The following is a 68,510-nucleotide window of genomic DNA, read 5'->3' as shown; positions in this document are numbered from 1 at the left end:
CTGGGCTCTTCCAGGGGTGCTGAGTTAACCACTTCCGGCCAGCACCACACGGCTTTGGCCTCATTCACTCTCCCTCACAAACACAGGGTGGGGTTTTCCACACAGGAATGCACACACGTGGGAGCCCCCAGCCATCTCGTGTGTGACAACGCCACACTCCTCACCACTGTGTTTATCTGCCAAGCACGTGCTGATGTGTACGGTGCTGCTTGCTATTTGGGTGAACCAATGAAGGTTTATAAACTTTCTTAGCTTGGATTTCCCAGACAGTGAATACTGACAGGGGAAGTGCACATAAACCAGAGTTCTCTGGACTCCTCAGTAATGTGGGAGACCTGAGTCCTAACAGGGCCCTGGGACCCTGAAGTCTGAGAACTGCTGGTGAGCGCCAGGGGCTGCTCCCAGGGGCAGGCGTGGGCACAGCAGGGAGACCCCTCTGGGGGCGCCGGATCCCCTGATCCCCTAACGCAGCGCCGGGACCCCTAAGTCCTGGCTGCACCCTGACTCCAGCTTCCTGCTGAGGTGCAGTGTGGAGCAGCCAGTGAGGACTCAAGGACTAGAATTCCTCCTGCACCACCACGGGGGAGACCTAGACGCTCCCAGTCCTGCCTGGCCTGGCCCCGCCTCTGCTGTTGGGGGAATGTGGGGGTGAACAGGCAAAGGGAAGACTGCTCTCTGTCTCTGTCTCTGCCTAAGATAAAATGAAAATATGTAAATACTAAATACATCCCCCCCCCCCAGCCTGGGTGTCTGTCGCTGCTGGCAGTGCTGTCTGCCCTGCAGTTCTCAGGCCCCTCTGTCAATCAGGTGTGAATGTCATTCAGATGTGACAGGAGGGCCTGGCCTGCAGGTGGCCCTCAAGGGCAGGAGCACAGGTGACCCAGCAAGGGGGACCATGGGGCTGGCACCCACCTGGTGCCAGGCTGGTGCTATTGCACAGTTCTCCAATGCAGCACTGGCTTGACAACCAGGCTGTTTGTCCAGCAGCTACCCGGACATAAAAGCCCAGAGGCGTAGGAAACAGTGAGCAGTCGATTGCGGAGCAGGCCAGGTCCTGGAAACTTGTGAGAGGTGAGGCTGCACAAAGACAAACACAGACTGTTAGTCCCTGGGGAGGAGAGGCCGTGGGGGCCTGGGGACCCTGGAGAGCAGCGGCTTCTGGCCAGCACAGACACACTCCCCTCAGCGCAGTGCAGGTTTGGATCAGCGGCGAGGGTTCCTGGGAAGAGAAAGCTGCGGCTCCATCAGCCACACCTGTGCAGCAGGAGCGCAGCAGAAATGCAGGCCAGACCAGGAGAGGGCGGGGCCTAGAAGTGGGTGGTACATGTGACCGCCTGAGACCACCCACCAGTCCTAAAATGAGAATAATCAGTGCCAGCTCTGTGGCATAGCGGGTAACATACAGGCGCAAGTTCAAGTCCCACCTGCTCCACTTCCAATCCAGCTCTATGCTGCTCCTGGGAAAGCAGTAGAAGATGGCCCAGGTCCTTGGTGCCCTGCACCCATGTGGGAGACCTGGAAGAAGCTCCTGGCTTCTGGCTTCAGATCGGCGCAGCTCCCGCCATTGTGGCTAACTGGGGAGTGAACCAACGGATTGAAGACCTCTCTCTCTCTCTCTCTCTCTCTCTCTCTCTCTCTCTGCCTCTCCTTCTCTGACTTTAAATAAATAAATAAATATTTTTTTAAATGAGAATAATCAGCCAGTGCCGTGGCTCACTAGGCTAATCCTCCACCTGCAGCGCGGGCACACCGGGTTCTAGTCCTGGTCGGGGCACCGGAACCAGTCCCGTTGCCCCTCTTCCAGTCCAGCTCTCTGCTGTGGCCCGGGAGTGCAGTGGAGGATGGCCCAAGTGCTTGGGCCCTGCACCCACATAGGAGACCAGGAGAAGCACCTGGCTCCTGGCTTCGGATCAGCGCGGTGCGCCAGCCGCCCGCGCGCTGGCTGCGGCGGCCATTGGAGGGTGAACCAACGGTAAAGGAAGACCTTTCTCTCTCTCTTTCTCTCACTGTCCACTCTGCCTGTCAAAAAAAAACCAAAAATTAGAATAATCAAACATATCCGCTGCACCTTGTCTGCAAACCCATGTGCTTCTGCCTGAGAACTGGACCCAGACCCAGCCAAGCTCCTGGGCCAGAGCTGTCCAGCTTGGTGGCCACTAGCCATGAGTGCCCGCAAAACGTGAATCTAGGGGCCAGCACTGTGGCACAAGCTGCTTAAGGGCCGCTGCTTGCAATGCCCGGCATCCATGTGGGCAGCAGCCCAGGTCCTGGCTGCTCCACTTCCAATCCAGCTCCCTGCTAACTCACATGGGAGAGCAGCTTGGGCCCTTGCACCCATGTGGGAGACCAAGTGCAGCTCCTGGCTCCTGGCTTTGGCCTGGCCCAGCCCCAGCAGTTTCGAACATTCGGGAGTGAACCAGGAGATGGATGGAATGTCTCCTCTGTCTCTCATCCCTCTCTGTAATTCTGCCTTTCAAATAAATAAGTCCTTTAAAAAAAAAAAAAGGTGAATTTAGATGAATCAAACTAAAATTTAAAGTTAAGTTCCTCGGTCATACTAGCCGAATTTCCAGCAACGCTCAGGAGCCACACGTGGACACTGTACAGACGGCACTGATTTAGATGTTCCATGGTTACAGACAGTACCGCTGATGGCCCTGGGCCAGTGGGTGGAAACACCAAGAACAGGAGAACAACTGAATGACAGCACAGGATGCCACCAGCCAGAGCCAGAGCAGGGCGGCTGTGGGCGGATGCACCCATTCCTGCCACACATCCAAGAATGGAACGGGAGCTGGTATAAAAATCAATCCCAACAGCAAACGGTAATGCGGAGACCTAGCTTGCATATTAATCACAGCATCACAGTGTCTATCAAACAACGAGAGTCTTAAGATGGCCCCAGTATTAGAAGAAATGACAGAGTTACAGTTAATGTCTTAGCTGTGATAACGGAACGCTAGTTATGTCTTTTAAAAGCTCTTATCAGAGATGACAGCCCCGGCCTCATCTCAGGCCTCCCTCCCAGCCTGGCCGCCCTCCCCAGCCCGCTGAGGACAGTCCCAGGGTGGGGTGGCACGCAGCCCAGGCTGACCTGCAGGCCAGCCGGCATTGGAAACTATGCAGCCGGCGCTGGCATCCGCGGGACACTCAGAGACAACGCTGCCATCACAGGGAGGCATCAAATGAAGAGCACTGCGACAGTCCAGGGACCCTGCGGAGACAAAAAGCCCACGTGGCTCCATCTGGTGACGCAGAGCAGAGACCGCACCCACCTCAGGGGGGCGCCCAAGATTGACAAGACTAGGAGCTGCCCATTGTTCACCATCCCGCAGTCGGGGCCAGCCTCAAAGGCAGGTGAGCAGGAGGAGCCTCGCCCATCCCTACGCCCACCACCTCCTGTCATCCCCCAGTGGGCCCTGCACACCCTCTCTCACCTCCAGGGGCCAAAGCGAGTGCTGCGATGAGACCAAGGACCAGGATGCCCTTCATGTTGCGGGAGCTGACCCTCCTGAGGGTGGGGGCCACGAGCCTGGAGCCTGGAGGGACAGAGGAGGCAGCCCGGGGCTGGCGGGGGCTGTCACCCTCAGAGGGTGCAGAGCCAGGAGCACAGAGCCCGACACCCACGCCACCCTGCTCTCACGTGCACCGGGCGCTCCCAGCCTCCACGGCTACAGAGGCATTGCGCCCGTGTGAGACACAGCCAGGCACATCCCGTGGAGCCACTCGGGTGTGAAGTGGGCAGGAGACTGACTCCTGGCCCTGTCCTCAGGGTCTGTCTTCCAGCTGGGATCTCCCCACTGCACTCACTCGGCTCTCAGCAGCTCTGTCCCCACCACCACAGGCACCCACCTCCTGAGCACTGACTGCTTCCAACACGAGACGCCCACCGCCTCCTGTCATCCACCTGACACCCACCCCCTCCTGTTACCCACCCAACACCCCCCACCTCCTGTCACCCACCCGACGCCACCACCTCCTGTCACCCACCTGACACCCACCCCCTCCTGTCATCCAGCTGGGAGAGCAGGCGGCTGGCCCTGCAGTGCATTGCTCATTACTCATTTGCCCCCATACACTGGTCACAACAACACAGAGATATTCAAGGTCCATGTTCATCGACACTACATGGGAAGGTCTGTTTCCCATCCCACAGGTCACATTCCCAGGGCTCAGAGAGCCACTGTGTGGGGGTGGGCAGGAGCACCCAGCACCCCCACCCCTGCAGAAAGCCCCCTGGCTCTGCCGTCCTTGGGCTGCTCGTCCCCGCTCCGCAGGTAAGAAAGCCACAGTGTGGAGGGAGAGCCGCACTGCCACACACCCAGCTTGTGCTGCTCCCACACCCAGGGCCCCTGGGTGACCAGGACAGCTGTGCCCCTCTGGAGAGGAGCCCACCTTCCCTGGGGAGCTGCAAGCCCCTCCCACCTCACCACACACATCCACACCACACACACATGCCCACCACACATTCACATCATACCACACATGCACACACCACATACACCACATGCACATCTACATATGCATGCTACCACATGCATGAAACCACGTCACACACAATTAAAACACACTAATCACATCCCAAAAACAACCCACCACACATGACACCATATCACACACACATGTGCATGCATATAAATCCAAGGCCACACATGCACATCACACAACATGCACACCACACATTCACATCATACCACACAGCACACCATACTACATACACCACATACACATCTACATATGCATGACACACATGCATAACACACAAGTCACACACAACATACACAAGACCACCAATCACATCATACAAAACCCAAAACAGAAGGACACCATAGCACATTTATCACATGCAAATATACATACAGGCTGCACATGCACATCACACAACATGCCACACAAGCCACAACACACAGATCACACCACACATCACACACACCCCACATATACCACACATTCATAGCCACACTGCACCACAAACACAAAACACATGCTGAACCACACATAACTCACACATCATGCCATGCACACATCACAAAACACACATTTGTACATGCTACACCACACACCCAACACGTACCACAATCACCACACACATACAACACACTGCATGTCACATCCGCACATGCTACGCCATCCACACACACACCACACACATGTGCCCTACACGTTACACACAGCCACACACCTGCTGCTCATACTGCACCATGACCCTGACTCGCTGATGGTTAGGGCACAGGAAGAGGCCCAGCCCATCTGCAGGAGATCCTCCTTGTCCCCCACAGGAAACCCTGCCTCGTGGGGATCCTGGAGAGAGCACAGCACACGTGGTCAGTCTGTGGCCAGGCCATGCCCTGGCCCTCTGAGCCGGCCCCACTCCAGGCCTCTGCAGACTTGACTGAGTGCAGGAGACCTGAGCACACTGAGTGGGCTCCCAGCCTCACAGAGGGCACAGGGCGTGTCCCCCTGGTGAGCACCTGCTGACCAGCCTCATCCTCAGAGGCCCGGGGGCCACACCCAGCCCAAGGCACACAGCCAACACCCAGAGTCAAGGTGACCGTGTGGGGGACCCCAGGGCCCTGACGGCCACCCCAACGGTGAGCAGTGCAGATGATGTCAGAGCCCTGTGTAGTGAGCAGAGCGCCTTCCCACCACCAACTGTATCACCGATCTCTCCCACAACCCAGCAGGGCCCTACCATGACGCAGGCTGGCATCTCCCACACAGGGAAGTGTGGCTCCGGGGCTGTGAGGATGAAGCACCCACAGAGCCACCCATAGAGATGGCACACGCACACACACACACACACGGCAGCACACACAGGGAGCACATAGCACACACAGCGAACAGAGTTATTGGCACACAAACCATGTCCCAGCCACACCCTCCCGCCCCTCCAGCTCCCACTCCCCTGAGCTGGTGAGAGCAGAGCACAAGGCCAGAGCACAAGCCATGAGAACCACCAGACAGGACCTGAGCCGGCCCTGGGTGCCCACCCTGGGTCCTCAGCTTCCCCCACACTCAGCCTCAGCCTTGCAGCCCCTCACCTGCTGATCCGGCCACAGACACTCCCGGGCCAGGTGGGTCTGTGGAGGTACAGGTGTGTGAGGACCTTATATAGCCAGTGGCCACAGTCAGGAAGGGCGCTGCCTTCACTTCTGGGAGGGGCCTCTCACATCCAGACTGTGCCCTGCCCACCAGCAGGGACATGGGCAGCTTAACCTTTGCCAGCTGTGTCCTGTGCCCCTCAGAGACCAGAGAGCAGAGGGATTCCAGCAACACTCGTCAAGGCCAGCTGCGGCCAATGGGCCAGGGAACAGGTGTGAGGCTGGCAGCTCCCACTGTGCGCTGTGGGCCAGGAATCGGTCCCACAGCCAGTTCAGGCCCTCCCAGAGCAGCCCCATGTACAGGAGAGAAACGTGGGAGGGTCCCAGTGGCACCCACAGGGCAGGCTGGAACTCAGAACCCAGCTCCAGAACGGGTCAGGTCCCCTGGGACAGGAGTCCTCGCCTCTCTGGTTCAGGGTCCCTGCCCTCCCCGGGGTCCCACAAGCCCACTGTGGAGCTGACAGCTCCAGGAGGCCGGACTGAAGGACAGGCTGACGGGGTCAGTGCTGGACTCAACACAAACGCGCCCCAGACCAGCAGGGAGGTCCGGCCTCTGCACCTGTCAGTGCCTGGTCCACCCCGTCCCGTGCTCTCTGGGCCCGAGCTCCTGCTCTGCGAACGCTGCTAAGAATTTCTCTCCTGGATTTCCCCATACTGTTGCACCCAGGCTTCCAAGGCGACTTTTTTTTTTTTTTTTTTGACAGGCAGAGTGGACAGTGAGACAAAGAGAGAGAGAGAAAGGTCTTCCTTTTGCCATTGTTCACCCTCCAATGGCCACCACGGCCGGCATGCTGTGGCTGGTGCACTGTGCTGATCCGAAGCCAGGAGCCAGGTGCTTATCCTGGTCTCCCATGGGGTGCAGGACCCAAGCACTTGGGCCATCCTCCTCTGCCCTCCCGGGCCACAGCAGAGAGCCCCAAGGCAACCCTTCAATAGCGGCACGTGGAGCTGCTCCCAGGTGGGGCCCCGGGGCCGCTGGTCACCAGGGACACTGAGGACTCTGGCAGCCTGGACCCCCCCCCCCCAGAGGGCCTGGGAACAGTGTAGATGAGGATGGCGGGCCCTACACCCACAGTACAGGCCAGGGAGGCCCCATGGTCACCCTTCACCCCAGAGCCTGGGACACCCGGCCCCAGTTCCACCGCCTGCTGTCCTGGTAGCGGCTTGGCCACAGCAAGCTGGCACTCAGTGGGTCACAGAGTCAGCCTGGGGGTGAGCCTGGAGCCACGGTGGGGAGTGGGCTTGTCCAGCAGAGTACGGGCGTGGTGGTCAGGGGAGTCTACATCATTTCAGAGAAACACAGAGAGGGTGCAGGGTGGGGTGGTGTGCACAGAGGAGGAACCCCGCCTGCAGCCGGGGTCCAGGCCCAGAACTCAGCAGAAGGTCCCATGGCCAACATGCAGCCTGCTCATATGCTGTCTGGGTTAATCAGCATTGATGCACTGCAGTTAGCCGCACAGTTCACTGTGCTGCTGGGACAAACGCATGAAGCCATGGGCAGCCATCACGGCGTCCTAGCGGGCAGATTCTTGGCCTATGGTCCCAGTGCTCCCCCACCCCACCCTTTCTCACCAGACCTGGCAGCCATGGCCCTTCTTCCTCCTGCAGCTCTGCTTTTCCTGCCGCCCCTCCCCCTCCCCGCCCCGCCGTGGATGCACCTGGGTCTTGGATTTTAATGTCCTAGCAAGTGCGTGCGTCTGGTGCCCCACTGTCTTATTTGCAGCTTGTTTGCTTGATGTGGATGTTGTCCTTGGTGCTGAGAGGCCTGATCAGATCTTTTGCCCACGACTACACTGAGTGCTTCATCTCCTTACTTTGTTTTTGGAAAGCAGTGAGGATGGCCCAAGTGCTTGGGTCCTGCCACCCACGTGGGAGACCCAGATGGCCCCAGCTACTGTGCCATCTGTGGAGTGAACCAGTGGATACAAGATCTCTCTCTCTCTCTTTGTGTCCAGGTCCGTGTGTGTGTGTGTGTGTGTGTCTGTTGCACTCTGCCTTTCAAATAAATAATCTTTAAAAAGGATGGCTAGGGCCAGTACTACGACACAGTGCTAAGCCTCTGCCTGCCTGTGGCACCAGCATCCCATATGGGCACCAGTTTGTGTCCCTGGCCACTGCTCTTCCAATCCAGCTCTCTGCTGTGGCCTGGGAAAGCAGTAGAAGATGGCCCGAGTGCTTGGGCCCCTGCATCCACGTGGGAGATCTGGAAAGAGCTCCTGGCTCCTGGCTTCGGATCATCTGACCTCCGGCCACGGGCCACTGTGGCCATTGGGGAGTGAACCAGTGGGTGGAACCTTGAAGGGCCGGAATGAGTGTTTCAAGACAGTGCCTCCATCTGGAGAGGCAGGCCCAACTTCCCTAAGAGCAGCGTCACTCTGGGGAAACCGAGAACCACGGAGCAGCTTGCTAGTGTTCACCATGTAAGGAAAGCCCTTAGGTCCGACCCAATCAGGAACAACCATGTTTGGTCAGGAAGCACCAGAGGGGACCCAGCCAATCCACTGTTACCTCACAACCCTCGATGACCTAAGGAGGCTAGAAGAGGCTCCCGAGCACGGCTCGGGGCCTTCGTCTGCCCTCCGCTGCGCGGTTGAGTAGACTCGGTCCCTGCTGCAGCTTGTATTTCTGAAATAAACCCTGCTCTTGCATTTCAGTGTGTTCAAGTCTCTGGCGGCATTTGGGGTCTTACGATCTGGCACAACAACCTCTCTCTGTCTCTCCATCTGTCACACTATCTCTCAAATAAATAAATAAACTTTTTTTTTTAATAAAAAACAAAATCGGCACACCGGGTTCTAGTCCCGGTCGGGGCACCGATCCTGTCCCGGTTGCCCCTCTTCCAGGCCAGCTCTCTGCTGTGGCCAGGGAGTGCAGTGGAGGACGGCCCAGGCCCTGCACCCCATGGGAGACCAGGAGAAGCACCTGGCTCCTGCCATCGGATCAGCGCGGTGCGCCGGCCGCAGCGCGCCTACCGCGGCGGCCATTGGAGGGTGAACCAACGGCAAAAGGAAGACCTTTCTCTCTGTCTCTCTCTCTCACTGTCCACTCTGCCTGTCAAAAAATAAATAAATAAAATAAAAAATAAAAAACAAAATCTAATTGCTGGGGAGGGTGTGGAGATCAGAATGTACCCCCGTGAAAAGGGCCCTTGTGAAAAACAAGGTGGAGATTCCACAAAAGGCCAAGAGAGCCACCTCCGTGTGAGCCAGAGCCCAAGGCCTGCACCCTCCCTCCTGTCCCTCTGCCCCAGGGATCTGAAATGCACTCATTTATCTGACAAAGGAGTGTTCATGCCTTTCCAGCAGCACGGGCATGGAGCTGCCCGGGACTCTGTACTGTTAAGTAAAAACAACCATAGAAAACAAGTAAAGAGATTCCAGTTAAAAGCAACAAGGAAGCACACGGAAGTGTGCTGGGAGCAGAGGCAGGGACCCAGGGTTGAGGCGGGGGGAGTGCAGAGTGGGTCAGGGGCGCCCTGCCTGACAGTGAGCAGGGACAGGGCGGGCGAGAGGCAGCTTGGGCAGCTCCAGGAAGAGAACCAGGCTGTGAGCGCCGTCAGCTCCGGGGCGCAGAGCAGTGTGTCTTGCTCAGGGAATGGACTAAAGTTTTATTGGAGACTTCAAAGTTTATGGAAGAATTCCCGGTTTACTGAAGAATTACAAGGTCAGATTCATACTCTTCCTCCTGTACTGATTCCAGGTCCTACACTGGTTCTTCTCCCAGCAGCCTGGACAGTGGGCTCAGGGCCTGCTGGCAAACCCGGTGCTGCAGTGCACCGCCGTGTGTGCACACTTCTCCCGGGTCACGCTGTCTTTGTGTGCAGAACTGGTCCCTCGGCCTGGGGAGAGGGAAAGCTGACGCCTCCCTCTAGAGGAAGAAGTGGAGCCAGAAACGGCCCATGGGCCCCCACTCCTTCCAAGTGCAGTGGCTGAGTTGGGTTCAGGGTCTCGGCCAGTTTCCTCTGGTGGCTCTGCCAGAGTCACCGCCTCCACGTGGAGTGGGTGCAGGTTGATGGGAGAAGGTGCTTGTGTTACAGGGGATTGCATGGCCTGGCTCTGGAGACCGGCACTGCTCAACCACAGTCAATAAACCTAGAGATCAACAAATACGCAGACCTGGTGCCCAGTAAATGTGCGGAAGTGGACGGACCCCTCAATGGTTGAGTCCATGTGCCGACTTGGCTGGGCCATGACACCCAGATATTTGGTCAGACCTGATTCTAGAAGTTGCCATGACAATGTCTTCTGGAAGGCATTGGCCCTCTGTAGGTGGTGGGCCTGACCCACTGAGCACCTAAATAGGGAGAGACGGGTCCCCTCAGAGGAGGGCCCACTCAGCAGATGGTCTTGGTTTTCTGCTAGTCCAGATGGGAAACTGTTTGTGACTTTTGACTTGAGAACTCTACAAATGAAAGTACTCTGATTTAACAGTAAATGAGAGAGAGAGAGAGACAGAGAGAGACAGAGACAGAGAGAGAGACAGAGAGAAACAGAGAGAGAGAGAGTTTAGTTTGTTTCAAGAATAAATAAAAGCTATGCATACAAGATGTCTCAAAACTTCCACGGATTGGGGCCAGCTTTGAGGTGCAGGTTAGGCCATCACCGGACACACTGGCTTCCCAAATGGGCGCTGGTTCGAGAACCAAATGCTGCTCTGGTTCCCATCCAGCTCCCTGCTAATGTGCCTGGAAAGCAGCAGAAGATGGCCCAAGTCCCTGAGTCCTGGCTATCCACATGGGAGACTAGCATGCAGTTCCTGGCTGCTGGCTTCATCCTGGTCCAGCCTTTGCTGTTGTGGCTATCTGGAGAGCGAACCAGCAGACAGAAGATCTCCTCTGTCTCTTCCTCTCTCTTTGCCTTTTAAATAAATAAATAAATAAACCTTGAAAAGGAAAAATAGGACAGCCACTTGGGGAGTGAACCAACGGAAAAAGAGAGACCTTTCTCTCTGTCTCACTCTCTCACTGTCTAATTCTGTCAAAAATAAATAAATTAAAAATTTAAAAAAAAGAAAAGGAAAAATGGGAAAAAGAAGAGCAAACTAAACCTAAAGCAAACAGGAGGCAGTACACAACAGAGATTAAGGTATAAGTTAAACAAATGGTGCTTAGTAAAACAATGTAGAAGGCAGAAAATATACTACCTAGGAATTCATCCTTTGAGGAAAAAACCCATTAGCTATATTGACAGAAAAAGAGAAAAGTATATTCAAATTACCAAGATAATGAATAAAAATGAGGATATTACTACTGACCTGACCAAATCATAAAGAGAGGAGGAGAGAAGAAGTAGGGAGGGAGTAGAGATGTCAGACTTCATTAAAATTAAAAACTTCTGTTTTGTCAAAGAGACTGTAAAAAGAATAAGAAGTCACACACCGGGAGTGAATATTTGTGAAAAACATATTGGATAAGGGACTTTTCCCAAAAATATACCAAAAACAAAGTAAGGAGATGAAGCACTCAGTGTAGCAGTGGGCAAAAGATCTGATCAGGCCTCTCAGCACCAAGGACAACATCCACATCAAGCCAACAAGCTGCAAACAAGACAGTGGGGCACCAGACGCACGCACTTGCTAGGACATTAAAATCCAAGACCCAGGTGCATCCAAGGCGGGGCGGGCAGGGGGAGGGGCGGCAGGAAAAGCAGAGCTGCAGGAGGAAGAAGGGCCACGGCTGCCAGGTCTGGTGAGAAAGGGTGGGGTGGGGGAGCACTGGGACCATAGGCCAAGAATCTGCCCACTAGGGCGCCGTGATGGCTGCCCATGGCATCATGCGTTTGTCCCAGCAGCACAGTGAACTGTGTGGCTAACTGCAGTGCATCAATGCTGATTAACCCAGCGCAGCGCATTCCCACCCTGATGCAACTTGCTAGTGGAGGAAGGAGTCCGTGCCCTGGAGGCACGGGCACAGGGAACTTTCTATGTTTTCTCTTCACATTTTACATACACTTGAAACCCCTCTGAAAAAAATCGTTAACTGTTGTTCAAAATGAATGTAATACACCAAAACAACAAGCTAAGTAAAAAAAACACATGATAATCTCAAATGATCCAAAGCAAAAGTGTTTGCAACAATCCAATTCCCTTGCATAAAAAAAAAAAAAATCATATGACAAACTCACATTAGAAGGGCCCTTCAGGGGCTGGCGCTGTGGCACAGCAGGTTAAGGCCCTGGCCTGCAGTGTTGCCATCCCAAATGGGCGCTGGTTCAAGTTTTGGCTGCTCCACTTCCAATCCAGCTCTCTGCTGTGGCCTGGGAAAGCAGAAGATGGCCCAAGTCCTTGGGCTCCTGCACCCGCATGGGAGACCTGGAAGAAGCTCCTGGCTCCTGGCTTCAGATGGGCACAGCTCCAGACATTGCAGACATTTGGGGTGTGAACCAGTGGATGGAAGACCTCTCTCTCTCTCTTTCTCTGCCTCTCCTTTTCTCTCTGTGTAACTAGGCCTTTTTAATAAATAAATAAATAAACAAACCTTTTTTAAAAAATGACCTTCACCAACGAAAGACATTTATGGAAAATGTTATTAAAATGGGGCAGGTCTAATCTGTGCCGCGATATACGTCGCGGACACCATCCTAGGCTCTGGCCCTGCTGCCACTGCTAGAAGCCAGGTGACCAGATGGCCCAACCACAGGTGTCAGCGCCCCCCACTCTAGTGGGATTTGCTGCTCCGATTTCCCTGCCTCCTTCCCCCGCTAGGTATAAGAGGACCTGCTGCTCACATGCATGCTCTCTCTGGATCTCTCTCTCTGCCTCCCCTTCTCTCATATTCTCTCCACCTCCCCCCTCCACCCTCATTGGGCTTCCCCCACCTGACAACAAAACTTTCCCTTAACCCAGTGCCTGGTGTGTTTTGTGGGGCCTCACAGAACACCCACAGGTAACAACGCACACTGGAGAGACACGGAAGCTTTCAGTACCAAGGAGGCTGTGCTCCTCGGGACAGCGGGACAGCGAGTTAGAGAAGACACCCATGCATCTTTATTTCTGAAAGCCGCGGCTGCAGGGGGAGTAGGGGGGGAGCATGTGCTCTCCAAATCCTGTGGCCTCCATTGTGCTCAGGGGTAAGATTACAAAGGCAGAAACCACATCTGCTGGGAGTTCATTACAAAGCCAAGTTAATTCCAGAAGCCAGAACAAATGAAGTTAATTATCACAGGGGGCATAGAACACATCATCCCAGCACTTCATGTAAACACTGAGTGATAAATTCATGATAACACTCCTAAGAGACCAATTTTTGATCCATAGCAGTTGTGCCAATGGTTAGAAACACAGAGGACACTCAGGGACAAACAGTGACTAAAGGTCATTCAGACACAAAATGCAGTGACCCTGGTCAGGCCAGAGCTCACGGCACCTCAGGCCCACTCTCCTCACTTCCACTCGAGGGGGCACTGGACTGGAAGGCCTGGCTGCAGCAATGAGAGGAAAACAGAGAATTCAGGCATCCAGCTTGCAAGGAGGAGCAACAGATCTGTAACACAGAGGGCGTGAGCTGGTGTAGAGGAGACTTTCACTAAACACTCAGGGCTCAGCACAATTGCAGGGTTCAGGATCACATACAAAATTGTTGTTTACAAAACACAAATGATGATCTGACAATAAAAGTGATCTAATTTACAATTCTATCAGGAATAATAACACCATAACAATGAACATCTGATTAGAAATTGAGAATCAACTCCATATGGCATCTAAAGGCACAGACACTGGGCAATACACTGCACTCTGAAGACAACAGTGCTGATGTGATTAGAGAGAACACAAACACAGGAAAGACACCCAGGCTCATGAATTAGAAGACAATATTGTTAAGAGCAACACCATCCAGTATGACCCAGAAATGATACAATTGGTACCAAATTAAAAGTTGCATCTTTCACACAGATAGACCTCTCCAAGACTCATGGGAAATCTCAAGGGACCTTGAAGAACAAAACAATATTGAAAAAGAAGAGCAGGGGCCAGTGTTCGGGTGACGCCATGGAAAGTTGCCTCCTACAATGCTGGAGCCTCGTATCACAGTGCCAGGTCAGGTCCTGGCTGCTCCACTGCCCAGCCAGCTTCCTGCTGATGCACCTGGGAGAAGCAGCAGAGGATGGCCCAAGCACTTGGGTTCATATGGTAGACCTGGATGGAGTTCCTGGCTCCCGGCTTTAGCCTAGCTCAGATCTAGAGGATGGCCCAAGCACTTGGGTTCATATGGTAGACCTGGATGGAGTTCCTGGCCCCTGGCTTTAGCCTAGCTCCGCTCTGGCTGTTGTGGCCATTCAGGAAATGAACCAGCAGATGGAACATACCTCTTCCCCCTTTCCCATTGCTTTGCCTTTCAAATAAATAAATCTTAAAAAGAAGCAGAACACAACGATGAAGAAAGTTGATGGGATAACATTTCCTGGTTTCAAAACTTACAGGCCAGTAGAATTGACCAGAACTCAGAAAGCAGCTCCCACATCCACGGTCTAATGATCTTTGATGAGGGTGCCAAAACCCTCAGTAGGGAAAAGACACTGCGTTCAGCAAAGGGTGCTGGGACCACTGGCTGCTCCCATTCAGATGACTTAATTTTGATTTATACCCCACACAAGATATAAAAATGGACTCAAAATGAATCAGAGACCTAAATATAAGAGCAAAATCTAGAAAAGTCTTAGAAAGAAGCAGTTGTACAAATCTGTGTGGGCTGGTATTGGCCACGGGTTTATCCAATGTCACAGCAACAACAAGACAACAAAAGCAAACACCTGTGATCTGGACCAGCAAACTGAGAACTCTGCATCCAAGGACGCTTCACGGCGCCTCCAAGAAACCCACACAGGAGCCAGTGTTCGCAACGCTTCTGCTACGGTCTGGTAGCTGGAACGTGTAACTGACTCTTACCATTCAGCCATCAAAAGACGATAACCCAGCTCAAAAGAGGCAAAGGAGTCAGACATTTCCAGACCAAATATCTAACAACCAACACACACAAAAGGACACTCAATAGCATTAGTGATCAGGAAAAAGCAAATGAAAACACAGCAAGATACCACTCCATGCCCACAGGATGGACAGAATCAGGAGGAGGAGGAGGAGGAGGAGGAGGAGGAGGAGGAGGAGGAGGAGGGGGGAGGAGGAGGAGGAGGAGGGGGGGGGAGGAGGAGGGGGGGGAGAAGGAGGAGGAGGAGGGGGGGGAGGAGGAGGAGGGGGGGAGGAGAAGGAGGCCAAGGAGGAAGAGAAGAGAAAGCAGAAACACAAGTGCTGGAAAGGATTTGGAGAATTTGGGAACTCCTGTCCTTGGTAGATACGTGCAGTGGTGCAGCCACTCTGAAAAACAGCCTGGCAGTTCCTTGAGAAGTCAGAGCGACCTCACAGCCCAGCAATTCCACACCCAGGTGAACTGAAAACATCCCCCACAAAAACTCGTACGAGAGTAATCATGGTGGAAACGGCCCAAATATCCACTGTCGGACAGCCTGAGAAACGTGGCTTATCGTGCGAAAGGATCTTACACAGACATAAAAGACTCAACTGCTGACAGAAGGTACGGCGTGGACGAGCTTTGAGAACATCGGAGAAACCAGCCCGTCACAGGGGACCACACATTGCGTGGTTCCGCGGACACCACATGCCCAGGGCAGGCAAGTATCCAGACACAGAGTCGGGGGAATCGGGGTTTCACAGCTAGGCCTTGCGGGGTTTCTTTGTGCGCCTTCTCTGAGCACTAAAGAGGTTAAATTGTTGAAGGAGAAGCTGGTAAGACTGGCCTGGGGCCCCTAGGAATACTGAGCGGTGTTTTGTTTCCTTCATAGCCGACACTGACATATTAAAAGCAATGTTGTTTGTTAGGTCCGAGCAGACACCTACGTGCTCCTGTGGTTTACCAGGTCAACTGCTGGCAACAGATTAGCAAATGGGCCTGAGGGTGCCCGCGTGGGCCAGAATTGTCACCACCAACGGACTCCAGGACGTGCAAGATGTGGAAGAGGAAGAACCTGAGAGGAAGGAGTCCCCAGGGTCCCCAGGGGAGGCGGAGGGCTTGTCCTGCCCAGCCCCAGCCACACACTGGCAGAGAGCCAACCGTGGCAGGGGATGGGGTGTGGGAGCGCACTGTTCTCATTTCTCTCTCTCACAGTCAGCGAGCACAGAGATGCACAGGTCCCAGCTGCTGCCCCTCCTCCTGGCCACCAGCAGTCCCCTGTCCTCTCCCTGGAGCTGGGAAAGGCAGCAACTGCAGAATTCAAAGGGCACAGCGGCCAGGGAGTGGCTGGGTGGGAGACTGGGCAGTACTGGGTGAGTGCTGGGAGCCCTCTGGCTCGCGGCAGGGACTCTGTCATGGTTCATCCCGGAGATTCGGCTTTAACACCTGGGCTGGCCCTCACCTGCACACAAGGGGTGGGGAGAGGCTGCTCTCCATGCCAGCCACGAGGGCCCACACCCTGGCCAACACTCAACACTGATGTTGGTGGACACCCGCCAGGAGTGGACAGCCTCCACGGTTACTGGGAAAGGCCCACCTGGGCTCTCAGGGTGGCCTGGGAGCCACCGCTGGCCCTCTGGAAACCCAGACTTCTCAGCCATAAGCCAAGACGCCTGTATTAGTTATCCCAACAACCCTTCCTATCCCGGCTGCCTGGGAAGCAGGGGCCCAAACTTGAGACTTTACTCCTCGTTCAGAACTCGTGGGAAGGCCAAGTCCTTAGCTGCAAGGGGCTGGCAGTTTAACAGGAAGTTTCAGAAGGCAGGAACTCAGCACAGTGGTTAAAATGCCATCTGTGACGCCAGCATCCCATATCAGAGGGTCTGGGTTGGAGCCCCAGCTGCTGTTCCGATTCTAGCTTCCCTGCTACTGTGAATCCTGGAAGGCAACAGGAGATGGCTCCAGTAGTTGGGTCCCTGCCACCAACAGGGGACACCCAGACTTAGTGCCCAGCTCCTGGTTTCAACCTGTCCCAGTCCTGGTTGTTTCAAGCATTTGGGAAATGAAATAGATATGAGCGTGCACTCTGTCCCCTTTCAAATAACAATTTTAAAGATTCAGAAACACTATATGTGATACTAGAACAGCAGTGTCAGTGTTCATTTGTCCAAAGCCCCAGCCTGTAGGACATCAACAGTGAAGCTGGTGGGAACCTGGGGTCTGCTGGCAGGGACCACACAGTCACCTGCAGTTGTGCCCCTCCGTGCCTGTGTGCTGATGAGGTGCGGGGTATGTGCTGGTCGTCCTGTCGCTGCCTGGATCTGTAGACCCTAGCTCTGTAAGCCTCTCCCTCCTCCCCTGCGAAGCCTGTTTCCTGGGATCCTACCCCACTACCTCCACGCAGGTTCAGGCAATGAGAGGCTCTGGCGCAACACTGGGAGCTGGGCTAATGCTCAGTGTCCAACCCTGGTGGTCTCCAGCTGCGGTCACATCTCCCTGCCGACCGTGGCCTCGCCTGCTTCCTCTCACGGTAGAAAGAACTGAAGTAAGTCCAGAGCATCAGCCCCCACTAACACTCTAGGACGCGTCTGCCGAGCACGGCGGCGTCACACGGGACACAGCCCAGGGCCTTCTGGAGGGAAGAACTAGGAGAGCAGGGCCCCTGACAACCAGGCCCCCTGCAGCCCCCACACCTGCCCCACTCCCAGCCCCACTCCCTGAGCGTGCCTAGGGCGGGAGGGGCAGGCTAATCACTGAGCCTCTCCCCTCCGTTTACGACAGTCACTGGGAAGTCAGGGGCCAGGCACAGGGAAGGCCTCTTCTGGGAATTCCTGGCCGCAGCCCCACAATCCAATCATGGGGCCCTGGTGTAAAGCTACTGCCTAGGGAAGGCGTGGCAAGGGCCAGGCTGGGCCATGTCAGGCTTGACACTGAAGACCTGCAGAAGGCGCTGCATGGCACAGGACATGGGGACACACATGAGACACATGGGGGCACCCCAGAACACCTAGGGAACACACATGGGGACAGAGACCCACATGAGGACACACGTGGAGACACACAGAGACCCACACGGGGACCCACAGAGAACTGCTTCAGGAAACACAAGGGCACAAATGGGGACAGACACACAGGGGACACACACAGGGACACGGGGCACACACACACAACACACCCTGTAATGACTCACTAGGGAGCCAGTGGCTCAAGGCCTCCGCCCTCAACCTCCTCCACTCCTGAGCATGCCATCTCCACCTCCCCCTGGACGTGACCACCTACCAAGGCTCCAAGGACTCCAGCGAGCCCAGCCCCTTCCCTGCTGGATCCTCATCCTGTTTGTTTCCCTGTCTCCCTGCCATGGTAGGTGAAGACCCCAGACCTGGGTCATTCCCCAACCCCTGCCAGCCCCTCTTGCTCCCGCATGGTGCCTGCGGGAGACATCCCACCACCCGGCCCACACTGTTGTCCTGCCAGGGTGACCTCTGAAAGGACCCACGCAGCCTCTCTCCACAACCTGAGGGGCCAGCATCGCACCTGCCTCTCCCCCAGGCTTCTTGTACCTGCCCTGCCGTGCCCCCCCAGGCCCTCTCCCTCCCTCTGCCCAGTGTTTCTGACGTGGACTCATGTGTGCCGAGCAGCAGGCGCCACACTCGGCCCTGTCACCCCCTGACTCAGTGCCCCGGGGCATGGGGTCCACGGCAGCCACCAGGGCCCGCAGCCTGGAAGACCCAGGCCTGGACAGCAGTGTCCACAGGGCACACCCACTGCCACCTGAGGGGGTGAGAGGCCTCCCCGCCCCTGTCTCTGGAGGCTGGACCAGCACAGTACCACAGCAGTCTAAAGGCTGTGCCTGGGGCCTCCCCAGCCAGTGCCAACACGGGCTCCTGCCACAGCCAGGGCAGGAGTGTCCAGGGGGCAGAATACAGGGAGCAGAACAAAAGGACCACACGCAGGAGCCACGCATGTGCACACAAGCATTCACACTCACACACTAACACATCACACTCATGTACTCGTATTCATACACAACCACACTCACATTCACATACTTCATTAACTCACACCACACTCACACACACATACAAACTCACACTCACTCATTCTCACAGTCACACACTCACGGAGACACTCTGGAGTCCCCAGGGCTGTGGGACGACGCCCCCTACAGGACTGTCCCAAAGGCTGCCCCACATCTTGGTTTCCGGCTCCCTGTGATGACCCCAACGCCCAGGGGCCCCGACCATGACTGCGGCAGCCCTGAAACACTCCCGGCGGCGCCGGCACCTCGCTGCTGACAGATGTGGCCTGGCTGGTCCCCGGAAGCAGCAGCCTAGCAACCAGCAGCCCAGACTGGCAGGTGAGTGGGTGGGAGTTGATGGCACAGAGCCCCAGGACATAAGTCCCCCCGAGCCCACCCTGGGTCCCTGTCTGGCCAGTGCTGCAGTAACCTCTCCCCACAACACCCGAGACCTGGTGGCAGCTCCCACTTGTCCCTCACACGCCCAGGGCCCACCTGACCAGGCTCGGTCTTACACACACACACCCTTGCGGCTGCCATAGGAGGATGTGGTGAACCACCAGCATCTAAATCTCCCGCTGAAAAGTGACAGTGGCTGGAGGGGTGCTGAGGCGCAGCAGGCTAAGCCGCCGCTTGGGACACCCACGTCCCACATCCGAGTGCCTGAGTCTGTACCCTAGCTCTCTGCTGCTGACCTGGCTCCCTGCTGATGTGCACCCAGGGAGACAGCAGGTGATGGCCACCCACGGGAACCCTGGCTCCCAGCTTCTGCCTGGCCCAGCCCTGGCTGCTGTAGGTATTTGGGGAGTGACCCAGCAGGTGGAAGATCGACCTCTCTCTCTCTTTCAAGTAATTAAAAGACTCAAGCACAGAAAACTGGCAGCCACTCTCCCTATTGCAAGAACTCGAAGGAAAGACAACAGCAGACGCTGAGGAGGTAGAGCAGAGAAGTAGAGGAGACCCAAGCTCGGCGAGGAAGTCAGAAAGGGCACGGCGCAGAGTGACGGCCCGGTTCCCTGCGGGGGACTGCTGGGGAGACCGCCTGTCTTTTCCCGGCGGGGCCAGGAGCCATTTTCCTGACGGGTCTGAGTTCTCCAGGCAGCCACCATCAGCGCTGGCTGATTCAGCACAGGGGCTATCTAAAGCCCTGCTTTTCAGTCGGGAATCTGAGACTCCACGGTGAAAAACCGGAGCAGAGCCAAGTGAGAGTGGACCCGACTGTCCCGACTCCTCAGAGCCCACTGTGCCCACACCCCTGCCATCTGCATGGGGCAGCCAGCCACGGTCCAGCACTGCCCTCAGGGAACAGCCATGGACTTGCCCTGGGGCCCCTCCAGGTTGATGTCAGATTTAGCGCAGGACTTGCGCTGTGGGGTGAGCCCTGAGCACAGGGCACACGGGCAGTGGGGGCAGAAACGCAGGGGACACGTGTGCTCTGCCACGATCTCTTCTGGCTCCACCGAGACCCACAGCAATTCTTCACGTAGCGAATTCTCCACCAGCCTGGGTCCCAGGGTGAGATGGCATGGAGCCAGCTCAGATGACATAAGCAGGAAGTAACTCGTGCACACTGTAGCCCCTGGCACCGTGGGGTCACTTGCTACAGCCTAGCCTGTCCTGCCGGAGACACAGGATAACACAGCCATTTTCTCCCACATGCTATCCACACTGCCAGCCACAGTCAGAAGGCTCCACGCTAGAGCAGAATCCCAAATTCGCTGCTTCCGCCCCCAACAGCCTCGAGGTGCCACACGCAGGCCAGGACGGAGCAGGAGTGGCGGGAAGGCTGGGGCAGAACGTGGGGGAGAGGCTGCGCCCGGCAGCGGGGACACCCGGGACCCGACCCCTGAGCTGTTCAGAGGGAAGGTACTTTGGGGGTTAGGCTGGGAGATGGGTGAGAAGGACGAAGGGTCTCACCTAGAGAGAGGGCAGGGAGGGCAGACGCCAGGCCAGGGAGAAGCTGTTTCATCACTGTCCGGCCAGGTGCACTCCCCTCTGCCCACTGTGAGAACCACAGAGACCCCATGGATGTCTGCTTGTCCGGCCCTGGCCTGCCCTTCTCTGAGTGGGTGTGGCCTGGTCCCACCCTGATAAGGGCAGATGGCATTTACAAGTCTTCCAAGAACAGGTGGAGGAGGAAGTGGAGCCTCTGCAAACACACTCAGTGCCTCCAAACCACCACACCCTCCTGGGTCAAGTGAGGTGGTGCAAAACAAGGCCGGTCACAGCAGGAGGCGCCCAGGAAGGGCCTGGACGGGAGAGAACCGAGCCGCGGCGCTTCTCACCAGGACCTGGCATCCGGGCTGAGGCTGCTCACATTTCCTTACGAAGGCTCTAAACCAGGATGCCTGGGCTCTGAGCACCTGCACCAAGTCCCCGATGTGTCCTCTCCCTCTGGGTGCTCCCCTCTCGAGCGCAGACCCAGCAGCTCTGGGCACCAGGGCTGTCCTTGCCAGGGACCTGCGACATTAGTGGCACTCAGATGGGCCTGGGCCTCACCCTGTCTAGGCAAGTCCCACCTCCAGGGTCTGCAGGCAGGGAAACCAGGAGGTACTGCAGGTGTATGGAGAAGCCACCAGCGTGGCCAACAGCATGAGGACACCCAACCCCGGTCCCGGGTTTGGGGTTAATTCAAGAGGTGGAGCCTCAGGAGCCACACATGCTTGTTGCAGAAGCGGGCAGAGACCAGAGGCTGTGGCCCAGGCCCAGTGACCACAAGCAGGGCTGCAGGGCCGGTGGCCAAGGTTGTCCTCAAGGAGCTGCCCTGTGCACACCTGTGCAACAGCACCGCTCTCCTGCCGGCCTTCCTGTTGGTCCTTCACATCCTTGAGCTTGCCATGGCTCCTTGCTCCTTGGCTCAAAGGCCTCTTCTAGGCAAAAAGGCACTTAATAATAGCAGCAGCAGCCAAGACTTACCACTGTGCAAGCCCTCAATGTGGTGGAGCTGTCGTCGCCGCCACGGCTGGAGCAACCGAGGCTCTGAGAACGGAAACAGCACAGCGCACAGGGAGAGGCTGCAGAAGGGGTTGGAGTGAACTCAGGCAGGGAGGCTCTGGCCTTGTGCAGAACCCTACACCCAGCCGTCCGACAGCTTATAGAAGTGGCTGTCTCCCCAGCAAAGCTCAGACCAGCTGTGGGACCTCTGGGGTTCGTTGCACATTTTGCCTAGAAGCTTCCATGCTCTGAGTTTATGAACTTTACACTCTGAGCCTGAGACCCAACATACACTCTGCAAAAACCTTTATCCACTGAGGTGGTCTTTAAAGAGGCAGGCAGGACATGAAAAGGAATTTTAAGGAAAAAATAATAGTCCCAAGATCCCATAACCAAGCTGAGTTTGTTAATGTTAACATTAACTGACATACATTAAATTATTAACCTAGCCATTAACACTAAATTAAATAAACATTAGCCAACCATTAAGTCCATTTCATATGGCCAGTGTTAGGTTCCTGAGCAGAAAAGTGGCCCAAGAAGAGGGGAGGCAGGTGCAGGGTGGATGGGCCTTGGGAAGTGTCTGCCAAGACCAGCAGATGGAGTGAGGCACGATGTCCCCAACAGGTGCAGTAGGGAGTGAGTCCCCCCCAGCAGTTGCAGTGGGGAGTGACCCCGCCTTGGCTACCATGGCCACGAGCTGGACTGAACTGGGAAGTTTGGGATCTGCTCTGTTAGCCTAAAAAGGACAAGGAAAACACAACTGCATTTTCCTCTGAAACACACCGTCTTCTGGTCTCCAGGCTCTCCTCTGTGGCCTGGTGTGCTTTCAGCCTCAGGCTGTCTGACCACGACAGTGCCACGTGGGTCTCACTTCGTTTCTTGGTGTGAAAAAAGTAAACACTGGAGTGCACACTCAGTCCTCACATGGGGAGCCTGCAGATTCAAGGGGCCCCTGGTTCAGCTTTGAAGCACTGAGCATACTCACCCCTAAGGTTTCTTTTTAAAATTGCACCGTGAGGAACTGAGCTCCAAGCTTGTCTGGTCAGGAGAAATCCTCTCCCAGGGCAGGGCTCTCACCATGGACGTGGTACTCACGGAAACATGACCACCTGTAATCTGCTTCCTCTGTCCTTGATGTTGTACAAGGATTACACCTGCATCATCAGCTTGTGCAAGGCCGACGTCAACAGCAGGTGTGGGTGTTAATTGTGTGGCTTGTGTAGTACATGCACCAAGCAAGCAGAGCAATTCAGTCACATTTGTGCTTCTGTAATAATCTTGTCAATTCATTTAGGCAAACTTCAGAACTGAAAAATTTTCTGCAAGGAATTGCTTTTGGTATGAGATTTCCTCTCATCTATAAATGCTGTCAGTCTGTGAACTGCCTTTGCTGAGATCGACTTGGCAACCCCGGCTCGGGTTTTGAAGTGAGCAGGTGTGGATCAGGGAGAAGCCATGAGAAAAGGAGCAGGAAAACCCCAGGCAGGAAGGAGCCACGGCCGTGAGCTTGGGTGACGGGAGTGACTCACACGCTGATGGGAAGAAACCGAGAGGGGACAGTCTGGTCAGTGCTCTTTTGGCTGCAACTAATGGTCATCAGCTCAAACAAGGCAAAGCCAAGAGGCAATCTTTGTTGACTCCAAGACATCAATGGCCACGGCCGCAGGCCTCACACTGGGCAGGGTCCGTGGAGGGTGCTCAGTTGGGGTAAGCCCCTTCCTGTTGGAGACTAGTCCAGAGGCAAAAGTTGGGGCTGGGTCCTCAACCCTGAAATGCGGTTTTAATTCCTTCTGCAAATGACCTGCACACCCTCTCAGCTCACTGAGGACACAGACGGCTCCCAGACACATTCCTGCACCGCTGATCGCAGTGGGAGTTCAAGGGCAGGAACTGTGTGGAGCCACAGCTATGGGTGTCAGCCCTCACTGTGGATGAAAATCATGGCGGTGGAGGGGAAGCATCTGGCACAGCAGTGAAGTTACTTGGGCTGCCCACATCCCACACTGGAGTGCCTGGTTCAAGTCCCAGCTTCTCAGCTTCTGACCCAGCTTTCTGTTAATGTACACCTGGGAGGCGGCAGGGATGGCTGAAGCAGCTGGGGCCCCGACACCCATGTGGGAGCACTGGGCTGACTTCCTTGCTCCTGGCTTCAGCCCATCCTAGCTGTTGCAGGATTTAGGGGCTAAACCTGCAGATGCAGGATCCTCTGACTCTCCTCTCTCTTCAAATAAAAGGAAAATAACCATCGGATTTCTTTAAACATCTGACCGTGCTCGGTTGTCTTCCGAGATCTGGTCTAAGCTGGCAGGAGAGGAAGAGGGCGGTGGCATCTTCCTCAGACGCTCACATGCATTCTGGACTGAGCGGCAGTCCCTCGGCACGGGGACCTGCCCCGCGCAGCCCCAGTGCTAGTGGGCAGGCCTGGGTCTTCCAGACCAAAGCTCTCACAGCTGCCCAGCGGGGAAAAGAGCGCACGCACACCTCATGTGCCTCCTGGAGACAAACGCCAGGCCCTCTCCCAGCCCACCGAGGCCCACCTGTTCCACGGCCCCGCTTCATTGCAAAGGGGATGAGAGAGGTCTGTGAGGCCCTGCCTACACACCTCAGCTCTGGGAACACTGCTGCTGTCGACCCGAGTGTGCCAACACTGCCACAGACCCCACTTCCAACCTGCCTGTGCACTCAGCAGCGGCACCGCTGTGAGCTACGTTTTACCGACCGGAATGTGGCCTTCTGGTGACCATTGTGAGCTTGGAGTACTCAATGAGTATCCCATAAACACCAATCAGATCCAGCTGACAGCAACACTGGGGTCCATTACACCCATATTCACTTTCTGCTTCCCGATGTCACTCACAGGAAGTGCTGGAGTCTCCAACTGGGACAGAGTCTGTCTGTTTCTCCTTTTTCCTGTTTCGCGTGTTGTGACTGTGTGTTGTCAGGCATGTGCACATGTAGGACTGCAGGGGCTTCTCACAGGACTCATCCCATCATCGCTAAGCAGTGCCCCTCTTGCTCCCAGGTAACATTCATGGCTTCAATTTTCCTGTCTGAAATTAGCATAACTGCCCCGGTATCATTTCTTTAGTGCTAACTTGCCTGCTATGTCTCCAGTCCTTAGCTTTTGACTTGTCAGAATCTCTATTTAAAGTTTCTTTGTTGTAAGGACTCATAAGGATCTTTTTTTTTTTTTTAATTTATTTGACAGGTAGAGTTATAGACAGAACAGAAAGGTCTTCCTTCCATTGGCTCACTCCCCAAATGGCCGCTACAGCCAGCGCTGTGCCAATCCGGAGCCAGGAGCCAGGTGCTTCTTCCTGGTCTCCCATGTTGGTGCAGGGCCCAGTGACTTGGGCCATCCTCCACTGCCTTCCTGGGCCACAGCAGAGAGCTGGACTGGAAGAGGAGCAACTGTGACTAGAACCCGGTGCCCATATGGGATGCCGGCGCCACAGGCAGAGGATTAACCAAGTGAGCCACGGCGCCGGCCCCGGGATCTTCTTTCTTCTTACATAATAATTTCTGTGTTCAGGAAGGCAGGAGAGGGTGGCATAGGAGAACACTCCTGAGTGACAGGCTCTGTGGGTGCTTCTCCCCTGGAGGCCAGCTGGCAGGAAAATGCTCAGGGCGGTGGCACCTGCTCCCCCTCCTATTGCCAACTACTGAGGTGACTCTCAGATTTTCATCCTAGGATCAGGGAGGGTTCCTGGGGGTACCGTCCTCCCATGTGCGCCCTCAGACTGCAGCCCCAGCAGTCTCTGCCCCCTCCTTCGTCCACACCCAGCCTCCAGCTCCTGGTCAAAGTTACCATCCCAGGGTCCCCACCAGTGTGTGGCTCTGTGCCTTCCAGTTCAGCAGATCTCAGCGGTGTCTTCTGGACTTACCTGTTTCCAAATTCCAGTGGCAGTTGGCTCTGAAATTCCGGTCTCTGATGAGTTTAAGGAAGTCACTATTTTCGTTTGGCCCAGCATTTTCCTGGTGTGAGGACGAAAGTGACAACTCTCGAGCTCTCTGTCAGAGCTGAAGTCGGGGTGTCCTGGATGGGGACCTCTGTCCACAGCCGCTGCACCCCTTCAGCGCTGTCTGCATCCTCCGGGACTCCCTCACGGCGGCTCCAGTTCTTCCACCACCTCCCTCTCCGCCTCCAGCTCACTCCACTGGACTCTCGACGTCTTCTTCCTCTCATGTTCTCTCTGGATGTGTCTTTAAAGTTTTTGGTTTAAAAACATATTGAGAAGGGGAGAGCGAGGTGGTGTGCTGGGTAAAGCCATTCCCTGTGACGTCAGCATTCCATATGGGTGCCACTGAGTTCCAGCCGGCCACTTCTGATCCACCTCCCTGTTAAAGTGCCTGGGAAAGCAACGGGGGATGGCCCAAGTGCTTGGACCCCTGCGACCCCTGGGGGAAACCCACGTGAAGCTCCTGTCTCTTGGCTTTGGCCTGGCCCAGCCCCAACCACTGGAGACATCTGGGAGTAAACCAGCAGATGGAAGATATCTCTGAAATATTTTTCTTTTTTTTTCTTTTTTAAAGATTTATTTATTTGTTTGAAAGAGTAATACAGAGAGAGAGAGGGAGAGAGAGGTCTTCCATCCGCTGGTTCACTCCCTAGTTGGCCGTGACGGCCGGAGCTGTGCAGATCCAAAGCCAGGAGCCAGGAGCCTCCTCTGGGTCTCCCACGTGGGTGCAGAGGCCCAAGGACTTGGGCCATCCTCCACTGCTATCCCAGGCCACAGCAGAGAGCTGGACCAGAAGAGGAGCAGTCAGGACTAGAACCAGTGCCCATATGGGATGTCGGTGCTTCAGGCCAGGGCATTAACCCGCTGCGCCACAGCGCCGGCCCCTGAAACTTTTTCAAATAAACCAATCAGTCTTGAAAAAAAAATATTCAGAGAAAAAGAAAACGTATAGCCACGGCAGCAGGTGAGAAAATACTGGTGTATATTTTTGAAATCTTGAGCTTGGCTATGTGAGTGCTCCCTCTTGGGCCCACCCTGGCCCACATGCTTTCTTGCCGACAGGTCCCCACACCTTGGCAGCCATGGTTCCTACTGCTGCCTGCAACCCTCTGAGGGGACAGAGGCTGGGGATCAGCGGTTTCTGCAGTTCTGGCCAGAGGACGCGGCAGCCAGGTGAAGGCGTCGAGAGGACCCTCACCTCCCCCGGGTGTGCAGGGCAGGCTGAGAAAGCAGCTATGCTGGGCTAGGAGGGGGGGTGTCCTCAGCCACAGCCTCTCCCCCTGTCCCCTGGGAACCAGTGCACCGCTGCCCAGCCCGTGAGGATTCCTGCTTCCCTTGCAGGAAGGGCAGCCCTGACAGCTCCTTCTGCAGGCCCTGCCCTTAGCCTGCTGTGCCTACCCTGCAGGAAGGAGCAATGAGCCAGGAGCCTTTGCCTGCTTTGCTCAACTCCCTGCCCTGCTCCCGTACTTGTCACAGCAGCGTCACAGGCAGGAGCTTAACCCCGTGCCACAATACTGGGGCCTCTCTGTTAACCTGTAAAAGAACCTCAGGGACTGGCATTATAGTACAGCAGGTTAAGCCACTGTTTGGGCTGCCTGCGTCCCACATCGAGTGCCAGTTCAAGACCCAGCCCTCTGCCTCCAATCTAGCTACCTCCTGGTGTCTCCTGGGAAGCAGCAAGTGTTGGCTCAAATACTTGGATCCCTTTGTTTTTTTTTTGTTTTTTTTTTTTGGGACAGAGTGGACAGTGAGAGCAGAGAAAGGTCTTCCTTTTACGTTGGTTCACCCCCCAGTGGCCACTGCGGCCGGTGCACTGCACCTATCCGAAGCCAGGAGCCAAGTGCTTCTCCTGGTCTCCCATGCGGGCGCAGGGCCTAAGGACTTGGGTCATCCTCCACTGCACTCCCGGGCCACAGCAGGAGCTGGACTGGAAGAGGAGCAGCTGGGACAGAATCTGGCGCCCTGATCGGGACTAGAACCAGGGGTGCCGGCGCCGCAGGCAGAGGATTAGCCTAGTGAGCCACGGCGCCGGCCTCCTTTTGCTCTTCACTTTCAGGATGCCTTTGGCTATTTGGGGTCACCTGATATTCCATATGAATTTTAAATTGGTTTTTCTTTTTAAATTTCTGCTAAACATGTATGTTTGGATGTTTCTTTCTTTTTTTTTTTTTTCTTTTTTCTTTTTTTTTGCCAGGTAGAGTGGATAGTGAGAGAGAGAGAGAGAGAGAGAGAAAGGTCTTCCTTTTTGCCGTTGGTTCACCCTCCAATGGCCGCTGTGGCTGGAGCATCTCGCTGATCCGAAGCCAGGAGCCAGGTACTTCTCCTGGTCTCCCATGCGGGTGCAGGGCCCAAGGACTTGGGCCATCCTCCACTGCCTTCCCGGGCCATAGCAGAGAGCTGGACTGGAAGAGGGGCAACTGGGATAGAATCCGGCGCCCCAACCGGGACTAGAACTCGGTGTGCTGGCGCCGCAAGGCGGAGGATTAGCCTGTTAAGCCCCGGCACCGGCCTGGATGTTTCTAAGGACGGCTTTGCCTGCTCCACCCAACTCCCAGCCCTGCTCCTGCACTGTGTTAGAATGCTCCTCTTCTTGCTGGGGAAGAGGCCATTTTCACCTGCCCTCCCTCCAAGGACACAGAGAAATCACCTACTCATCCACACTGGGCACCACCACCGTGGGAAGGAGGGCCTGTCCGGACGCAGGATCCAGGCACCAAACAGAAACTCGCAGCAGCTTTCGCGGCCACAGGCTGGGCCTTCCCCAGCCCCGGCCCTGCTCACAGCTCTCCTCTCCCTTTCTGCTAACACAGCCAGAAGCACACAGCAGCACCCAGCCCCTCCCACACCCATCCCCCACTGCCAGCTGAGTGCCCTGAGCCGGCAGAGAACTTAAGTGCTCTCCTGCCTGCCCTGGCCCTCCCCCCGGGCCGGAGGACATGGGATCAATACCAATCCACACTCCTTGAGCCCCTAGGAGGGGGGCAGCCAGGTGTCCTGGGTCACACCTGCCCCTCTACACTTGACTGTCCTGATTAGATGACCACAGCACACCTGGGTCACTGCACCTATGACGTCTACTGTACCACATTCATGCTGGGTGGGATGGAGTCAGGACCGACAGGACACGAGCCAGTGACACCTTGGGCTTCGGTAAAGTTACATGAGCAAGGGGTCACGATTGACGGGGACTGGAGACTAGTTTGGGTCAGAAGCACAGGTGCCCAAGGCCCCAGGCTGCAGGGGCACAGGAATGGGGGAGACGCGTGCCAAGGGAAGCACAGGCAGAAGCAGGCAGTGGACAGAGGCTCAGCGAACAGTGCCCAGTCCCCAGCCCTGAGAACATGGGGCCTGGATGCTGGTTCAGATCAGATTCCAAGAAAGGGGCATGGAGCAGGGGCCAGGGGACCCCAAGACACGGGAGGGGACCTCCTGCCACCAGTCTGAGACTGAGGGGCTGGCTCAGAGCTGCGCCTGCTGGAAATTCCCTGTTCTTTCCTTCCAGTCCCTCCATTGGCAGGCCTCTGCAGTCACTCATCTTTATTGCCTGCATCACCTGTAACCTGCACACACCTGCAAGCCTCACCCACGGCGTGAGTTTGTGGGTCTCTTAACGAGCCCTCCCACACTGTTCCATGCACTGAACACTGATGGATCCCTGTCAGCCGTTGCTAATAAACTGTCACATGCGTGCCCCTCCCAAGCCAGGCGGAGCAGGTGCATCCAGAAGGCGGGGCCAGGCTGTAAGCAGACCAGGAGGGAGACGCAAGCCATCTAGATGCCCTCCCTCCCTCCCCAGGTTAAGCACACTAAAGCCTGATAGAGCCCCAGAGACAAAGGACAACCACACCTGAGCAAGCATTGTGTTGGTTGAGGACACAGGAATCACCCAGATGCATGATGTGCTGGGCGTGTGTGGGCCCTTGGGGCGCATGTGGAGTGCAGGAGCTGCTGTTGCTGGGAGGGGGTGGCACGCCTGCTGGGCCTTCGCTCCCTTCCACTTAGAGGAAGCACCACTGGCTCTTGCCTCACCTGGAGTCCGCTGGCACGGCACAGCCCTCCCTGGGCTCCTCTGCACCCAGAGCTTTGCCACCCCAGCCAGGGACGGTCAGACTGTTACCTCCCCTGGAGAGAACTAATCACAGTGCTGCCTCACACCCTGGGAACCCGCCAGACCTCGGTGCTCCGGCCACTACAAAGGCGGCGTAGAGCCCTGCTCCGGAGGAATATGCAGATCTGAGCGCAGCAGCTCTGGCTGTGTCCATCAAACCTCACGCTGCACCCCTCCAGAAACCGTCACTTGCCATGCGCCGTCAGAGCGCATGGAAAGAGTGAGGGAGGGAGCCTTTGGGCTCCGAGGTGGCGGGGAAGGCGGTCTCAGAGCCTGCTGGCTCCTACCGAGGGCACACAGGGGCCCTGCCTGGATCGAATCGTGGCTTTACTCTGCCCCCTGTGGCCTTCCCCACCAGCTGCCTGGCTGTACCATCCCCTTTCCCTCAGCTGATCCTCCCCACCCAGCTGCACACATGGCACATCAAGGGGCAGCTGGGGCCAAAGCCTGCAGCTCCTCCCAAGCTGATCCCACCACCCCTTGCACAGGTGCCTCCCCTGTGGGCCAGGCGCACTCAAGTACCTCCCACCTCCAACCAGTAGCAGCCCAGCTAAAGTCATGTTCAGAGGCACAATGGAACCCTTCATCTCAGCACGTCCCAAGCTTTGGTGGGGACAAATGCTGCCGTCTCTCATGCTGAGGTGCTGGTGGCAGCTGTAACTCACCTGGGACACCACACCCCGCTCTTCCCTCAAGCTCACAGGGCTATGCCCAGGAGCGACCCAGCTGGCAGCCTCACCCTTTCCCTCTTCCGCTCTACAGGTGCCTCAGCCCCCAAACTCTCCGCCCCCAGCAGCCAGTGCCTCCCACAGCACACTCCAGGAGCACTGACCCCTCGGCATCTCCACCTGCCTGTGGGGCCCTCTAACACCCCTCACACGGCCTGGCCGGCTCCATCTGGTCCTCACCCTCCCTTGGCCCCTCTCCATGGAGAGCCCCCATTTCAGCCTGCTCTTCTCTCCCTGCCCACCTCTTCATCTTTGCCTCCTTCTCCTCTTTCCCCCAACAGGGACAGTAAGCATTCCTGTTACAGAAACTATTTTATTTAAATAAAACCAGGGCAGACCATCCCCCCCACACACAGCCAGGTCCTCCCTCCCTGCTCCCCTCCACGGCCACCTCAAACCCTGAGGCTCTCATCGTGACCACCGTCTTCCCACAAGGAGACAGCTGCAACCGAGCAGGGCCCACGGCTTCCCCTACACTGGCTCTCCCAAGGCACCCAGATCCTGCTGGCTCCCCTGGAGCCACACTGGGCACCTGAAGAGCTCCCTGAGCAGGGTTGAGCCCCACAGTCCAGCCCACCCCGCCCCCGCAGCAGGGGACACAAGAGGCTTGGCAGCCTACCTGAGCACCCCACTCCAGGACCCTGGAGCAGGTGTGGTTGGGGAAGAGCAAGGCAGAGCAGTTGAGCACCAAATTCCCTGACGCGCCCTGCAGGAGACTGGAGCTGCGGCTCAGCTCCTCTACCCAAGAAAGGCAAATGCAGCCCCATAGCCAGAGTGATGGCAGGCCACAGCCTCTGTCCTCACCACACCCTGCCCCATAGGGACCTGCCAGCCCCTGAGGAGCTGGGAACCCTCCCTGTGCTGGTGTGGGCCTGGCTCTGCTCCAGGTCAGCAGGGGGAGCATGGACAGAGGGCCTTCCAGAGGTGCACACACCTCACGCTTACACACGGCTGGGCAGGGACCACAGCTGTGACATCTGGTTCTCCACTCTGCCCCGCACCCATCTCTTCTGCCCGCTCCTGGGCCTCCTAGACCATGCTCCCTGAAAGAGACACCAGGCAGATGGAGGGAGAGAGGGAAGCCAGAATGGGAGAGCAATGGTGTCAGATGGACTCCAGGAGCCAGCAGGATGGGTGAGGCATTGTACAGCTGCCTCCTGAGGGACCTGGGAAAGGAGACCTCAGGGAACACAGGGCCCCAGAGAGGGAGGAGAAGCTTGCGGGCCTCCATCAGCCCCTGGGGGGAGAGTCCAGCCTGCATTCTGGCCACAAGACGCTACAGGCTGATGCTGCGCTGGTGGCGCCCCCCACGAACTCCCCCGTCGCTGCCCCGGCGGCCCCCACTCCGGGGTCCCAGCTCTTGGCCATCCAGGCTGGCATGGTCCGAGAGGCCTCGCAAATGCTCCACGGAGTCGCACTTCTGCAGGTCAGAGGCCACAGTGCGCAGGCTCAGCAGGCTCAGTGTGTCCGTGTCAGGGCCTGGGCCGGGCCCCAGGCTGCTGCCCTCCTCCAGCCCCCCACCCTCAGCCCCCTCGATCCCGCTGTCCCCGTCCTCGACGCTCTCAGGCCCAGCCTCTGCCCCCACAGGGGAGGAGCGCCGTGGGCCAGGTGGGTGGAGAGGCAGGCCCCGGCGGCGCGCATGAATCTGCTCGCTGATCTGCTCCAGATTGCGTAGGGCCACCGAGTAGCGGGTCTTAGCCTGGGCCACCTGCTGCTCCAGCTCTGTCACCTTGGCCTTGTGCTCCTGCAGAGAGCGAGGCAGGGCGTGATCTGTGGCCACCTCTCCCCGAGTATCCCCACAGGCCTGCAACACCTCACCACCACCCTGGCTCCCCATGCTGTCCTTGGCCACAGTCCAGCCAACTTCTGACCTCAGTCCCACCTTCCAGAGACTTCTGCCAAGGCTTCAACCATCTAGGGCAGCTGCTATTCCCCATCCCCTGGTCCCACCTAGTCCCACTGTAGCTTGCTTGTCTCCCTTCTGCAAGCATATTCCACAAGCACGAGCCCTGGTCTGGCCTCCACGCCTGCAGGGTCAGCCTGAGCACAGGTGTCCCTGGCCTTGCCCTGCCCACCCCACCAGGATGGCCCAGAGGGGCACACCAGCGGCCCCTCCACCCGCCCTCACTTCCCACACATGCCTGGCTTCCCTTCCCTCTACTGCCTCCCACTCAGCTACCTCCAGGATCTGGCTGAATTGGGCCTTGAGCTCGAAGTAGGGGCGGCTCTTGCCGATGGCTCGCCGGAGGGTCTTCTGTAGGGCTTGGACCCGAGCCTCCGCCTGCTGGCACAGCCGTGTCACCCGCTGATGCTCTCGCTCACCTCGAAGCCGCTCCTCCTCTGCCTCATTCACCTGGCCCAGGGGGCAGAGGACACACATCACTGAGCAGGGACCCATGCTTCTGGTCAGGTGCCGATCTAGGGGCGCCTCAGGGAACCTGACAGGAACGTCCTTTGCAACCCCAGGACACAGGAATGCTGGGGTGGTGAGCCTCAGTGGAGTTTCCTTCCTTCTCTTTGGGATCTGCAGGAGACCTGGTGACCTTCAAGGACCAGGTCTTGGGTACATGGTGTGGTAGCCACCTCCTCCCTGGGCTCTGCCAGGTGTCGCCGGCACAATCCCACACCTCTCCCCAGCTTTGCTGCTGCCTTGGAATGGCGCTCGCACCCACTCTACCCTCAACACCTTGCACATCACAGCCACCAACATCCTGGGGGTGACCTCAGTGCCAGCAGTTAGGGTTCAAGGACAGCAGGAGTCCCTGTATGAGAAGTCACAGCTGTGTACTGGGTTCTCACACCTTACCTGTGCAGTCCAGAGCCACACCTGAGCAAGGGAGCAAGTGATGACCTGCCACCTTGTCTATGGGGCAGCTGACTGCACCACACTCTGGGCAAACCTGCACCAGAGCCCCCCTTCAATGCCTCCTCCGACCTGCTGCGCTCCAGCCTGCAGGGACCCCAGGAGCAGTGGCTGCTCTGTGCGTGCAGCATGCAGAGAAATGCAGGACACGTGGCCAGGAGCAGTCACTCGCCCCACACAAGCCAAAGGTGGCAGGAGGAGCCACTGCCAGAGACCCTGCTGCTCCCCACCTCCCGGGTCCTCTTTCCAAAGCTTCTCAGTGAGACAGAAACTGTACTTAAGAAGTCAAGGTATCTTGACAGCTAAGAATGCTGAGCCCAGGGTGCCCACCAGGGATCAACTGTGTGGCCTGGTCCCACCCCCGCAGCCCAGGCACGAGTGGTGCCCAAGATGGCACTCAAAGGCAGAGGGACTGGACTGTGGGAGGCATCAGAGCCAAACAGGGTAGAGGGCTAAGAATGCGTCGGCCTAAAACTGAGTCAAAGTGAAGGGGAGGAGGGTTGGGGAACAGGGGACGAGTGAACAGCCGAGGTGAGGAAGGGAATGAATGGAACACAAGGGTTAGGGCCTGTGCAGGGCCAGCCTTACCTTGCAGGTGGCATGGTTGAGCATCTCCTGCCACGTGGGGTCCAGTCGGTTCTTGTCGGCCATGACTCCCTGCTCAGCCACGAACACCATCTCCCGAGCAGCATTGTGCATGCTCACAGCCCGTTCGTACCGCAACGCTGCCTTCTGCGTCTCCTGCTGAGCCTGCAGGCACCAGCCGTCAGGACACGGAGCCGGGGCAGGGGGGGAGTCCCGCCACCCACAGCCACCCTTCAAGGGGGTAAGGACAAGGCAGAGAGGAAGGCCAGCTGGCAACATTAGCTTTGTTTCCCAAACTGTGTTCAGGATGAATGCCACCAGGCAGACCACCATCAAAGGACACGTCACAAGGGTGTGGGCCAGGAGAAGTAGGCAGAGAGACAGACAGGATAAATAAAGACAGACACCACGTTCACTGCAGGGTGAAGCCCAGCTCTCAGAGGCTGCTCCCTTCTGCCCAGGGAGGACAAGGGGAGCCAGACCACATGCAGCTGAAAGGTGATTAGCACCGTGGGCCTGCTCTCACAGCAAGTGTGCCCCTGGGGCCGTCAACTCCACAGCCAGACAAGTGTCAGCAACATTCAACAAAGCCACACGTCTGAAATCCAAACACCTGAACTCGGAAATGCTCCCAGCTCCAAGACTGCGAGAACCAGCAGGATGCCCCAGCAGATAATTCCATTCATTTCTGTTTCGTGCATGGAATTATGGAGAATATAGCCTGAAGCTACCTTCAGGCTGCGTGAGTAAGGTGTAGAAACAGAAAACAGAAATGAATTCTGTGTTCAGACTCAGGTCCCCTCCCCAAGATAGCTCATGAACATTCCAAAATAAAAAAGTTAAAAAAAAAAAATCAAAAACAGCTCTGGTCCCAAGCATTCAGACAAGGGGTATTCAACCTATACCAACCAAGCAGAAACCTAGATACAAACCCAAATAAGCTTCTACTACAGGAACCAGCCACACGAGCAACAGTGCACCGAGCAGGGGGAGCTGCTCGTCAGCCAACAGCATGGGTGTCTACTTACATGGAGCCATTCTGGCAGGATATATGCTAAAATGACCTACTAAATGGTTATCTTTGCTGTATTAACTTTCTTTAAATTTTCTCTATTTAATGATGCTGTGACACCAGGGAGGCCTCCATGGCCAGAGGGACTGCTTCCGGCAGGGCTGATCACTTCCTGGACTGAACCCCCAGTAACTCCATCTTCCACAGGCAGTCTGACCTGACCACGGCCCAGACTCCCCAGCACTTCCTTTACCTGGCTCACACCAAGCCGTACCTCCCAGGCCCTACACCACCCCAGGTCAGGAAACGGACAGCAGATCGCCCCTAGAGCCCCCACCCCGGTCATCCAAACCAGCCAACCCTATATTTCAAAGTCTGCCTTCCCCACCCCGCAGTTACCTGGCTCACACCAAGCCGTACCTCCCAGGCCCTACACCACCCCGGGTCAGGAAACGGACAGCAGATCGCCCCTAGAGCCCCCACCCCAGGGTCAGGAAACGGACAGCAGATCCCGCCCCTATAGCCCCCACCCCGGTCATCCGAACCGGCCAACCCTACAGTTCAAAGTCTGCCTTCCCCACCCCACAGTTGAGGCTCTGAGCCAAGCTTCCTTCTTGGCTGCTGTCCCTGACTGACCCAGGTGCGCCCCCATGTGGCCAAGCGAAGCACAGCGGGTCCCTTCCTGGGGAGTAAACCTCAAGGCAGCCATCCCTGTGCCTGTCACTCACTCCGCAGATTAAACCAAGTTCCAGTTCACAAGGCTTGAAATGTGCAGGGTAGGATTAGAAGCAATTTTGTTTTTCTTCTTGTTATAGCCTTCCGATGGGGAACACAAATGATTTGTGTAGAGGTGAGGCATGAGCAAAAAAATGCTGCAGAAACAGACATGGCCCACAGGGAAGTAACAAAGGACAAGACAAGATGAAGACAGTAGGATGTCAGAGCAACATCTGGGAATCAGATACACCATGGAGCCTGGTTCCTCACACACACACAAGACTCTCAAGCATCATCAGGAAGCCGAGCCTTGAGCACGCCCCATCACTTCCTAGAACGTGACTCCGGGCCTGTGGTGATACAGGAACCTCCCAGCCTGCAGAGCTGGCTCAGAGCAGAGCCAGGCCTGCAGGGCACTCTGCATGCAGGTCTGGAACCCCGTGCCACAGCCCGACAGACATGAAGGGTCTGAGGCCAGGCTCTGTGTGCAGCTCAGAGGCCATACCTCTTTAGCCAGCCGCCGGGCCTCGTAGTAGGGCCGGGCCTTCTCAATGCAGCTCCCGAGCTGGGAGCCCTGAGCGTTGAGCTTCCTTGCCGACTCCTGCAGGATCCTCCGATACGTGGTCCTGGCCTCCTGGCAACGGGACAGGGTGGAGGGAAGGCAGGTGTGGGTCCCGGCCCCTCCTGTGTCTCAGCCATGCCCCCGCCCACCACTGTCTCGATGTGGGAGGGACAGGAGAGACAGTCCCAAGAACACTCACATCCAGCTGCAGCTCCACCTGGTTGATCTCCTCGCTGGCCTGGTTCAGATGCTCCAGCTCTTCCTGCCATGGAGAGGAGAGGAGGAGTTAGTTCTGGGGAAACTGCACAGCCTGGCCAATGGCAGACAGGATACCCAGCTGCAAGAAAGGGCAGAGGCTGACGGGAGGGAGATGTGGAATGCCTCGTCAGAGATCCAACACACAACTTCCTGGAATCCTCACAGTTCCACCTCGCATCAGGGGTAAACACCCACTTTTTCCCATTTCAGGGATAAGGAAATCAAGGGTTGGAAAATGCAAACTACTTTTTTTTAAAGATTTATTTATTTATTTGAAAGGCAGAACTACAGAGAGGCAGAGGCAGAGAGAGAGAGGGAGGGAGGGGGAAGAGAGCGGGGGAGAGAGAGAGAGAGAGAGAGAGAGACAGAGATAGGTCTTCCATCTACTGGTTCACTCCCCAGTTGCCAAAATGGCTGGAGTTGCACCAATCCGAAGCCAGAAGCCAGGAGCCTCTTCTGGGTCTCCCACGCGGGCACAGGGGCCCAAGCACTTGGCCCATCTTCTACTGCTTTCCCAGGCCATAGCAGAGAGCTGGATCGGAAGAGAAGCAGCTGGGACTCGATCCAGTACCCATATGGAACGCTGGCACTGCAGGCGGCAGCTTTACCTGCTGAGCCACAGCACAGGCCCCTGCAACACTATTATGCACACAATGCAATGGCCATGAGCTCTGAGCTCTCCTGCTCTCTATCAGATGGCACCACTTCCTCCCACTTCCTCCCGCCCAGAGCAGAGCCCCTCCCTCAATCCACGTTGCTTGCACACTTATCAGCTCTTGGACTCTGACACCGAGAGGGCACAAGGCAGGGACCCTAAGGAAGCCCAGCCTGAAGGCAGCAAGCCCTCTTAGTGCATGAAGGGTGTGGGGGGGGCGGGCGCCCTCTGGGCAGCAGCAGCCTAGAGCGCCTGCCTCCCAGCCAGGACTCGACAGAGGTTCACAGAAGTACCGGGGAAGGGATGCAGACAAGCTGGCAGGCGAGACCAGCAGGCTGGGGAGGAGACAACAGCCTTTCTCAACGGCACAGGTGCCACACAGGCCATGGTACAGGCAGACAGCAGGCCTAGGAAAGGAAAGCCCAGGGGGGCTGGGGAACAGAAGCGGAGGTTGCCTGCAGTATTCCAGCTGGGAGAGAGCAGACACCACGGACACGCAGGACACAGAATCCCAAGGTCTGGCGGACATCAGAGCAAGACCAAGAACAGCACAGGCCCCAAAGGGCCTCTGGGCCTACTTGAGCTGTGTGTGATGGCGACCCCAGGCCCTGACACTGCAGATCCCCGGGGAGAAGGGAGGGGCTCAGGGAGAAGTTACCAGGCTGGTCTGACTTCCTTGAAGTCAGAGAGCTAGGGGGAGGTGGGGTATGCTGGCCTCAAGTTATCCTCCCCCCCCCCCCCCCCCCCCCGGGAAACACCTGAGTTCCCAGAGCTGCTGGTGAGCTGAGGACACTCAGAGGAACAAGGCCGCCCTGTGCCGAGGGTGATGCCCCAGAGATGCCTGGCACTCAGCTACAGAACCCTCTCCAAGCACCGCAGCCTGCTGTCCAGACATGACCGACCACCATCCTGTCCCATTCACGCAGCGGTGACCTGGGCCCCCACCTGGCTCCCTCGGCTCTCTAGCCAGCTGCAGAGGGGCTGGGTAGGCTCTGGCGATCCCGTTCAGTTCTTTCCTTTCTAAATCCCCAGCTCCGCCTTGAGTCAGCAAGAACACAGGCCACGAGCCAGCACCCTTGCAGGAAAAGGTGTTGATCGCTAAGGGAACCAGGAGTGAGGCTGGGAAACGTCTTCCGGAGGGGCAGCTGAGGTTTTGCTCAGGATGCTTTCCAGCCGGCTGCCCAACAGGACACCCTGAGTCACTCCGGCCACATTCAGTTTCCTAGCAGCCATTTCTCAAAGTAGAAAACAGGTGAGATCACAACAATATGTTTCATTTAACCTAATACATATCCACAGGATTATCATCTCAGTGTATAGTAAGCATAAAATAATACTATCAACCATGCTTTCACTTGTTTAAAAAAGTAAGTCAAAACCCACATGCAGGGCCCAGCACTGTGGTTCAGTGGGTTACGTCACCGCCTGTGAAGCCAGCATTCCCTATCAGAGCACTGGTTAGAGTCCTGGTTGCTCCACTTCTGATCCAGCTCCCCGCTAATTCAACTGCGAACGCAGGACAAGATGGCCCAACGGCTTGGGCCCCTGCCACGCCCATGAGATCCCAAGGGAGTTCCTAGTTCTTGGCTTCTGCCTGACCCAACTCTAGCTGTTGGAGCCATCTGGGGAGTGAGCCAGTGGATGGAAGATCTGTTACGACCCTCACTCTCTGTGCCTTTCAAATAAATAAATCTTAAAACAGCAGCAACAGAACACATGCCCTCAGCTTCCATCTCAGCTTGGACAGTGGCTCCTGTACTGGATGATGGGGGAGCGGGAGGTGTGGGCGGGAAGCCAGATTAGTCACACAACTCGGTCCACAGAATGACAGCAAACCTCTCTGAACCACGGAAGCCCACAAAGCTCAAAGACCCCAGAGGAGGTCTGAGGGTGGCGCCAACACCACGACACATCATATCAGCTGACCCCAGAGGAGGTCTGGGGGCGGCACCGACACCACCACACCCCACATCAGCTGATGAGCTCACTCCATAGACCCCAGAGGAGGTCTAGAGGCAGTGCCAACACCACCACACATCACATCAGCTGACGGGCTCACTCCATAGACCCCAGAGGAGGTCTGGGGGCGGCGCCGACACCACCACACATCACATCAGCTGACGGGCTCACTCCATAGACCCCAGAGGAGGTCTGGGGGCGGCGCCGACACCACCACACATCACATCAGCTGACGGGCTCACTCCATAGACCCCAGAGGAGGTCTAGAGGCAGCGCCGACACCACCACACATCACATCAGCTGATGAGCTCACTCCATAGGGCCCTCAAAAAGGCAACTCCCATCAGGGGTAGGCCCAGCTGCAGCAGTGCAGCTCAGGCCTGGGTGTCGGGCTCTGTGAGAGAGGAGGTGACCGGTCCCTCCAGCAGCCCTGCCTGGAATACTTTTCCAATCCACTCACTTACAACGGTGCTGGCAAGTGGTGAGTGTCTGGTCTCACTTTTCTGACACTGTGACCAACCTGCTGGAACTGAGGCTGTCCCAGGACGGACCCCTTGGGAGAGGAGTGCTGGAAACGGACAGGCCTCGGGAACGGGCACACACTGACCGCAGGGGAAACAGGGAGTGGAGAGGCTACAGCTGCGTTCTCATCAGCAAAACGAGCTCCGAAGGTCAGGGCCCGCTCATTTCCATGGCCCAAAGTGCCTCCAGTTCTCAACCCCAGGTCACGAATGTCTCAGCCTAAGCTGTCCTCCCTGGAAAAGAACAAGGTAGCCGACAGCGGGAGCAGGCATGATCCTTCCACAGGAACCAGCACCCCGACGGCATCCCCAGCAAGGAAGAGCAGCTGTCTGTGGAGCTCTGCACAGGGGTCGCCCGGGGACAGAGGAATCCAAGGGCCAGGGCAGCAGGGGAGGGGGCTCCAGGCTGCAGCACTCCCAGGGCAGGGCGAGGGGAAGCCACCGCGCAGGCGGGGCACCACCTGGAGCAGCACACTCCGTGGGGCATGCTCTACGAGGGACTCGTGGCCCCGCTACAGTGGAGTTCAGAGAGGACAGAGTCTGAGTCAGCGTGCACCAGTCAGGGGTGAGCCAGCAGCCAGCAGCCAGCGGGGAGGGCGACCTTCCCGGGGCACACCAGGGCCTTCCGTGGCTGCCAGGCCACGGAGCTCAAGGCCCCACCTACTGCAGCCATCGAGAGGCTCAGGCCGATGAGGCTGGGGTGACTGTCCTGTCACCAACAGTGCTGCACCAGCACAGACCCCTGCACCGTCCCTTGTAGAAGGGAGACAAGCGGCTGAGCGCGTGCATCCACACAGCCAAGGAGAGCATGCCCACCACGAAGGGGAGCAGCCCGAGGCCCACGCCAGCACCACCCTCCTCTCCCCGTTGCCACCGGCACCCTCTCTCAGGAAGCCAAGGAGCAGTGTGCAGGACACGGAGACCTCCCCAGTGAGGTGGACAGCACAGAGACACAGCCTGTAACCTCCCCTCGAGGACACCAGCCTGCAGCCAGGGGCCAGTGGTCTCCCAGCCACTCCGAGAGGCCTCCCGGTAGACACGGGAGGATGAGCTCTTGCCTGCGAGGAGTTCAGGAGTCTGACCCTAAGGGCAGCCATTTCTGGCAGCTTCAGAAAATATCGCAGCCAGCCCCCACCTTCGGAATGCCCTTGACCCAGGGGGCTCCACCCTGACTGCTCACGGGACCACTCCTCACCCTGCCCAGACCACGCATCCTCGTGTGGAACTCAGGAGAGGGGGTTTTAGTTTCCCTGTGATGGGTTCGTGGGTGGGGCCCACTAAATACACCGATACCTGGACAGCGCTGAGCAGCATTACCAGGGCAATGTAGTCTGGGGCACTGTCAGCACCAGTGGACCTCACACACCCTCATCTCGGTGTCGACCGGGAGTCCAACACAGGAAAGTGAAATGCCACCGCTCCTCCACAGAGGGCGTCCCTGGCACCGGCTGCCTCTTCTCTGGGCAGGGAGCTGTGGAGGGTGCAGCCCTCTCGCCACGCCTGTGTCACTGAACGAGCAAGGCTGCAAAAAGGCCTTTCCTCCCCAGGCCACCCCCAAACTCCACACAAGGCCGCGAGGTCAGCTGGAGAGAATGGCACCAGCAACTGGCAGCCCGCACCCGGCAGAGCCGTCAGATGCCAGACCGTCCCACTTCTGCACTGAGGACGGCCCTGTCAGCACTGTGCAGGGGATCGCATCTAATTTCAATTGATTGTATTCACGTGGCCACACGCGGCTGGCGGCTACCTTTTTGGACAGCGCACTGTACATCTCTTCCTTCTCTTCCGTTTGCCTAAGCAGCCGCTAGAAAAGCAGACAAGGAGCAGAGAGCAGAGACCCCGGGCCCCGCCCTGCAGACTGCCCTGTGGTGAGGCAGGCCACAAACGCTGCAGGGAGCCTCGACAGGTGCACCACACAGCCTCCTCCCCGGAAACAGTTCTTCCCCAAAGAGCTGAGTGCAAACTTCTACCAATGAACAAGCAAGAGGTTTGGGAAGAGAAGAATTAGGGTCCTGTATTAGATCAGAGTGAGAACGGGGTGAAGCAGCCGGATCTCCCTCTACAGAGGAAGAAACCGAGGAGCTGCCCCAAAATCACAACCCACGGGGCTGGAGGCTGTGGACGCTCAGCCCGAGGCTTCTGCACTGCCACTTCTCTCCTCAGTGGCCAAGAAAAGATCTGGAGAAACTGTGCTGTTCCCACAGTGTCCAAAGGGCGCGACAGAAAATAAATGACCGACTCACTCTGGAGACGGAGGGCTCGCCACTGCTCCATTAGCAGCACGGACACAGAACCGAGCCCACACCAGCTCTGGTTCTCTGGAACTCACTGGAGGAACCCAGTGCAGGTCTGCTGACAGAGGCCCAGGATGCTCCCGCTCACCCGCACAGGGTGAGTCCCTTCCACAACACCAGAACCGGGAGATGCACTCTGGGCCTTGACCACCCAGAGCCCCTCATCATCACCTGCCCCAGGGACCCTCTCACCCAATCCTGCGACACCACAGCCCAGCCTCAGCTGGCCAGGTGGCTCCTCTTCGGGGATCTGTCTGTCCCACCAACCAGACTGTGAATGCTCCAAGGCAAAAAAACTGCTCTTGCATTCCTTTGGTAGATCCACTGTCCTCAGAGGCGAGAATGTGCAGTCAAAATGGACCATGACTAATACAAATCTTTACAGGCCAAATCATGATGCTACCTCTGAAGCAGCAGCAAGCCTCACCATCCACAGATGTAAACATCCCTGGGCAGCACTTCCGAGAAGGCAGGAAGAGGGAAGAGTCCCTTAGCCTCAAAACTGCCTCTTCACCCACCCAGCGACTCACACAGCGTTACTGATCCACCAGCCCTGCTGGCTGCGGGAAAGTACACGCCATGCCCTCGCCCCCTCCCCACCCCCACCCGCAGAAGTGTGCTTCTGCCTCTGCCTTCCACTGGGTGCTCTGCTTCTTCAGGGACACGAACACCATGCGCTGCAGGCACCCCAGCTGGGCCTTTCTCTGCAGTCCACCGCACTCCGGACACGCAACGTGACACCTTCCCAAGGACCTGCTGACAAGCTTGGTTTCCCTTCTGCCCGGCACGTGGGGGCACAGGTGTCAGGCTGCAAAGCTGGCCCTCTTCTCACCTGTATCCTAGGGTCCAGTTCTTCCTCCTCCCTGGGGGACAACTTGGCCTCGCCGCTACCGCCTCCACCTCCTCCCGGCTCCTCTGCGCCTGGGCTCCTGGGGACTTCATCCTCCACAGCCTCAGGCCGCAGCTCCCCCTGTGGGGTCTCCCGCCCCCCTGGAGCCTGTCTGAACTCTGCCATGCGGCCCGGGAGAGGGCAGAGCCCTAGGCACAAGGCAGGACTGCCATGCTGGGACCAGGGCCCCAGCTTGAGGCCTGCTGGGCTCTGGATGGCAGAGGCGGCAGGAGGCAGAGCCTCGCAGCCTAGAGGCGGGACGTCACGCTGCCGGTGGGCTTGCTGGAGCTAACGCCTCGTCCGCGCGGACCTTCTTCCCTCCTCACCACCGGGAGTCCACGCAGGGAGACCCGGAGCTGCTGCTCCGAGGCAGGGGGCACAGGGGGCCTGGATCCTGGGCCGAGGCCTGCAAAGAGGAGCACCATTCGGGAGGGTGGAGGCGGGCGGCGCCTCCAGGCTGTGGCGGCGGCGGGAGAGAAGGCTGAGCCGGAGCAGAGGCCGCGGGGCGGGCGTCTCTGGGGAGCTGCAGGGGAGACAAAGGCCCGGCGTCTGGTCCAGTCCGCCTCAGAACCGCGGCCACCAGCCCCTCCCGACCTCCCGCCTCCCAGTCCCACCCCTGCAGTCCCACCTGCGCCCCCGCCACGTCCCTTCCGGGCCCCCAAGGGCTCCAGGTCCGACCCGGCCCCGCGCCAGCCCCTCTCACCCCAACCGACACCCGCACGCCTCCCTCGGGGGCCCGCTCTCCCGCGCCCCAGCCCCGCCCCACGCCCCTAGCCCCAAGCCTGCGGAGCCGCCCTGCCGCCGCAACCCCTCCGCACCCCCAAAGCCCTGCCCCAGCCCTGCCCGCGTAGGCGCCGCGAAAGCTCCCTTCGTAGCCTTACCTCAGTTTACCTTCCCGGCCGCGGAACTCCGCGGCTGCAAACAATCTTCCCCCGCCCTGCTCACAACAAGCCGGCCCAACCAAAACGACCGGGCCGGCCGGAAGCGGAAGTGCCTCACCGGGTGACCACGCCCCTGCCGCGCCCCCGCCCGCGGGGCTTCATGGGGGTTTCCGGGTGCGGCACCCGCCCAGCCTTCGCCGTACTTTCCGTACAGGACGCTGCTCAGTCTCAGCTTACGCTGCGTGCAGCCCATTTCCCACCGGTGCTGAGTGAAATAAAGATACAGGCGAGCGGTTGTGAGAAGGACCGGGCGAGTGGCAGGAATCAGGAGTAGGAAAGTGTTTGAAATAAAGCCCTTCGGGCGGCTCGCCGCCGCGGAGCGGACGCCGCCATCTTGCCTTACGGCCCCGGGCCGCCGGCTGTGGGAACGCCCAGGAAGGCGGGGCGGCGCCGGAAATGAGCTCGTGGACTTCCGGGTGCCGTGGCGGGGGCTGCCGCGGCCTGAGGCGAGGGGCTGAGTGCTGAGCCGCCGAGTGGGTTTCCGGAGCGGCTTCCCGTCCCGTGGGGTAAGGCGCGCTCCTTGCGGCTGTGCCCGGCGCCGCCCCGCTCCCACACGTGCGGTCCGGAGGGCCTGCGGCCCCTCGCTCTCTCCCTAGCCCCCGGGGCGAACGTGTGGCGCGGCCTGATCCCACCTGCTCCTCCGCGGGTGCGGGTGATGTTTCGGCCGGCGGCGCGGGCGCCACACGCGTTTGCGTTTCCCTGGTTCCGTCCTGGACAGCAGCTCTGCAGCCGCCTTCCTGTGCAGCCTCTGGTGCGTATCGGACTCCCCGGGTTCCCCAGCCCACGACCCTCGTGCGCCTCTGCCGTCTGGCTCCCGCCGCTGCCAGCCCTCAGGTGGTCTGGGCTGAGGCCGTCCGTTCTGACCCGCGAAGTCCCGGCGTCCGGCCTTGGCCTGCGTTTCCTTCACCTCCCGGGGGCTGGTCGAGTCCTGCGGTCTCTATTGCGTTTCAAAAGGTGCCGCGGTTTTGGACAGCGATGACAAAAACGATGCTGTCTCGGTTTTACGGTGCTCGTTTTATAAACCGATCCACCGGCACTAATTGGGACACAACCTGGAAATTACATATATGTGGTAAATATTGTAAAAAGTTTCAGAAAAAGATCTTTACCCAAACTATATGGAAGGCACATTAACGGTTTTTTTTTTTTTTAAAGATTTATTCACTTTGAAAGTTACAGAGAGAGGGAGAAATTACAGAGAGGTTTTCCATCTGCATGGCCACAGTGCCCACTGCTGGGACAGGCTGAAACCAGGAGCTTCACTGGGGCCTCCCAGGAGGGTGGCAGGGGCCCAAACACTTGCACTGCTTTTCCCAGGCCATTTTCAGGGAGCAAGATCAGAAATGGAGCATCCAGGACTGAACTGACACCCATATGCGTTGCCAGCATTGCAGGTGGAGGCTTTAACAGTTATGTCACAATGCCAGCCCCAACATTTTCTTTTTTCCCCCCTTTTAAAAAGTAATTATTTATTTGAAAGGCAGAGTTACAGAGAGGCAGAGGCAGAGAGAGAGAGGTTTTCTATCCTCTGGTTCACTCCCCAGATGGCTGCAACAGCCAGAGCTGGGCCCATCTGGAGCCAGGAGCTTCTTCCACGTCTCACACACTGGTGCAGGGGCCCAAGCACTTGGGCCATCTTCCTCTGCTCCCCCAGGCCATAGCAGAGAGCTGGATCGGAAGTTGAGCAGGCAGGACTTGAACCGGCGCCCATATAGGATGCTGGTACTGCAGGCAGCGGTTTTACCTGCTACACCACAGCATCAGCCCACCAACATTTTTTTTAGGATTTATTTTACTTCTTTTTTTTTTTTTTTAAGATTTATTTTATTTATTTGATAGAGTTACAGAGAGAGGTACAGACAGAGAGGTCTTCATCTGCTGGTTCACTCCCAGATGGCTGCAACGACTGGAGCTGCGCCGATCCAAAGCCAGGAGCCAGGAGCTTCCAGGTCTCCCACGTAGGTTGCAGGGGCCCAAGGACTTGGGCCATCTTCTTCTGCTTTCCCAGGCCATAGCAGAGAGCTGGATTGGAAGAGGAGCAGACAGGACTAGAACTGGTGCCCATATGCGATGCTGGCACTTCAGGCCAGGGCGTTAACCTGCTGAGCCACAGCACTGGCCCCAAGATTCATTTTACTTGTTTGAAAGTTTCAAAGAGAGCAGGGGAGGCCAGTGCTGCTGCTCACTAGGCTAATCTTCTGCCTGCGGCACCAGCAGCCCAGGTTCTAGTCCTGGTTGGGGCACTGGATTCTGTCCTAGTTGCTGTTCTTCCAGTCCAGCTCTCTGCTGTGGCCCGGGAGGGCAGTGGAGGATGGCCCAAGTGCTTGGGCCCTGCACCTGCATGGGAGACCAGGAGGAAGCACCTGGCTCCTGGCTTCAGATCGGCGCAGCGTGCCGGCCGTAGCAGCCATTTGGGGGGTGAACCAACAGAAGGAAAACATTTCTTTAAAAAAAAAAAAAAAAAAAAGATCAGGGGAGAGAGGTATCTTCCATTCTCTGGTTCACTTCCTAAATGACCACAATGGCCAGGGCTTGGCCAGGCATTAGCCAGGAATCTGGAACCCCACCTCCATCTCTCATATTGGAGACAGGAACCCAAGCCATCTTCCATTGCTTCCCCAGATGCATTAGCAGGGAGCTGGATCAGAAGTAGAGCAGCCAGGACTGGAACCATTGCTCATGTAGGATGCTAGTATTGGAGGTGGTGATTTAGCATGACATCCCACGACACCCATATAAACAGGTTTAAATGCTGGTGGAGACCTATGTTGAAAACCCTGCCCTAAATACCAGTGTTCCCTGGCCCAGACACCGCCTACTTCTCCTGTGTGTCCTCTCCCAGATGTGTGGCTGCAGCCCTTGCCACAGCTCCTGTCCCCTCCTTGGAGCACTGTCTCCACATGAAGCATATTCTGAGACCCAGCAGCCTCCCAGACATCACTGGCCTGTGCCAGGGCTGCCTCCTGCACACCAGGCCCAAATCTAATTTCATCCCATTTCCCCTTTCGCTGTGCTGATGAATCGTTCCACAATCCGCCTACCTACCCTAGATGGGTACCTGGAGACCCTGGTATATGCATGCCCTGTACCACTTCACGTCTGAAGTGTCTCAGAGCGCCGCCTCTTCTTCCCATTGGCATTGTTGCTGCTGAGACCCTCACTTCCGATGTAGGTCACATAGCCCAGTCTTGGAAACCAACTCCGCTCAATAGCATTTCCTGCAGTGACGGAAATGTCATTTGCCTTGCCAATGCAGAGAAAGAAGGAGAGGCAGAGAGAGAGGTCTTCCATCTGCTGGTTCACTCCCCAATTGGCAGCAATGGCTGGAGCTGCACCGATCCAAAGCCAGGAGCCAGGAGCTTCCTCCAGGTCTCCCACGCAGGTATAGGGGCCCAAGGACTTGGGCCATCTTCTCCTGCTTTCCCAGGCCATAGCAGAGAGCTAGATCAGAAGTGGAGCAGCCAAGACTCGAACCAGCACCGATATGGGAAGCCGGCACTACAGGCTGCGATTCTACCTGCTACGCCACAGTGCCAGCCCTGGAAACTTTTTTTCTAACAACAGAAAGTACCCTTTTATATTCATTAATGTTTTTCCTACTATCACTCAAGTATTTAATAAATGCCACCTTCAATTGCTTTAAACATTATTTGACTAATGTGTGGTGACAGCAGATCCATGTCTGCCCTGGATTGGTGGGGGGAGGGTGGCATAAAGAAGCTGTGGGTTGTGGCTGTGTTCTCGGGCCTGATTTTTACAAGGATTTCCAGGGTTGTACATTTTACTCCATACAATTTTTTTTTAAATATTTATTTACTTTGAAAGGGTTACACAGAGGAGAGGCAAAGAGAGAGAGAGATCTTCCATTCGTGGTTCATTCTCCAGTGGGCTGCAATGGCCAGAGCTGTGCCAGTCAGGAGCCGGGAGCTTCTTCCAGGTCTCCCATGTGGGCGCAGGGGCTCAAGGACTTGGGCCATCTTCTACTGCTTTCCTAGGCCATAGCAGAGAGCTGGATCAGAAAAGGAGCAGCTGGGACTCGAACTGGCATCCAGATGGAATGCCGGCACTGCAGGCAGCGGCATTACCTGCTATGCCACAGTGCCAGCCCCCTCCATAAACTTTGTAAATCAGGTTGAAACTTGCTCCCAAAAAGATGTAATGTAAAATCTAATATATGTCAATAAAAAGGACAGTCTATATTATTTTAAAATGTTGAGTTATTTCTAGCCTTGTTAAGTCTGCTGATTTCCAGAAGTGAGTTATTTTTCCCCGAGTTCCCATCACATTTAAAAATAAAAACAGGGGCCAGTGCTGTGGGGCTTAACAGGCTAATCCTCCGCCTTGCGGCGCCGGCACATTGGGTTCTAGTCCCGGTTGGGGCGCCGGATTCTATCCCAGTTGCCCCTCTTCCAGGCCAGCTCTCTGCTATGGTCCGGGAAGGCAGTGGAGAATGGCCCAAGTCCTTGGGCCCTGCACCCACATGGGAGACCAGAAGAAGCACCTGGTTCCTGGCTTCGGATCAGCGAGATGCATCGGCCGCAGCGGCCATTGGAGGGTGAACCAACGGCAAAAAGGAAGACCTTTCTCTCTGTCTCTCTCTCTCACTATCCACTCTGCCTGTCAAAAAATAAAAATAAAAACAGTAAATATGTATGCCCTGTCTGCCTTGTGCCCACCAGTGTTCTGAGTAGTTAGTATGGTCATTCATCTGATCCTCTCAACCAAGGTACAGCTGAAGCACACCAGTCCCTGAACTCGGGCAATCCATTGGCATAAACTACACTGCCTCAATTAAGCCTTAAAAACAAAAGTACTAAAATCTTAAAATCTTTTTAATGGTGTATCATGTTAAGTTTAAATCTACTTAAATTCTAAATGTCTCAATTTGTGAAAATAACCAAAATCAAAATCCTTTCTGAAGATGCTATAGGTTTATGTAGCTGCTTTTGTGGCTTAGCTGGTTAAGCCACTGCCTGTGATGTCAACATCCTATATGAGTACGGGTTTGAGTCCCAGCTGCTCCACGTCCAGCCCAGCTCCCTGCTAATGCGCCTGGGCAGTCAGCAGAAGATGGTCCAAGAACTTGGATCCATGCCACCCTTGTGGGAAACCAGGATGGAGTTCAGGGCTCCTGGCTTTAGCCTGGTCCAATCCCAGCCATTGCAAACATATGGGGAATGAACCAGTGGATGGAAGATCCGTGTCCCTCTCTCTCTGCAACTCTGCCTTTTGAATAAATAAAATTTTTTTAAAAGATGTTATAGGTTGCATGAGATACCATTAATATTTATAGTACTGCACTTAAAATGGTTTCATTTTGTCCTACTTTGTATTTTGAAATAGATTTTCCCCTGCAAGTTTTACATAATTTTAAATTCATTATCTTTATGAGCCACTGAACCTAGATATGGATATTGAACGTTATTTTATTTTGACATAACTTTTTATATCTTTTTTATGTTTCATCATTAAGGACTAGGAAAAAGTTTCTTTTAAAGGTTTATTTATTTATTTGAAATTCAGGGTTACACACAGAGAAAAGGAGAGGCAGAGAGAGAGAGAGAGAGAATCTTCAGTTGGCCACAATGGCTGGAACTGCACCAATCAGGAGCCAGGAGTTTCTCCCAGGTCTCCGACGCGGGTGCAGAGACCCAAAGACTTGGGCCATCTTCCACTGCTTTCCAGGCCATAGCAGAGAGCTGGATCGGAAATGGAGCAGTCAGGGCTCAAAACAGCACCCCATGGGATGCTGGCACTGAAGGTGGCCACACCACAGCACTGGCCCTGAAAAAGTTTGTATTTTAAAGTAAGTTGATCTTTTCCCTCTTAATAAGCTTTTTGTGCCATAGCAAGCATGTCTTTTCTTACCTGTATCTTATTTGCTCTTCACTTACCTGCATAAATGTAAAAACAGAGCAGTGTCCCAAGAAACCAGTGCCCGAGACCTTGACGTTAACCCTGGACTGGAAGCACAACTCCAGTTGTATTCTGTTTAGATTGTGGTTTAATTTAAAAGTCATAATCTGGGGGCCGGCGCTGTGGCTCAGTGGACAAAGTAGTGGATAAAGCCTGCAGTGCCAGCATCCCACATGGGCGGGCGCCGGTTCGAGACCTGGCTGCTCCACTTCCAATCCAGCTCTCTGCTATGGCTTGGGAAAGCAGTGGAGGATGGCCCAAGTCCTTGGGCTCCTGCCTGGGAGACCGGGAAGAAGCTCTTGGTTCCTGGCTTCGGATCAGCGCAGCTCCAGCCGTTGCTCCGGCTGTTGTGGCCAGATGGAGAGTGAACCAGCAGATAGAAGTCTTCTCTCTCTCTCCCTCTCCTTCTCTCTGTGTAACTCTGACTTTCAAATAAATTAATAAATCTTAAAAAAAAAAGACATAATCTGTGCCAGGCTATTTAAATTAAAATGTGTGTTTTTGCAGTTTGTAAACTTCAACATGTTTTCCTCTTTCATTTTCTGAAATCCATTTTGATCTCACTTTATTTTTTTTAATTTTTTATTTATTTATTTATTTTTTAATACAGGCAGAGTGGACAGTGAGAGAGAGAGACAGAGAGAAAGATCTTCCTTTGCCGTTGGTTCACCCTCCAATGGCCTCAGCAGCCGGCGCACTGCGCTGATCCGAAGGCGGGAGCCAGGTGCTTCTCCTGGTCTCCCATGTGGGTGCAGGGCCCAAGCACTTGGGCCATCCTCCACTGCACTCCTGGGCCGCAGCAGAGAGCTGACCTGGAAGAGGGGCAACCGGCACAGAATCCGGCGCCCCGACCGGGACTAGAACCCGGTGTGCCGGCGCCGCAAGGCCGAGGATTAGCCTAGTGAGCCGCGGAGCTGGCTTGATCTCACTTTATAATATGTTCACAATTTGATCCTTAATAAAATCTGCAAATCATATTTGGTTAACCCAATCTTTCCTGTTCTGATTATTCCAAATTATTAGATTTCACATCTCTGTTGCTGGTTCTTTCTACTATTGGAAAACCATGTCAGCGGACACCCGTAGAATCATTTGTGGAAGCATGGGAAGTGACCATGCTCTAGAGGCCAACATTTTTATTGTACATGGAACTAAAGCTGGGGTCCTGAAGAATGGGAAACTTGTATTTAGTGCTATAGACCAAGATCCTCAGAGCAAGGCAGGCAGTAAGCCTTCCACCTCTGACATTAGACATTTTGAGCATCTGTTGGGCTCACTTCTCAAGGGATTTTGAAGTGGTGTCCTGTGTCCTGTCGCCTGCGCTCTGCTCACTTGCCCTCCCGTTGCCCCTCAGTACAGTGCAAAGCCTGTGCAGTGTGGTTGCCCTGCCTGCCCACAGCTGCTTCCTTTCCAGAAATCTCTCTTAAACCACTGACAGTGGCCTCGATGCTGACTCTGGCGTTGGACAAGGTCCACCACTTCTCAAATGAGATCCAAGGCAGGACCCTGTCCCTGACTCACCTCCTCCCTGAAGCCTTCACAAGGTGCCCCCTTCGGGAGACTGGAGCTTAGGGTTCTGCCATCAACTCCCAGAGCCCCACTTAGCTCTAACTTCCTAGTCTACAAACCCTGAGACACCTTGACTCTGGCCCTGCCCACTGAGGGAAGCCCACCCGCCTCATTGTGGCAGGGATCCCTCTGTCAGGCAGGGCGTGCGCTGGGCCCAGGAGGTTGTATGCACCTCTGAGTTCCCAGCCAGGGGCTGGCTCCGTGGACCTCAGAAACTTGTGGGAGGAGGGATTCTTCACGCCGAAACTTCGAGTTTCCTCTCAGCCTGTTCTCCCTCTCCTCACTCTGGATTGGGAGCGTGTGCCTTCCTGTTTAGCCCACACCAGTCCCGCCACCTGTGTTGGCAGAAAGCTCCAAGGGGATGAATCATGGCTGCCTTCGTCACAGAGCATAATACACACTCCTGGCCACCTGTGGGCCAGTGAAGTTTGCTGGTCACTTCTTCCTGTCTGCCTTTATACCACTCGATTCTTCACATGGCGGCAAGGTCTGGGAGTCTGCCCTCGTTCCGCACGTCTTCAAGGACTCACTCTCCAGCTGGTCTCCAGCACTAGCTCGCCTCCTTGCACACGGCAAGTGTTCAGAAGTAGGCACTCACACATGTTCTCAGACACGCGCTACACAATTTACTGGAGAAGACAATACGCACATTATCCGGAGTGCATGGCAAAGGATGATAGAGACAGTGTCGTGAGCACGTTGTGTTCTGCAAAGGTAAATTTTCAATAAATGCAGAATGGCTTGAACAATTCTGATGGTTTTCAGAAAGGAGACATGACTGCCCCTTTGTGGTGACTGGGCTGGCACTGGGACAGCCCTGCAGGAGGACCAGGATGAGGGCCGACGAGGAGGATGCTGGCGTGTGCCACACAGAGGAATGCAGGTGGTGGTGCGAACGGGCTGGGTAAGCAGCGTGGACCAGGTAGAATGTCACCCCGGGAACTAGAACTTTGGTGGTTAACACCCGCGTCTGCCCGCTTGATCGGGACCATGACGGCGCTTTACTTGAGGGAGCCGCACCTGACCTAGAGCTGACCCTCTGTGGATACCCTCAATACCTGCAGAACCACATTGGGAGTGGTCACTCACAGGTGCAGGTCTGTGGTTGAATATGCACAAAACTTCACCCTTGACTTCCCACTGCGCTCAATATTCCTGTTCCGATTATCGCCCGCCGCTGATGACTCGCAGAAGAAAATCCACCTTCCTGCATTGGCTACTCCGGCACTCCACGGGGCAGCTGGTTAGAATGTGCGTGCAGCCACTGTGTACACAAAGGCTTCTCTTCCGGGTTAAATGAGCCCAGCCCCTTCAGTTACGTGACCTGTGTGTCACCGCCCTGGCCACTGGGAATTAGCCGTGTTTGTTTACCGGTGTCCCAAAAAGCATGACCTCAATACTGAGCAAGCGTCCAGAAATGTTCGCATTCTGGCTTGGAAGGCGTCCTCAAATTCCACTTCAGACGCGTTTTCCGTACTTGCCGCTTCTGCCCCCTCCTCGCTCAGACCCTGGTGCCCGCAGACCCGCCCTCTACCACGCTGCGGTCTGCATGACGGCGGACACGCAGGAGGCGCGGGAACACTGCCGCGGACCCGGCGGGCGCGCGCGCACCCCGCTCCTGCACCCCGGCGGCGGGAGCCCGGCTCGGCGCCCTTCCCTCTGATTGGGCGGTATGAGGCCGAATGGGCGGGAACACCAAAAACCCTCGAAATGATTGGTTGGTCGTGGAAAGAGGGCGGGGCCCTCCGGAATTCCAGCTCCGGCCGCAGGGGCTGTGCGGTCAGCAGGGGGCGCGCGTCCGGGTCTTCCCGGCAACCGGTGACAGGGCCGCGAGGGGCCGGCCACTGGCCAGCGGGGAGAGACCGTGACCCCATCCCAGCGCCGGACGCCGCTCCGCTTGGTGGCCGCGCGCTCCTCAGCCACTTCCTCGGTCCACGACGCGGGGTCGGCGGGCCCGCCCAGCTGGAGCTGCGCGCCGTCACAGGAGCCATTCGGCGACCGGTGAGGGGCCCGAGGGACCGGGCGGGCGAGGGTGGCGCGGGGCAGCGGCCCAGCCGTCGGCCGCCTTCCCCTTCCGCTCCGGAGACTCGCGTCCACCGCGTCGAGACAGCCTCCCGGCCACGAGTGACGCGGCGGGGCGGAGGCCGGGCGATTGGCCCGAGGCGTGCGTGGGCCACGCGCGGCCGCTTCTCCCGGGCCCGCGCGTCCTCGCGGTCCTTCCGGGTGACCTTCAGGGCCGGCGAGCCCACGGGGCACTGACGCCACTAGACTCCGAGGGCGTCAAAGACCCGCGCCCGGGTGGGAAGGGGCTCGCCGGGCAGAGCCTCCTCAGCGAGGGACGGCAGCTGACCCCGCGCCCGGGGACTGGCCGCGCGGAGACCGCAGGGCTGCGTCCGAGGCCAAGCCTTCCCCGAGCCCCTCTCCCCCGCGTGAGGGCTGACAGCGGCCTGGCCCACTGTGCGGGACCCTTCGGGGAGGCACGGCCCTGAGCAACGTTCTGGACTCCGGGCCGCTTCCGTGTCGAGAGAGCGGACGGACACTCCAAGTGCCGGTCCAAGGTCACACGGCAGCGTGGCCGCTCGCCTCTGCTTCTGAGCAGGTGGCAGCCCCAGCAGTACTTGCAGGGAGTGCCGTGAACGGGGCCCTTCCTCCAGGACCGCCCAGACGAGGCAAAAGACCCCAGCGTTCCTTCCCCCATCCCGGTTCCGGGATGCTTTCTCCACGGCGGGCCTCAGTTTTGCCCTTGCCACGGACGGAGGATGGATTCCTGCTCTGTGGGTTTCTCCCTGCCTGCGTGCTCACCCATACCTTCACACCTCTCAGACTTCAAAGGACAACGTTTGTGAAACCCAAACTTACACAAGAACGTTCGGATCACCCGCCCTCTCAGAGTGGACCTGAAGCTGAAGGGAGCAACTGTTTTGAAGAACTGGACCTTGTTTCTGTTACGGGGAGAAAGAGGCAGGGGTGGCCGCTCCTGTTCCGAATTCCATCCCCCACCTTTGCCTGCTGGAACACGGTTAAGATTTCCCATAGTGGGTGGGCCCCGTTCACTGATTAATTCAGAATAAAGCCAAGTAAGGGCAGGAGAGCAGCATGGGTACCTCTCCCAGAAAAGGGGTGAGAAGGGGCTCTCACGAAGGGGGAAAGGGAGCAAAGCAGGCCATGTACACCTTCCTCTGCCCTCTACACCGCCCCCCCACCTCCAGAGTGAGGAGTGCGTACACAGTGTCGATCTGGTCTGGATGTCAGGGAGTCTCAGTGTCACAGAATCCTGGAGACAGTGTCTCTCAGCTCCCTGGAAGAAACCAGAGACTCACCTCTCCTGGATGTAGCTGCAGCTCCCACCACCCCCTCCTGCTCCCTCTCCTAATGGGAGTCATTCTATTTCCTGGCCCAGGGCCCTGAAATTAATTCAATACCCACAGAATACACCCTGGGTGTTTGAGCAGCATCTCACCTCCTCAGCCTCTGGCTGCTTGGTGCTTCGTAATGAGCTGCACAGTCAGGCCTGTTGTCACTGCTAAGTGAGCTTCTATGCACTGGCCAGGCCTCAGAAAGTCTGGTGCCAGGGGAAAGGGAGAGGTAGACCACTTGGCCTGCTGTCCTGTCCCTGCACCCCACTGTGTACCTGTGTTGGATGATTCTGGACAAGCCTGCACAGGAACCACAGATCATAAGGGATAACGAGTAACGCCCACTTCCCATACAAGAAGGGGACACATATGCAAACATGTTGACAGCACTAACGCCTGGGACGGTTTCACCTTCTGAGTAGCAGTGAGAGAAAGTGGCATAGGTGATGACCCAAGTCCCAGCCAGGTCTCCTCTTCTTTCCAGAAGAGAGGTGGACTCCTCAGGAGGGGCTGATCAGAGGCCAGAGCGTGGGAAGTGAGAGCAACGCCCCTCCTGCAGGGCCCAGGGGCCCTGAGAATTGGGCAGGTTCATAGTCCTCTCCCACAGAGCTCTCTAGGTGCTCCGGCATGGGATGTTCACCCTCTGTGAGTTGTTCCAGGGCTTGGAAAGGCAGTCTGTGTCCAATACAAATAAAATATGAGCCAATTTGTCATCTTAAATTATCTTTAACATGGGTGAAATTAATTGTTGTACTGTTTTATTTAACCAAATAAATCCTAAATATATCCACATTAAGCATTACTAACGAGATATGTTGCTTCATTTTTCCATATTAAGTCTGAAATGAGGAGTGCGTTTGGCCCTTACAGCAACATCTCAATCTGGAGGAGCCACACTGCGAGTGCTCAGTCACCTCCTGTTTCTCTCTGCCACTGTAGTGGTCAGTGCAGCTCTGAACAGTCCCCTCAGCCCCTCCCTGCAGCTCACACCAGTCCTACCTAACTCCGCTTCAAGATGGAGAGATCATAAGGTGGTCGCTTGCCTCTAGCAAGTCATGCCTTTCTGGAGCCTCATCGCACCTCAGGATGCGGGCATGGCAGGACAGCTGCAGAGGAAAACCCCATTCTGCCTGAAGGACTCACCGCAGAAGAAAAGTCTCTCACAGTACATTGTCAGTAACTGTTCTCCATCATGACCACTTCTAGCCCTGGTTTGTAATTTGTGACCAATTGGGTATGATTTGAAATGCCTACATTATCTATGAAGAAAAAAAATAAAGCAATATGTGAAACTCAGTTTATCTTGAATCTCTTGTGAATGTTAATTTTTCCACTAGTTTATCTTACTTAGTACCTGTTTTTATTAGTTATATGTAAAGTATTAAATGCTAGGAAGATAATAAGGTACTTTATTTTTATTTGGAAGGTAGAGAGACAGAGACAGAACGATATGATCTTCTATCCACTGGTTTACTTCCCAAATGCCACAACAAGTAGGACTGAGCCAGACCAAAGCTAGGAGTGCAGAACTCAATCTGGTCTCCCATGTGGGTGGCAGGGACCCAACCACTTGAAGCACCACAGCTGCCTCCCAGGTGCACATTAGCAGGAAGCTGGAACACGAGGTGGAGCCAGAACTCAAGCGCAAGCACTGTGATATGGGATGTGGACATCCCAAGCAGGGTCTTACCGATGGCACCAACCAAATGCCCACCCCACCCCACCCCTGCAAAGTACTTTCAAGGATTCAACAATTAGGACTTTTCACTTCCCCTTTTCCAAGCCTTCCTGTATGTTTTTCCCAAAGTACTGGAAATTTGGCAGATTACTTCAAAGCTCACAGCCAAGAGAGAGGTGGTTGTGATAGTCCAGAAAGCATTCTCTTTTAACACAGTTAATATTTTCTTTCAGGCTCACATCAGGGACAGACCCCTTTGCTTCTGGGGCAAACTCCCATGTGGGGTGAGGTTCAGAAGAGACTTGAAGAGCCTGCCATGGCACTCAGGCACCTAACCTGCATCCCAGACCAAAGTCTCTTATTCCTTGTCCACAATGGAAGGAAATGCTATCTTTATTTTTATGAAATTTATGTGTGCCTAATTGTGTTTTTATTTCTTTTGGTATGTGCCCTGGGAGAAGGTGGCTTCTGAAATAAAGGCCTGTGAGGTGCTGTGATCCCCAGAAACCCCTGCCAGAGCGTTGCTCTCTGGAGCATTTGGGAGCAGCCACTCAAGAGGGTAAACATGCCATTGACCTGGAGACCAACTATGGCAGCTGGAGTGTCTGGGTTGCACATTCCTTCTGGAGTAACCAAGAGGTTCCTGCCTCTGCTTGCCAATACATTTTTAAAATCATTCTCTTTGAGGGGCCAGCTCCATGGTGCACTAGGTTAATCCTCCGCCTGCAGTGCCAGCATCCGATATGGGCGCCAATTCTAGTCCCGGCTGCTCCTCTTCCAATCCAGCTCTCTGCTATGGCCTGGGAAAGCAGTACAGGATGGCCCAAGTCCTTGGGCCCCTGCACCCACATGGGAGGCCCGGAAGAAGCTCCTGGCTCCTGGCTTCAGATCAGCACAGCTCTGGCTGTTGCAGCCATCTGGGAAGTGAACCAACAGAAGGAAGACCTTTCTCTCTGTCTCTCCCTCTCACTGTCTGTAACTCTACCTGTCAAATAAATAATAAAATCTCTTTTTAAAAAAATCATTCTCTTTGAATAAAATGTCTGGAATTCAATATACTGCACCCCTCCCCCCCAAATAGAGTGCTGTCATCAATGAAACAAGAATGGTAACATCATCAGTGAGTTGTGATACTGTTCTTCCTAGTTTTTTCCCCTTAAGTTTTACTTTATTTATTGAAGAGAGAGGGATAGAGAACTCCCATCTGCTCATTCTCTCCCGAAATGCCTGGAACAGCTGAGAAGCAGGAGCTGGGAGCCAGCTCAACACGGTCTACCACATGGGTGGCATAAACCCAGTTATCTGAGGCCTGCTGCCTCCCCAGGTCTGCATAAGCAGGAAGCTGGAGTCAGCACCCAAGCATCAGACTCTGATGTGGGCACAGCATGTTAACCAGTGTCTTAACTGCTAGGCCGAATGTCCACTCCCTTCCTAAACTTTATTTTTCAAAATGTCCATTAAAAAGTACCTTCCTTTCTCACAGTGAGAATAAAAACCCTCCTCCAGGGAATACTCCCTTCACCTCTCTCCCCTGCTTGTCTCCTGCTCAGATTAAATCTGCATTCCCCCTCTTCCTTCACCCCTGCAGGGCAGAGCACCCCTGCCCCTCCAGAGGCACCAGAGGAGGACTTCCCACGCTGGCTGCTCCTGCCCTGCACCGAGGGGAGTGACAGCCCCAGAGCTCACCTCTGCAGGTTTGCTGCTTTCAAAGCTTTTTTTCATTTGATCCCAATTATATCCCAACAATGGGTATCCCATCTTTGTGGGTAGTATTTGTATGGATTTCTATCTACTAATAAGGAAATGACTGGGGAATAGGTGGCTGAACCAGGCACTTTTTCTGAACTCCGGTGCTCACCGAACTGAGTGGGGACACAGTCTGGCCTTACAGGAAGCAGTCAGTGGGGAGGTGGGCCAGGTGGGGAGGGCGTGCCAGTGTCCCTTCCCGGCTGACAAGCTGCCCTTCTCCCAGACAGCTGCCAGGAGCACCCTGTCGGATCTGGGGGTTCCACCGGAGGTAAGCAGAGTGCAGAGATTTGCTCTCCACAAAGGGGTTCGTCTGCTACTCCTGGTTCTCCGATCCCCGGACCTGGGCAGAATGACTGCCAACGACTCGGACTCCCAGAGGCTTCTGGAGTCTGCCCCTTCCCTTCCCAGCCCTTCCTGACGATGGGGACATGCTTCTTGGACGCTGCCAGCAGCTTGTGACCGCGTTTGCTGTGAACTGATCTGTGCACGCTCCTTTTCCCCACCTCCTGGGTCCTGAGCTGCCCTCTCCTACCTGGGGCTGGGTACTTCCTTGCAAAGCCAAGGAACAATGTTTTAGGGTTCCTCAAAGACTTGCCTGGCGCAGGCCTCAGCTCCCTGCGCACCAGGTTTGCGGCTTCTGCCCAGGCTGCTGCCGGACCCCCACCCATGCGCGTCCTCGGAGTGCCGCTTTGTCCTGCGCAGGCCTACCTAGCTGAGCTCCCCCAGCACAGGACGGCATGGGGGGAGCTAAGCCCCGGGATTCTCCATTGCCTGTGCTCTACTAGCGCATCTCCGGATGGGGACCCCCCAGTCTGTGGCCAGTGAGCAGGCCGGACACCCCCAGTCTGTGGCCAGAGAACAGGCCGGGCACTCGTCCCCACTCTGTCCCAGCGTCCAGGCCTCCCGGCTCCCGTGCAGAGCGCAAGCTCCGCTCCACATGTTTCCTGCTGGTGTGCCTCCCGCCCTCACAGGTGCCACGTGGACACCCCCTTCATACAGGTGGAACTCGGCGGCTTTGCATCCTCTCGGAGACGGACCACGCGAGGAAGTTAGGGGAACACGGAGCCAGCGTTTCCCTTGGCGGGGCTGCTGGGGTTCACTGTGACCTCCCCACAGGGCTCCAGGTGCGGGGTGAGCCTGGCCGCAGCCGCTTCCGGACCCGTTGCAACCCCTGCCTGCAACCACCCCTCCCCGCCGCAGCGCCCCCTGCCCAGGCCTTAGGGACACCAAACGTCCCCGCAGGCCGGGCTCGCCATGTTCCCGGCGGCAGGGGTGGCGGCGAGGCCCTACGCTTGCAGCGAGTGCGGCAAGAGCTTCGGCTACAGCTCTGTGCTGCTGCGGCACGAGCGCGCCCACGGCGGCGAGCGCCGCTTCCGCTGCCTGGAATGCGGCGAGCGCTGCGCGCGGGCCGCTGACCTCCGCACCCACAGGCGCACGCACGCCGGCCAGACCCTGTACATCTGCAGTGAGTGCGGCCAGAGCTTCCGTCACAGCGGCCACCTCGACCTGCACCGGAGCGCGCACCGGCGGCGCGGCCGCGTCTGCCCCTGCCGCCTCTGCGGCCGCCGCTTCCCCCACCTGCCAGCGATGCTTCTACACCGGCGTCGCCACCACCCCCCCGAGCGGCCGCGCCGCTGCCCGCAGTGCACCCGCGCCTTCCGCGACAGCGCACTGCGTTTCCATCAGGCTCGGGCGCACCCCGCAGGACCCACCGTTTTCCCCGCCACCAGCGCGCTCCGCCCCCACGAGGTGCTACTGCCGCGGGCCGTCCAGGACAGTGCGCAGCTACAGCGGCGAGCGCGCATCCCGGCGGCCCGGGGAGCCCAAGACAGTGCACCCGCGTCGCCGCGCCCCGCGGAGGCGCACCAATGCGGCGTGTGCGGCAAGAGCTTCGGCAAGGGCGCCACGCTCGCGCGACACCTGCACACGCACTCGGGCGAAAAGCCCTTCACCTGCCCCGAGTGCGGCAAGCGCTTCTTGGAGAACGCCACGCTGGTGCGTCACTGGCGCACGCACACGGGCGAGAAGCCGTACGCGTGCGGCGACTGTGGGCGCTGCTTCAGCGAGAGCTCCACGCTGCTGCGTCACCGGCGCAGCCACCGAGGTGAGCGGCCGCACTCGTGCGCCACCTGCGGCAAAGGCTTTGGGCAGCGGTACGACCTGGTGGTGCACCAGCGCATCCACACGGGCGAGAAGCCCTTCTCGTGCCCCGAGTGCGGCCGAGGCTTCAGCGACCGCTCGGACCTCACCAAGCATCGGCGTACGCACACGGGGGAGAAGCCCTACGGCTGCGAGCTGTGCGGCAAGCGATTCACCTGCGTGTCCAACCTCAATGTGCACCTGCGCAACCACGCCGGCCACAAGCCACACAAGTGCCCCGAGTGCGGCAAAGCCTTCAGCGTGGCCTCCAAGCTGGCGTTGCACCGCAAGACCCACCTGGGCGAGCGGCCGGCAGAGTGCGCCCAATGTGGCAAATGCTTCAGCCACAGCAGGTCGCTGTCGCAGCACCTACGGGCCCACACGCGTGCCCGCACCGCTGCCACCGCCACCCAGGCTGCAGTTGGCACTGCCCTCGCCTTTGCGGGGCCAGCCCTACAGGAAAAGCCAGGGCTCTTTGCGTCCCCATGGAGGGGGACTTGCTGAGGCCACAGGGAGGCCAGGACAACTGCAGGCAGCTGCAGGCTTGGGAAGGGACTCCACAGGTGGCCCTTCCCTGGGCTCTCCTGCCTCTGCACCTCCCTCCCCGGCAGTTCTGCGCCCACCCGGTCCTTACGTTCTTGGCTTCTCTCAAGGGGGTGTGGGTGCAGGGAGTCAGGGTCCGAGTGCATCCCCTGCTGCCACCCTGCACTGTTTGCTTCCGGCTTTCCTGCCTGCCCTCTCTATCTCCCCGGGCCTTTCCTAATTTCAGCCTGTCTCCACCTCCCCTTTCCCGTGCCTGTGCTGTGCCCACCTCCTCAGGTGTCCAGCAGATGTGCCGCAGTCCGTCTCACCAGCCTCTTGATCTCACCTGGTCATCCTGCTTCCTCCCCAGCATCTGGGAAGCAGCCGGCAGACCCAGGGGCTCTGGGGTCAGCCTCCTGCAGTCAGCAGAGAGCTATCTGCTCCATGACCCCGGCCAGACCGTGTGGGCCGCTGTCAATGAGTGCCAGAGGTTTCCAAGCCAGAGGGGAGGGGCGGGAGGGAAGAGGCCTGCAGGTGTCCAGTGACCGTTGGCATACGGCTGGTGAAATAAAGACTTGTTTGGGTTTGAGATTCCGAGAGCCCCTCTGAACCTTCAGGCAGCCGTCTCCACAGACGCCAGGTTCTCTGGCAGTTAAAGGTCTTGTCCCTTCCCACGGCAGCACAGCCTCTTGCACGCAGGACTCCTTGCTTCCGTGCCGTGAGAAGCTGATGGCCAGTACAATGCAGCCCCAGATTGCATGCCTCCTCCTGCTCGGCGTCCCCCTGGGCAACCAGCACCCTCCTCACGGTCGCACTGGAAAGTGCCAGCGTGCGTCGGAAACCTGGCCCTTGGGGCAGGGCAAGCGTGGAAAAGGGCCTGCACCTCAGGTGCCAAAACAACCCGGTTGGCCACACGTGCCCAGGAACAACGCGGTTTATTCTGTCCTTGTCCAAGACCAAGCTGCCCTGGGTTCCCGGCCACTGTGGTCCCAGGGCCCAGGCACCTGGCATTCTCTTCTGGCCCCTCTCCTCCTGGATCCTTTTCCAACCTGGGGGTCTGGCTCCCCAGTTGAGGGGACAGCTCATTGCTGGGGGAGCAGGGTTGGAGCCTGAGGGGGCCTGGGCCCTCTGGTGGCACCCAGGGGCTCGGGGGCAGAGTGGCTGGGGCAGGGTTCCTCGGGCCCAGATGACTCTGGTGGGGCCAGGAGCAGGGCCGGGTGACTTTTGCTGCGGTGCGCTGCGACACTGTCCGGCTTCTCAAAGCGCTTGCCGCAGAACTCACAGGGGAAGCGCAAGGCGGCTGCCGTCTCCGCATGCTTGCGCCGGTGCCAGTTGAGGGAGGCCTTTTGGCGGCAGGTGAACCCGCAGATCTCACACCTGGAGCCGAGGACAGGAAGGGAAGGAGGCGGCCTTGTCCCGTCAGGACTTCCAGGGCTCTTCCTGCTTCCTGTGCCTGGCTGCCAGGCCCGCCCCCGCCCGTGGCCCTGGCCCTCACTCACTGCAGGGGCTTCTCTCCTGTGTGGATGCGTCTGTGGATGACCAGGTTGCTGCTGGTTCGGAAAGACCGGGCACAGAACTCACAGATGTAGTCCCGGGTGTCTGTGGGTGAAGAGGATAAACGGTATGCTCTAGCCCCAGGCCGTGGCCCCTCCGCAGCTCACCTCACCCCCACAGAAGTGTACCAGGACTGAGGGTCAGGAGGCCTGGGTGGTCACTGCTTGTGTTCCGTATCATGGAACCAGTCTGGGCCTTGACCTGACGGGTCACAACAGCCGAGTGAGATATGAACACAGAAAATGTGACACCACCAAAGAGCCTTCCTTACAGTCACCCAGTTCCACCAGAACCACTGAGCTCCCAGGGAAGGCTCCCTGCCTCGCAGCTGGACCTCTAAGCTGGTCTTTGCGAAAGGAGAGGCATGGAAAGGAGACCTGGGTCCTTGTGTGTGGACGAAGGCACAGGTAGCAGCTACACGGAAGCCTGGAGCTAGGGAGGGGAATTCAGATTGAAGGCTGAGCCCTGCAGACACGCCCAGCACCTGGAATCCTCTCCCTGCTCCGGCTGTTGGCCCCACTCTGCGCAGTCTGAAGGCAGCCAATCCCACCCCCTCCTTAACGTGTCCTCCCTGAGCAGTCCAGTGGCACCTGGGGTGTGTCACCTGTGCTGCATTCCAGATCTCTCCCTACACCAAGTGCAGGGGTGCCACACTCACCCCTCTTCTCTACCCCTACACCCGCTCACCCCCCTCCCTGGGACAGGGCGCTGCAGCCCCACAGCACCAAATGCCACCATTTCTGTACCTGCTGCACACATCCCCTAACTCCAGGTTCACGTCTCCTGAGATGCCTGATGAGCACGTCCCCTAGCCCGCTGCTCATGGGTGCTCACAAAACCACACCCTCTTCCGCCCGGCTGCTGGGGCTGGAACCCTCCATGACACCAGCTGCCCCTGCCTGCCCCCACTGTGGCCATCTGCCCTCGCCAGGCAGCCATTCATCCCCAGCTCAGCTGCAACCAGCAAGTGCAGCCCAGCCCACCTCTGCAGTGGCCGCTACAGCCCCCTTCTCCCACAGTGGTCTCTGTGTTTCTGGGTCAGCTCTGTCCCTGTGCAGCTCCAGACCCGGGACGGTGTCTCCTCACCTGAAGTGAGAGCCAGGCAGAGTGCCCTCCTTCTTCCTGTGTACCCTCCTGGCCTCCCCGATCCTACACAGGCCAAGCTGAGGGCACCTCAGGGTCGGCAGGCAGAGCCCAGGCCCCCGATCCTGCACAGGCCAGGCTGGGGGCACCTCAGGGTCAGCAGACAGAGCCCAGGCCCCAGGCCCACTGCACTTAGGGCTCTGCTCACAGCGTCCTCCGCGCCCCCTTCCCCACCTCAGGCGTCCCCGAGGCTCAGCCGCAGGTGCCGGGCGCCCTGGGGAACAGGGCGACTCCCGCACTCACCGCTGTGCAGCTTCACGTGCTCCTTGAGGTGCTTCTTGAAGTTGAAGGACTTCCCGCAGGCCGGCTCCGGGCAGGAGAAGGACTTCTGCTGGATGTGCTGGTATTTCTTGTGGTGCTGAGGCAGAGCAGAGGCGGGCGGTGGGCAGCGGGGAGCAAAATGACGGCCTGACCCCACAGGCGGGCTCCTCGGCCCCCCGTCTTACCTGGCTGCACCTACAGAGCCAAGAGCACCGCGTGCCTCCCCCACCACCGTCACCCTACCCTCACACGGTTCTGCTCTTGCCTGGCCCCCGCCTCACCCTGCGTGCTTTGCAGTGCTCATTCCACAGTGCTCGGGGACACTCCCAGTGCCCCAAGTGTGGCCTCCCCGTGTGAGGGGACGAGGCAGGTGGGTGCGGCTGCTGTCTCTCACAGCAGCAGCCCTGTGCAACGACAGTGCCCAGACTTCCTCCGCAGCTGCGCTGTCAGTCCTGGAGACACAGGCTCGCAGCCTAGAGCACTTCTGGGGGAAGGGGTTCTCCAGCCTTAATGACCCGGTGCACCTGACCTGCCTGCACCTGTCCCCACTGCACAGCCCCGCCTCCCACGGTCAGCCCGCAGGAGAGCTCCAGCGCCCGTGACAGGCACGAGATGCGCCCCCCCCCAAAGGCTCCACCCTGCCCCAAGCTTCACTGTCACTCAGGGGCTCCTCCCTCTCCTGCTCTGGCCGTGCTCTGTCCCACGACCTGCACGGCTGGGGTCTAGCTCACTGTGGGGCTCTGGCCGGCCCCGTCTGTGCCTCCTGCCCTAGTGGGAAGTGGCGTACACTGCCACATGGGCTGAGGAGCCTTGGCAAGGCCTCAGCCTCCAGGGAGCCTCAGGGCCACAACTGGGGGCGGGAACAGCGTTAGCACCTGTCCCCTAAGGGTGCTGTGAGGACCCCAACTACACACGCCGCCCGCCTAACCCCCCAGCAGCCCAGCTCTGTGCCAGAGCTCTGTGAAACAGGCAGTGGTTGGGGTGGCCCTGTGCCCCTGGGGCTGACTTTGCGGCCTCGGGCACCAGCCGTCAGTCTAAGGATTATTAACCGTGGGCGAGCTCTGCAAGTCCCCACTTCCCCACTGCTGTCCTTAGCTTTGCCGGCAGCCCGTCCCCAGCCCCTGCGGCCACCAGGCCCTGCCTCGCCCCTCACATTCAGATACTGCCGGTTGGAGAAGATCTTTCCACAGCCAGGGAAGTCACAAGGCATCAGCTCCCTCCTGGCAGCTTTCCTGGGGACAGAGACAGAAGGCAGCACTCCCACCTGCTGTCCCCAGTCCCCGCCCGGCCCCTGGGTCCCATCTCCCCACATCCTACCTGATTCTCTTGGGACCGATCTGTGCAGTGTCCTCATCCCAGGCTGGGCTCCGAGCAGATGGGGCCTGGCTTCCAGGGCTACAAGCAGCAAAGAGGGAGCAGAGGGCCTCGAGGGGGGGCTGTGTCCCATGGATACCCCTGCCCTCTGTCACAGCATCAGGTTACCTGGCCAGGGGCTCGCTCTGCTGGGCTGCTCGAGGGGCCCCGTCATGCTCCAGCTGCACCCTGACTTCTGACGGCACAGGAGCTCCGGAACCCAGGGGGGATGCTGGTGAAGAGAGCGTAGCAGGAGCAGGGGGCGCTGCAGGGGCTGGGGGTGCCTCCTCCTCACCCGGCGTGAGGGTGGCAGGGGAGGGGCGTGGTCTGGGGGCATCTGGGTCGCTGCTAAAGGGAGAAGAGGGAGGAAGAGGCCATCAGCTGTCGGGACATTCAGCCAGCCCCAGCCCGACCCTAACCCCTGAGCTGAAGATCCCCAGCTCGGGACAACCCTAACCAGCACCACGCTGCGGTCCACACCCGCTGTTGGCCCTCAGAGCCCACCCTCCAGTTCTGCGTGCAGGGCTCTGAACTGCGGGCCCCTCCCGGCTCTGCTCAGCACCCCTGCGGCCCAACTTGCTCATCTGTGGAGCTGTAGGTCCAGGGGCTGGCATCACTCAGCATCTCCTCTTCCTCCTCGCCGTCCTCTTCCTCCTCGCCCTGCTGCTCTCCCTGCCTGCCGGCACAAAGACGCCGAGCCTGAGGCCCTGCTCCCCCGCAGGACGGGTGCAGGCTCATCCAGCCCCGGGCTCCCCGTACCTGGGCAGCCCCGCCTCTTGAGTCCGCTCTTCATGCTCGGGTTCCCAGTCTGTGGACACAGGCAGCGTCAGAGGGGAAGGCACATGTGTTCCGGTGCAGTTATAAGGGCCGAGGTGGCGGGGCCTGAGAAGGAGTGAGGGGCTTCCGACCTCTCGGGAAGGTCCCAGCCACCGAGGTCTCCCCACAGGCCACCTGGTGTCCTCGGCACCCTCCACGGAGGCGCAGCACATGCCAGCGGGGCGCGAGCACTCTTTCCCCCTTGTTGCTGCTTGCCATGGCCGGCCCTACCCTCCTGGGCAGGGCCTGAGAGCACACCACGTCCCTCGCACCGAGCTTCCCTGGGCGAGGACCCCTTGTCAGCACAGGGTTCCAGCCTACCTTCAGGCTGCCGCCTGCTCCTGGCCGCAGGACACCAGCTGCTCTGGGCAGTGCGTGCGAGGGGCGCTGGCTTGGGCTCCTCTGGAGGTGAAGGGCCCAAAGAGGGTCCCCAGGAGAAGGTGTGGCCTGCTGAGCACTCCCACACAAGCCCCCCGTCGTCACCCCCAGGCCCCCGAAGGCCGGGCACCAAGCTGCACTCGCGGCTGTGGGCGTGCGACAAGAGCACCAGATACTGCAGACCCTTGGGGGGCACTGGCTCAGGACCTGGAGGGGTGGAGGAAGCCGTCAGTCCAGCCAGAGCTCCTGCTCTTGTCCTGAGGGCCACATCCCACACCCACACAACCTTGGGGCAGCAAACTCCTGGGCCGCCTGGTGCTGCTCCTGTGCACCCAGCAGGCCCCTGTCCGGGCTGCCCCCATTGGACCATCGTGCCCGCTTCCCAAACCCACAGAGGCGCCCCTGACCCAACGCTGCCCCTGCTGCCCCTTCTCCCGTCCCCTACCTGCACAGAGGATGCAGCCTGAGGAGGTGTACCTGCCAGAGAGAGGGGGCGGGCGGGTCAGGCCCGCGTGCCCGCCCCCAGCCCGCGGACCGCGCAGGGAGCAGGAGAGCCACTGGGCCCTGGGCAGGGAGGAGGGCATCCTCACCGGTCCAGCAGGAACTTGGCGAGCTGCGAATGCAGCGCGAAGCCCAGCCGCTCCTTGAGCAGGCACCACCGCTCCATGTGGCCGCCCAGCCGGATGCGGCACTTGCTGCGGCGCGCGTCCAGCTGCCGCCGCTGCTCCCGCCGCCTGCGGCTGGCGTCCGCCCCCGAGGGAGACGCCATGGGCGCCGGGACCTGCGGGGCGGGGGCCCGGCCCCTGGGAGGCCACCAGTTGTCCTGACGCCGGGGGACGGCGAGCCGGGCGCGAGATCACGGTCAGGACACCGACCCGCGGACCCTACAGGAGTCACGCACCAGAGCGTGACGCTCTCACGGGGAGCGCCAGCTGCGGGGGGTGGGGGGGACACAGACGCTGCGCCCTGGAGAGGCACGGGGCCTTCACTGGTTGTGGGGGCGCAGTGGTCGTGGCCTGGTTTGCACCTGGGGGTGCTCTTCCCGGTCAGGGCCGGGGGCGTGGGCCTGAGCGGAGGCCACCCCGGGCCGCCCCGTGAGGCTCCGGCCCCGCAGACCCCACCCCGCCAGGGCCTTACCTGCGCGCCCCACCCTCCCTCTCCCCACTGCGCCTGCGCCCCGCGGCCTCGCGCGCAGGCCCGGAGAGCCGCGGAGCGCCGGGGCCCACCTCGCGCGCGCGGCGCCGTTTCTCCTTTAAGAGGAAACGGTCCCCTCAGCACAGGCGGCTCCAGCGGAACCGCGTCCCCGAGCGGGGCGGGCCGGACGGGGCCGCGCGTGCGCCTGCGCGCGGCCAGCCCGCGCAGCGCCTGCCGGGAGAGCGGTGCGCGCGCGTGGGTCGCGCTCGCGGCGGGCGCTTTCCGTGGCGAACGCCGGCGACCAGAGGCGTGGGAGAGCGGGCTGCGCGCTGGGGTCGAGGCCTCCCGCCGTGTGCGGACCCAGCCCCGCCGCCCACGGCCCGTGCCTTGCGTGGGGTCCCCCGCGGTTGCCACCGGCACGGAGCGCGCCCCGCGCCGTCGGCCGCCGCCACTCTGGGCCGCGAGGCCTCGCTGCCGCCGTGTGCGCCTCCTGTGCCCGCGTGGCGCGGCTGAGGGAACGGACAGCCCGACGAGGCCGCCCAGCGCGGCCCCCGCAGGCGGTGCTCCCGCACGTCGCCCCCGGCCCCGCGCCCCAGGGCGCCTGCCGCTGCCGCGGCCTGAGGATGCTGCTGCCGCGGCCTCCCGCCCAGGGGCAGCCGCTCCTGGGCACCCACGTGTCCCATCGGTTGTCTCTTGAGTTCTGGGGTTCTTAGCCAGGATTCCGTGGAGGCCAGGGGCCCATGAATGTGGACGGGAACTAATTTGTCTTTTTCTTCACTAACTTCTGGCTGCAATTGAGCATTTCCTTCTATTAAGGCAACACACCTCAGTCGTAGCAGGACTTAATGTGATGAATAAAAACCACAGATGTTTTTATACCACACTACAACTTTTTAAAATATTTATTTGGAAGAGTAACAGAGAGGGATA

At 57.8% G+C, this 68,510-nt stretch overlaps 3 protein-coding genes and 1 long non-coding RNA gene across 6 annotated transcripts in view; 1 reads left to right on the top strand and 3 right to left on the bottom strand.

Annotated features, from left to right (window-relative positions):
• The window catches only part of LOC133758625 (uncharacterized), a 6,545-nt gene extending 3,370 nt beyond the window's left edge, over positions 1 to 3,175 (bottom strand). The window contains exons 1-2 of the long non-coding RNA XR_009865811.1: positions 3,095 to 3,175; positions 913 to 1,077 (exon numbers count right to left, since the gene is read on the bottom strand). This is a non-coding gene — a long non-coding RNA (uncharacterized LOC133758625). The remainder of the gene's footprint in view (positions 1 to 912; positions 1,078 to 3,094) is intronic.
• A 27,911-nt stretch (positions 3,176 to 31,086) lies between these two features.
• Positions 31,087 to 44,061, bottom strand: SH3BP5L (SH3 binding domain protein 5 like). Its single transcript, XM_062189341.1, has 7 exons — positions 43,953 to 44,061; positions 43,015 to 43,594; positions 36,695 to 36,757; positions 36,439 to 36,567; positions 34,208 to 34,369; positions 32,936 to 33,109; positions 31,087 to 32,500 (listed from the first exon to the last, which is right to left on the bottom strand). The coding sequence occupies exons 2-7, from the start codon at positions 43,195 to 43,197 to the stop codon at positions 32,033 to 32,035; spliced, it is 1,179 nt and encodes a 392-aa protein (XP_062045325.1). The 5' UTR covers positions 43,198 to 43,594; positions 43,953 to 44,061; the 3' UTR covers positions 31,087 to 32,032.
• Positions 44,062 to 44,466: 405 nt separating this feature from the next.
• On the top strand, positions 44,467 to 60,923 carry ZNF672 (zinc finger protein 672). Of its 3 annotated transcripts, XM_062189340.1 has the most exons (4): positions 44,532 to 44,763; positions 58,120 to 58,225; positions 58,504 to 58,548; positions 59,252 to 60,923. In XM_062189340.1, exon 4 carries the CDS (start codon positions 59,535 to 59,537, stop codon positions 60,921 to 60,923), a length of 1,389 nt encoding a protein of 462 aa, XP_062045324.1. In that variant the 5' UTR covers positions 44,532 to 44,763; positions 58,120 to 58,225; positions 58,504 to 58,548; positions 59,252 to 59,534. The 3 variants fall into 3 exon arrangements, with proteins under 3 accessions (XP_062045322.1, XP_062045324.1, XP_062045321.1); XM_062189338.1 differs by lacking the exon at positions 44,532 to 44,763 and adding an exon at positions 44,467 to 44,518 and having other exon boundaries at positions 58,504 to 60,923; XM_062189337.1 differs by lacking the exon at positions 44,532 to 44,763 and adding an exon at positions 53,184 to 53,498 and having other exon boundaries at positions 58,504 to 60,923.
• ZNF692 (zinc finger protein 692) lies at positions 60,867 to 67,688 on the bottom strand. Its single transcript, XM_062189336.1, has 12 exons — positions 67,673 to 67,688; positions 67,037 to 67,330; positions 66,892 to 66,923; positions 66,390 to 66,653; positions 66,012 to 66,060; positions 65,833 to 65,928; positions 65,382 to 65,600; positions 65,217 to 65,294; positions 65,053 to 65,131; positions 63,882 to 63,996; positions 62,441 to 62,540; positions 60,867 to 62,318 (listed from the first exon to the last, which is right to left on the bottom strand). The coding sequence occupies exons 2-12, from the start codon at positions 67,213 to 67,215 to the stop codon at positions 62,024 to 62,026; spliced, it is 1,506 nt and encodes a 501-aa protein (XP_062045320.1). The 5' UTR covers positions 67,216 to 67,330; positions 67,673 to 67,688; the 3' UTR covers positions 60,867 to 62,023.
• Positions 67,689 to 68,510: the final 822 nt, after the last annotated feature.

This window comes from Lepus europaeus, chromosome 4 (assembly GCF_033115175.1).
Source record: "Lepus europaeus isolate LE1 chromosome 4, mLepTim1.pri, whole genome shotgun sequence".
Classification (NCBI taxonomy): Eukaryota; Metazoa; Chordata; class Mammalia; order Lagomorpha; family Leporidae; genus Lepus; species Lepus europaeus.
Note: the sequence above shows the minus strand (reverse complement) of the source record. Positions and strands in the feature narration are given on the sequence as shown.

Excerpts from the sequence above, each read along its gene's own strand:
- SH3BP5L (XM_062189341.1), bottom strand. The coding sequence starts at position 43,197 with ATGGCAGAGTTCAGACAGGCTCCAGGGGGGCGGGAGACCCCACAGGGG. Across the intron at positions 34,370-36,438 it reads CCCGGCGGCTGGCTAAAGAG|GCTCAGCAGGAGACGCAGAA; the intron begins GTATGGCCTCTG and ends TGGTGCCTGCAG. Across the intron at positions 33,110-34,207 it reads TCAACCATGCCACCTGCAAG|GTGAATGAGGCAGAGGAGGA; the intron begins GTAAGGCTGGCC and ends CCCCTGGGCCAG.
- ZNF672 (XM_062189338.1), top strand. The coding sequence starts at position 59,535 with ATGTTCCCGGCGGCAGGGGTGGCGGCGAGGCCCTACGCTTGCAGCGAG.
- ZNF692 (XM_062189336.1), bottom strand. The coding sequence starts at position 67,215 with ATGGCGTCTCCCTCGGGGGCGGACGCCAGCCGCAGGCGGCGGGAGCAG. Across the intron at positions 66,924-67,036 it reads GCCAAGTTCCTGCTGGACCG|GTACACCTCCTCAGGCTGCA; the intron begins GTGAGGATGCCC and ends TCTCTCTGGCAG. Across the intron at positions 65,295-65,381 it reads CAGAGCGAGCCCCTGGCCAG|CCCTGGAAGCCAGGCCCCAT; the intron begins GTAACCTGATGC and ends TGCTGCTTGTAG.